General features: G+C 39.4%; 4 protein-coding genes across 4 annotated transcripts in view; 2 read left to right on the top strand and 2 right to left on the bottom strand.

The window, feature by feature from the left end:
- The window catches only part of tprn (taperin), a 52292-nt gene extending 49723 nt beyond the window's left edge, over positions 1–2569 (top strand). The window contains exons 3-4 of the mRNA XM_034191960.1: positions 1–115; positions 1333–2569. The exon at positions 1–115 is cut by the window's left edge and continues 10 nt beyond it. Coding sequence (XP_034047851.1) covers positions 1–115; positions 1333–1395 — 178 coding nt within the window. The 3' untranslated portion in view covers positions 1396–2569. The remainder of the gene's footprint in view (positions 116–1332) is intronic.
- Positions 2570–8183: 5614 nt separating this feature from the next.
- Positions 8184–12854, bottom strand: ssna1 (Sjogren syndrome nuclear autoantigen 1). Its single transcript, XM_034191961.1, has 3 exons — positions 12706–12854; positions 10713–10912; positions 8184–8413 (listed from the first exon to the last, which is right to left on the bottom strand). Exons 1-3 carry the CDS (start codon positions 12767–12769, stop codon positions 8318–8320), a joined length of 360 nt encoding a protein of 119 aa, XP_034047852.1. The 5' UTR covers positions 12770–12854; the 3' UTR covers positions 8184–8317.
- A 4904-nt stretch (positions 12855–17758) lies between these two features.
- Positions 17759–52236, top strand: slc31a2 (solute carrier family 31 member 2). The gene is made up of 4 exons (XM_034191673.1): positions 17759–18160; positions 41692–41758; positions 47000–47216; positions 50493–52236. Exons 1-4 carry the CDS (start codon positions 18152–18154, stop codon positions 50674–50676), a joined length of 477 nt encoding a protein of 158 aa, XP_034047564.1. The 5' UTR covers positions 17759–18151; the 3' UTR covers positions 50677–52236.
- A 3486-nt stretch (positions 52237–55722) lies between these two features.
- LOC117528989 (protein Niban 2-like) overlaps positions 55723–72089 on the bottom strand; it is a 17541-nt gene continuing 1174 nt past the window's right edge. Inside the window, exons 2-9 of the mRNA XM_034191672.1 lie at positions 70737–70841; positions 70479–70641; positions 67049–67236; positions 66803–66958; positions 62549–62662; positions 59903–60010; positions 59673–59784; positions 55723–57701 (exon numbers count right to left, since the gene is read on the bottom strand). Of these exons, the coding sequence (XP_034047563.1) occupies positions 56848–57701; positions 59673–59784; positions 59903–60010; positions 62549–62662; positions 66803–66958; positions 67049–67236; positions 70479–70641; positions 70737–70841 (1800 nt within the window). The 3' untranslated portion in view covers positions 55723–56847. The remainder of the gene's footprint in view (positions 57702–59672; positions 59785–59902; positions 60011–62548; positions 62663–66802; positions 66959–67048; positions 67237–70478; positions 70642–70736; positions 70842–72089) is intronic.

Here is a 72089-nt window from a genome sequence, read left to right on the forward strand (position 1 = left end):
CTACATTCCCAAACACTCGATGGACTTCAACACCTGGCAGGAGCACAAACACGATGAAAGCGTCCACGAGGGAAACACCTCCATGCAACCGAAGCAGATATCAGAGGAAGTCATGGTGAGCGGGCGCGCCGCAGCCGCCAAACCCAGTCTGCGTTTAGGAGCCGAGCGTTCGCTTGCTGTAAAATGTCTAAATCACAATGTGCCTGTTTTCACAGGTTTTGTCTTTTTAGAATCTTCTTATAAAATGTTATTATAGTTGCTTCTTTTACAGTTTTACGGTGTGTAATTGCTAACAGTAGGAAATGCACAAAATAATATAACATACAATTTAAGCATAAGATATTACATTAAATGCTAATACTGCCTGTTTTCCAGTTGCCACATTTACACACATACACAAAAAAAACCCTTCCAGGATTTCCTGAGTCCTATTTACAGATATTTTTGTATGAAATTTTTCAGTCAGGACCTAAACAGTTTTAACTGGTCAAGTATGGCGTTATAAGGTGAACATAAGGCTAAGGGGCAACTTAAAAACCTCAAAGGACACCATTTCATTGCCAATGAAAAAGCAAAAATATCATCAGTGGTAACAAAAACCAGTTTACTTTGAGGTTTTTAGGTTGCCCCTCAGCCCTATGTTTCTAGCCGTTTAGCCCATGATGGTGTTAGCCTTATAACTTATACTGGACAGTTAAAAACTGTCCTTGTCCGACTAAAATGCTTAATGCAAAGACATCCAAAAATACGGTCTGAGTTGAAAAATCTTTGCGTGCCCCTTTAAGAGTGTCTTTTGTGCTGCTGTAATTATGACACAAAGTGAACTCAAACGACTGCAGCATTAGCTTAGTTTTCATAAACACAAAGGAAACATAGTTGATCAGCCATGTGATTGTGTTGACCAATAACAAGCCGTTGCGTTGTGAGCACTGTGTAAAGTTAGCTTGAGCAAATGTGGGCAGAATATATTAACCCTGAGTACTTGTGTTTGTGTTTTTTGATTATTATTTATTTTAAAAAGATATTCTGCCAATATTAACAGTGTTTGATTGTCATTATGTCGCTCTGTATCCGTGTGTGAACACATTCAGCACAATAACAACACATAGTGTGCACTTGATACTTGCACCAGAGGTCTACACCTGCGCAGTCAATGAGCTGATTTGATTTTGGGGGTGTGGCTTTCTGCACATATATTTACATATTAATGAGGACAGCATGCAAAGTAGCTTTTGATTTTGTCTAAACGATGTCTGATTTAATGTTTAATTTTGGATTCCGATGTATGATGTTGATGTTTGTTTTTGACACGTGTCACTCTGTCCTCCTCAGCTGACGCCGGCAGACAGTAACTCCCTGTCTGACTTCAGCAGTGAGCCCGCTCTTTACTTCTGATCAGTCAGACCGATCTGCTGTACAGTAGCACGCCACCTACAGGAGCAGACCGTCATGGTCATTCTGCACTCCAATCGACTCAAAGCACTTTTTTTTTTCTTTTTCTCTGGATTTCTTGCCACGGTTCCACAACACTCCAAGTTATTAACTGCAAATCAGTTTTCCAGGTGGTTGGTGTTCATTTCATTTCCTGATTTTTCTTTTTTAAAGCCTATTCGACTCACAGACTGTGGTCAAAGATGGTTTAACCTATAAGCAGCTGGGCTGCCGTCCACATCGAACCCGGGCAGTTGATCTGTCGTTTGCCGTCTTGCTCCTTTTGCTTCAAGGGTTTGACTTCACAGTTTGTTTCTTTTTGTTTGTTTGTTGTTTTCTTTTTTTTTGAGACACTAACAAGTTCAGGCCAACTCACTAAATCGAGCGATCAAGGTGTTTAAGCGGACAGGAAGCCACCAGTGCCCGTGTGTCGTAACACCCTGAAGTTCAGTGTTGGCATGGAAATGTCATCTGGATGCACTTGGACAAAGGTTCTGCTCACCTGGGCCGAAAGGCAGAGACAAAATCGAAAAACAGTCGACAGTTAAAGGGTGCCACAATTGTACTTTTTTTTTTTTCTGTTTTCGGTTGGTTCTCTTTAACTGTAAAGCTCCTGTTTTGCCTTTTAGTTTTGTACGTTTTCGACAAACTGTGCTGTATTGAAGCTGCTGTACGTTTGTTAGAAGCTAGCAAAAATTCAGTCTTAGTCGCGCCAAGGTGACTGTAGATGGCGCTACCATTAATGGCGTCCCTCCTGGCCCTTCAGATCAAATCCTATCAAGCAAATACTGTCTGCTGGTGTCGTCCACACAGCGACTCTGTGGTGGTCCAAATGGTTTTTGTCATTCCACATATTCAAGTGAAAAACAGCGCCCCCACATGCTAGCTCCCAGTCCTGTGGCATGTATTATTATTATTATTATTATTTTTTTTTTTTAATGGTCACTGTTTCAAAACAAAAACAAAGCCCAGTGTCATAGACCGAGCGGTCCCCACTAAAAATCAGTCTGCCCTGCCTTCATTGCGCATGCATCATTTCTGTGTCATTATCACCTCGTTCCTGCCTCAAACTGCACTCCAGTCATCATCATCTATCTCAGTGTCACATATCTGAAGCTTTTGTACAACAATCATTTCCACATGAATTCAGCATTATTTCATCATAAAAGACGGCGGAAGCGATCAGAGGCACGAGCTGCTGGTGCTGCGTTCACTGCGCCTCCGTCATTTCAAAGCGTCAGTAACGACTTACTGATTATCACCTCGTTTCTGCTTAAAACTGACTTTAGAATGATTTAAGAGGTTTTACATTGTCATCTGATGGTTAATAATCACATTATTCCCTTTGATTGTTTTGGGTGAAGAGTCAGTTTCAGATGAGCTGCTGTGGTCCCAAATGACCCATGTGCAGTGAAGGCAGGGTGGACCAATTTTTAGGGGGGCATTTTCAGTCGGTGACACCGGCATGTTTATTGTGACGGATTACTGAACCTAGAATTGTGTCAAGTATCAACAAGTGGATTTTAATAACAAAACAGAAAGAAATGGTGCTAAAACAGTTTCCAGTAAATTCACATGTATACAAATTGTATATGTTGAGTTCAGAGATGGAAAATATCCAATGCTTAAAAAAATAAAAATTACAGAAAATCATAGGACGACCCCGGAGTAGAAACCGTTCAGCTTGGGAGGCGGGGTTTCTTTGAAACATGGCTCTTTCTGACAATATGCACTCCAATGAGTGCTCCTCTAAATTGTTTCAGTAATGCTGGAGCCGCACCCTCAATCTACACAGATTAGTCCCAAAGTCTGGATCTATGACTAATCTATGGTTCAGACTGGGTGTGGTTAGCTAGCTTTAGCATCAGCGCCATGCTCGATTGGTTTCTTTTTAACTTAAATAGTGGCACTTGGACAATGTGACCATCCAAAAGGAAGGCTGAGAGTAAAAGTTAAATTTTTTCCTTGAAATTTTTGTTGGGGTCATGAGAGGTCGTGTGATGGTAGCGCCATCTGCAGTCTCTTTACAGTTTGTTTCGTGGCAAGCAAACTTCACCTTTTTGAGGAGAAAATGAGAAAACGCACCCTGCTGATTTTTGTTTTGTTTGTTTTTGCTAATCAAGTAGCAGCTCTGATTCCTGATTAAATGCTTGAAAAAGTGACCTCGGCCAATAACGTCTGTCTGTCTGTCCGTCCGTATTGCTGTTGACAAACGATGCTGCACAGCAAAGAAAAAGAAATCAAACAGCTCCTGTACAACGTGTCTGTATTTCCTCTCGTGATGGTCACATGATTTTTGATGTTTATCTAAAACTGTTGGACATTGTTCTCTGGATTTCTCGTGTATTTATTCATGCTTATTGTTGAAGTTTGCATGTCTGGAAGAAAAAAAAAACAACTTTTTGTACTTTTCAAATATGCTGGCATGAATGGAACAAGAAGGCTGGGTTCAGAGTGAACAGCGCCACCATGAGGTTGTTATTTGTTCCTGCAGTTGTACCTCATGTACTTTGACATTCCACAAAGAAGCAGCCGGTTTAGCAACAGAATGAAATTCATCCTCATTGTTCTTGTGTGAGAGTGAGTGCAAGACCGAATGTGTTTGTAAGTGTTAATAATGTGTCGTCTTTTTTTTTTTTTTAATTACAATATATATATAGTGGAGCAAATAAGTGTTTGATCCACTGTCGATTTTGCAAGTTTTCCCGTTCTTTAGATAAAGAATGGAGAGGTCTGTAATTTTTATTGTTGGTACACTTCAACTGTGAGAGACAGAATCTTTAAAAAATAAATAAATCAGAAAATCACTGATTTTAATAATAATTAATTCGAATTTTATTGCATGAAATAAGTATTTGATCACCTACCAACCAGAAAGAATTCTGGCTCTCACAGACCTGTTAGTTGTTCTTTAAGAAGTTCTCCTATTCTGCACTCTTTACCTGTATTAATTGTAACAACTGCTGGTGTAATTGTTAGAAAATGGAAGAAACACAAGATGACTGTCAGTCGTCCTCGGTCTGGGATTCCATGCAAGATCTCACATTGTGGGGTAAGGATGATTCTGAGAAAGCTCAGAACTACACAGGAGGACCTGGTCAATGACCTGAAGAGAGCTGGGACCACAGTCACAAAGATTACATTAGTAACACATGATGCTGTCATGGTTTAAAATCCTGCAGGGCAGCAAGGTCCACCTGCTCAAGCCAGCACATGTCCAGGCACGTTTGAAGTTCACCAGTGACCATCTGGATGATCCAGAGGAGGCATGGGAGAAGGTCATGTGGTCAGATGAGACCAGAATAGAGCTTTTTGGAATCAACTCCACTTACCATGTTTAGAGGATGAGAACAACCCCAAGAAAACCATCCCAACCGTGAAGCATTGGGGTGGAAACATTTTTGGGGGTGCTTTTCTGCAAAGGGGACAGGACAACTGCACTGTATTGAAGGGAGGATGGATGGGGTCATGTATCGCAAGATTTTGGCAAAGAACACCCTTCCCTCAGTAAGAGTGTTGAAGATGGGTCGTGGTTGGGTCTTCCAGCATGAAAATGACCCCAAACACAGCCAGGGCAACTAAGGAGGGGCTCCGTAAGAAGCATTTCAAGGTCCTGGAGTGGCCTGGCCAGTCTCCAGACCTGAATTCAATAGAAAATCTTTGGAGGGAGCTGAAACTAGAAACCTGAAAGATCTGGAGAAGAGCTGTATGGAGGAGTGGACCAAAATCCCTACTGCAGTGTGCAAACTTGGTCAAGAACTACAGGAAACGTCTGACCTCTGTAATTGCAAACAAAGGCTACTGTACCAAATATTAACGTCTGTTTTTCTATTGTATCAAATACTTATTTCATGCAATAAAATGCAAATTAATTATTTAAAAATCATACAATGTGATTTTCTGATTTGTTTTTTTTTTTTAAGATTCCGTCTCTCACAGTTGAACGATAAAAATTTACAGACCTCTCCTTTCTGTCGATGGGAAAACTTGCAAAATCAGTGGATCAAATACTTATTTGCCTCACTGTATATACATGATTGCACCAACTTAATGCCAACTGACTAAAGTGATGCTGTAACAGGCTCGCCTTCATTCTCAACATTCCCACAAAATTCCACAAACTTTTTAACCAGTATTGTCGAAACAGTTCCAGCATTCTATGTTTTCGTAAATCAGAATTTAATTAATTCTGCTGCATTTTCTCCAGTCAGATAAAATTTGTTCAGTCTTCAAGATGTTGTATTTTGTTGTTAGGAGGTAAAATATTGTCTTTATCAGATGAATTTAATTTTTTATGTAATTTTATTTTTTTGCACTGTCGATGTTTAATCTTCATTTTTGCACCTCCTTAGAAGGAACGGGGGGTAGAGGGAACATGCACCTAAAAGAACAAATATTGTACAAACATTATTCCAGTTTTGCTCTATTGTGTGAAAAGTATGGCACAAAATTTCTGATGTAGCGTCAGATAGTTTAGAAGAGACCAAGTGGCTGAGATTACAAAAGAGCACTCGGAGAGGCCAGATAATACAGTTTGAGCACTGAACTGTAATCAAGTGCCTTTGAGGGGGCGCTGTTTCATTATTATACAAGTATGTTTTTTGTAATTATCCTGGTCAAAATGTAATCCTCTCCTTCACCCAAAATCCATAACTCTGAGGAATGTTGTTGACAACACTTATTACAAAGTGGTACAAAAGATTTGTACAGACTGGGAATTTTTGTGGGGGGTGTAATTCTTTGTACCGTGATAAATCCACTGACTATGAATGCTGTTCATTTTTTTATTTTTATTTTTTTTTTACAGCCTCATTGAGTATCTCATGATGGCGGTCATGTGACCTCAGCAACAGTTTCTTCACACGGGTCATATATTGCTGTTATACTATGACAAACCCCCCCGAAAACTCTATTGGCCACTGGAGCTGATAAAGTTGTAGTTTGAAAGCGATATTTTGCCCTCCGAGTACATCTGCATTAATAAAATGTTTTCCCTGTGAAGGACACTGTGTTAATGTGACCACTACAATGTCAAAGTAGATCAAATTAGACAAAAATTGAGTTGTCAAGTCTGTCAAACATGTTCAGAAGTTACGCTGAAAAACTCAACAGCAACACATCAAACTAAAGTGTAAACGATCCTCAGACCTCATGGCAGCGTTCCATTACACTTTGCAAATTCAGTCTGTGATATCTGAACTGCTTTCGATCGATCCTGTGAAATGTTTTACTTTGTATCATGAAAAATTTGCAAAAATTGGTATCGTTTTTGTTTTTCTGTAAAACACACAAATCAGGCTGAGACTCTTCAACCTGTGGATCAATCCTACACCTGCTCTGGTAACTTTGTGGGAGTCTCAGGCTCACGGTGGACTACATAATCTACAGTATTGAACTCCAACAAGAACGCCGGTTGCCGTTTCTTGGATAACGATGGTGTGGAAACAATATTGTAACGGAAACCCAATTCTTTCCATATGTAAGAAAATGGAGATGTGTCCTGTCATTAGTTTACACTTTAAAAACAAATACTCCTTACCAGATGATCTCAGTTCAATTTTTGACAGAATTTCCATCCAATAAATCTACATATCTCAAATTGTATTCGTTAAATGATAAACTGAGTTATCTTTTTCCTTCTTCCCGTTTATCTCAAAGCAATTTGATGTTTCTGGAATTTAAGTAGAATATAACATTGTTGGAGGTTATTAAATAAAGTATTTAAATTCTTAAATACTTTTTCTTCATCAGTTGGTTTTGTGACATTGGTATTATTGTTAATGTCACACTACACATTTTGTTTCAACATTTCTAGAGATATGTTCCACTAATCAGGGTAACTTAAACTGCAGTTTTCTTGAACAAATTTCTAAATTTTGTGAGGGGAAAAAAGGAATAAGCTACACTTTGATTAAAATATTGTGTGGCTTTTACAATGCTACCAAAAAAAAAAAAAAGCAGTCCACTTAAATCTCATCAATTTTAAATGTCTTAAAATTTTTCCTCATTAAATATACAATATTTGGTTTTCAGATTGAAATGACCAATTTTGTTTTGTAGCAATTACTTCAGTCTTTAAATTATAAAGCAGCTCCATATATTAGATATTCTTTACAAAAACAAGAAAAGTTGTTATAAAATTTGAATGTTCAATTTTCATAACTTGTAAAACCAGAGTTTACATTTTCATTAAAATCTCACAAACTGTTAAATTGTTTTGTCATATATCCAACAAAAGGTAGTTATATTTTCCATACATGCCTTAGAAGAAACCCAGTTTATGGTATGAATCGAGCGGTGCTTTGAAGTGTACCTGTAGTGATGGATGTGGCTGATAGGGGTCAGCATTTTCATCACCCATCTGCAGTTGGTGTTTGTCGCACTGTGGTTTAAAAAAAAAAATATATATATATATATATATATATATATATATATATAGAAAAATAATGTTTGGTTTATTTTATTTTTCCCCTCATACAGCCTGTAAAGTTACTGTCAGTGATCTGGGAAACTTTAAACCGTGATGTCATCATACTTGTACAAATGAAATAAACAGAAGACTTGAACAAATGTAAACAGTTTGCACCAGTGATTTAAAGATCAATGCAAATTTTTATTTTATTTTAGTTTTCCAGCTTGCTAAAAACAAAAATTCACATAAAAGGTTTGAAACAAATTATGTACATGTTGAGTATTTTTGAAGGGCCCATATAATAATACTTATCTGCTGCTGGTAATAACAAAAAGCCAAGTGACATAAGATATTTATTTCAATACATTTTACATAAAAACTGCATACATTAAAAATAAATATACGAACAGTATTGCAAAACGTCCAAAGTGGATTATAATCGAAAATGAGTGAATCTGTAGTTCCAACTCCATGTTAAGTTTTGTGGTTCCGTCTCAGCTCAGTGGCTCTGCTGAGGTTTTCTGCCTCCTGTTTCAGGACGCTCAGTAGAGAATGTGAACTCTCCAGGATCTGTCAGGGGAAAACGTAAAAAAATAAATACCGAACTCTTGATCGAGTCACTTGTTATGGAGTCACTAAAGCATCTTTTGCAGGGTCCCCCCACCCAAGTGGTTAGGGTTATCTTGAAAATTTTCAGGAGCTCTGTTGGACTAACGGCTGCCTTGACTTCACGTCATTATAACTTGTCCAATTTTCAAGCTAAGCACAGGAAAATTAGCTCTGTGCTATCCCGCCAAATTGTAAGCAGAGCTCACCCAGAATTATGACGAGATGCCCCAGACTGTCCTGAGTCGACTGTGGTACAGCATCCTGGAATAATGACTTTTCCTGATTTGAGGTTGACAATGAAACTGCCCTAAAAGGAGCTTGTTTTCACAAAGGTCAAAGTTACTTCACTTTTCACTATGATTTACACAAACTCCACCAGGTTAAATTGGCCATTACTGGGGTTCGGGCCAAAATTTTGATTTGTTACTCAATTTTCACCAAACTTGGGACACAAATGTAGGTTCATTTCAGAATTGTCCAGGTGAGATCAATTTTCCTAATTTTAATTCTTAGCAACAAGATCAAATTTCCACCAGGCAATGAACTGTGTTCTTACCCTGGGCACCAGCGAAGCAACGATAGTGGCATTGTTTTCACTGGTATGTGTGTGTTTGTAGACAAGATAACTCACAAACAGCTGGACGGAATTCCTTCAAACTTGGTGGGAATATAGATGTACGTTTGTTTTTTCATTGTATATCTGAAGGTGATTAGATTTTGGAGTAGCTTGGTGAAAGGTCAAAAAACAAAACTTTATATTATAGCCAAGTGGCCTCTGCATGTGTGCACGTGTGTGTATGGCTTTGATCACAGATGAACCAGGGAGCCTATCTATTTTGGGTCAAGGCTGAACGCTGCAAAAACAGGAAGTTGATGGGATAAATATTTCTTGAGAAATTTGCCATTTTAGTTAACAAGTTTAACAATGGATGTTGTGCTCCTATGGACCATGGGAGTATGAGGTTTGAAATGCTGTTACTGTGGTTCATGTTAGATTAACAGCATTTGTGCTACTGATTTGTGTATTTGTAGTTCAATTGTCTTAGTCAGTTTAGTTAAATGTCATGTTGCTGGTACCATGAGTGAAAAGTGAACTGTCTTTGATGTCTTCTGCCACCGTCTCTGTGCATGTCTAAAAATCAAAGTAGCTGCTTGCGGCAGAATGCAGAAAAGACAAAGCTCTCTGTGTGTCTGTGCGTACAACTTTGATCACGGACAAACCGTGGAAAGCTGACATTTGCGGATTGCTTTGCTTATGTATTTGGCTCAAGGATGAACACTGCGAAAATGGAACGTTAATAAGACTAATATTTTTGGAGAAACTACGGCTATTAGTTAACGTTGCCAATCTACTAGACTAACACACCATTCCAGCAGGGGGAGGCAAATCATCTATATGACAAAATAGAAGTTAAAATAAAATAATAATAATAACAATGATAATAATAATAATAATTGTGTGTGATAATGACAACCTAAACAATTTATAAATACATTAAGACAGCAAATTAACAATTTTTTTTATATAATTAACAGGAAAAAAGGGCCGAATTTTTCTTATAAAAATTGAGGTCTAAGGCTCTAAAAGCATTCTGGATTTACACACCACTCTAACTCATTATAGAAACTTTGCACAATTACCACCCTTGTCAGCTACCTATTTTATAAACACTACTCAATCTAGAGCCCGTGGATCCCCATAGGTAACACCCTAGTGTATATTTATATAGCATCTTATATATCTCAGCATCTTTGTGTCCATAGTTAGTGTTGCGTCTTAGCATCTAATTTACATAGAGATGCTTGAACCATAGAAGATAGTTTCACATGGACAGCGAGGCAGACGATGCAATCTACAACCAAACCCTTAGTTTAACGTAAAGGTTGTGTCATGCTAATAAGAAGAGTACAGGCTGTGCTGTCTGTCTTGTTGTTCTTTAATAAATGCAGCTTAGGCGTGATTATGGAGGGTAAACAGGGAGTCTGATACCACTAAGCGGGATGCGCCTGCTTCACAGACCCAGTGAAGAAGAATGACATGATGCATAAGTCAGTATGAACCACTGTCAGGATTCATGTTTGTTTTGGGCACACCCAAATGATTTGTCCATCGTGCACCAGATTTGTATACAAATATCATATGAAGTCTGAAAATCTGCGCTTTAAGGTGAGATTGGCATCAACTCCAATGTGGTGTGTTAAAAAGCCAAACTAGCTAATTACGTGCCCAACCATAGCAATGAGGATGGCAGAGACCAACCTTGGTGTATGCAGCCTCAGTCTCGGCGATGGTGCGGTCGTAGGTGGCGCGGGTGGTGAGTCGTTGCGTCAGGCTTTCGTTGACTCGGCTCAGCTTATCCGACAGGACGCGGATGTCGTGTTCCAGCTGCTCCTTCTCTGCTTCCTCCTGCTTGATCAAACGGTTTAGCTCCTCGCGCTTCGAGCACAGGTCTTCAATACCTGTCAGACAAAACAAGGGTAATCACGCTGCTGGCTAGACATCATCAGAAGTACATCATCAGAGTACAAAACTATTTTGGCTAGTTTAGTTGTCATACGGGCAGCACAGTAGCTTAGTGGTTAGCACTGCTGCCTCACAGCAAGAAGGGCACAGGATTGATTCCCACCTGGGGCCTTTCTGTTTGGAGTTTGGATGTTCTCCCCGTGGACATGCAGGTTAGGTGAACTGAAAACTTTAAATTGACCGTCGGTGTGTGTGTGGGTGTGACTGTTTTTGGCTACAGTATATGTGCCCCTGCAACAGACCGGCGTCCTGCCCAGGGTGTACTCTGCCTCACACCCTATGATGCTGGGATAGGCCCCAGCCCCTTGTGACCCTTATTTGGAGTAAGTGGTTGAAGATGAGTGAGTGGGCGTAGTTGTCATACATAAATCATTGTTGCTCCCCCAGGAACAACATACGTACAGACAGCCCATGTTATAACCGAGCGGCCAGTCACGGAAGTATTAGGAAAATTAGCTCTGTGCTATCCCGCCAAATTGTAAGCAGAGCTTGACTGATTGATTGGTCTCAAAATAAAAGCAACAGCAGACACTTCAGTGAGTTTCCAAGCCAGTTGCTTCACTACATCGCCGAAGTGAAGTAGCGCCGACCTTGAGAATGGATTAGTGTGAATGTACAATTCTGGAAATACAAACAATACTTCTGAAATTGTGTAACAGTGTTGTGCATTCCCAGAAGTTTTTGCACAGAAATACAATGTAATCTGGGTCCACCTTTGTATATCGCTCTGAAAAAGACCATCTCTCTAAAAAGCCTCCATTTGTTGTTGTTGACTGACTACAACAAATTATGGACAACACCCGAGAATCCAGTTGAGGTGGTTATGTTCACATACACAACGATCATTGCTATGGAAAACAGCTAATATATATATAAGCTACAGAAAAAAGTGTGACAAGTATTTATGTGCATAAAAAGAAGACAATCAATGCTGTTTCAGTGTTCAAAGCTGGGCTGATCCACCCCAGGACACACACAAGTTGTGCTGAGACACTGCCCAGGAAAACTAGTCATTAAGCTCAGCTGCTCTAAGAGCTGCTTTACCTGGCATGACCCAAATACCTCATCTGGTACATACCTCAACTCAAATAACAGCAGTACTGCTAAACACCTCCATGTGGCATATGGGGCCCAACAAAGTTATTGTGTGTGTTTGACAGATTAAAACTCAGGTCAGGGGTGGGCAACTTGTTCCAGAAAGGGCCAAGAGGGTGCAGGTTTTCTTTACAGCCACTGACTCCACCAGGTGATTTCACTGATTAACTGATTCCATCTGCTCAAAGTGATATTAATCAGTGAAATCACCTGGTGGAGGCAGTGACTGTAAAGAAAACCTGCACCCTCTTGGCCCTTTCTGGAACAAGTTGCCCACCCCTGACAGGTGGTTTCAGCCCCTCTCACAAAATCCTGGCTACGCCACTGATTCTGTGACCTAACTACCAGCTACCAAGTGCCACATACTGGACGAAAAGACAATCCGCTGTAGTGACGGTCAAACTTTGTGACAAACTATTCGGTAGTTTAAAAAAAAAAGTCTTGAATAATTTGTGAACTGAAAATCATTCCGAGGAATAATGAAAAACAAAACAAAAACTTCAAATTCTTCATCGGGGTATACAATCTGACGGGTCACCGAATTTTGCGTAACACCAGAATCCCGCCATTCATCACTAACATCGATTCAAAGTAATCGATTCGATTAGCTAGTTAACAACAACACACCACTTACACTTGACAAGTTCATTATTGTAGGTTTGAAGAGCAGCAGCTTGTTGAGTCATGGTGGACTTCATCTACTATAAAATCGACGATACCCAAAGCTCCGAGGCATGCACCAAAAATATAACCGAAGCACTGTGTCGAGGCTTGGTTTGTTTTGCCGTTATCACGTGATTAGTGACGACTGCGTAGACTCAACCACGTGAGTGCTAATGGGCGACGTCTCGCAGGCTTTCTTGTGTAAAAGGTAAAAATCAAAATCCCATTCGCTCCTAAAAATGAATAAAACATCCCAGACGATTACACACCCATTATTTTTAAAATAATGTGCTCATTCTTTATGTTAAATTTTTAAAACAGGTGTTGACTGGTGTTTTTTTTTTGGCAAACAAACTTCCCAGTTTTTACAAAGTACACATTTCTTGCTGTAATATTCATGAAATTAAAGAATGCTCGTAGCACGGGCCGGGGTGGAGGATTAGCAGCAATCTTCCATTCCAGCCTATTAATTAATCAAAAACCCAGACAGAGCTTTAATTCATTTGAAAGCTTGTCTCTTAGTCTTGTCCATCCAAATTGGAAGTCCCAAAAACCAGTTTTATTTGTTATTATCTATCGTCCACCTGGTCGTTACTGTGAGTTTCTCTGTGAATTTTCAGACCTTTTGTCTGACTTGGTGCTTAGCTCAGATAAGATAATTATAGTGGGCGATTTTAACATCCACACAGATGCTGAGAATGACAGCCTCAACACTGCATTTAATCTATTATTAGACTCTATCGGCTTTGCTCAAAAGTAAATGAGTCCACCCACCACTTTAATCATATTTTAGATCTTGTTCTGACTTATGGTATGGAAATAGAAGACTTAACAGTATTCCCTGAAAACTCCCTTCTGTCTGATCATTTTTTAATAACATTTACATTTACTCTGATGGACTACCCAGCAGTGGGGAATAAGTTTCATTACACTAGAAGTCTTTCAGAAAGCGCTGTAACTAGGTTTAAGGATATGATTCCTTCTTTATGTTCTCTAATGTCATATACCAACACAGAGCAGAGTAGCTACCTAAACTCTGTAAGTGAGATAGAGTATCTCGTCAATAGTTTTACATCCTCATTGAAGACAACTTTGGATGCTGTAGCTCCTCTGAAAAAGAGAGCTTTAAATCAGAAGTGTCTGACTCCGTGGTATAACTCACAAACTCGTAGCTTAAAGCAGATAACCCGTAAGTTGGAGAGGAAATGGCGTCTCACTAATTTAGAAGATCTTCACTTAGCCTGGAAAAAGAGTTTGTTGCTCTATAAAAAAAAGCCCTCCGTAAAGCTAGGACATCTTTCTACTCATCACTAATTGAAGAAAATAAGAACAACCCCAGGTTTCTTTTCAGCACTGTAGCCAGGCTGACAAAGAGTCAGAGCTCTATTGAGCTGAGTATTTCATTAACTTTAACTAGTAATGACTTCATGACTTTCTTTGCTAACAAAATTTTGACTATTAGAGAAAAAATTACTCATAACCATCCCAAAGATGTATCGTTATCTTTGGCTGCTTTCAGTGATGCCGGTATTTGGTTAGACTCTTTCTCTCCGATTGTTCTGAGTTATTTTCATTAGTTATGTTGTGAAAGTGTAGGAACACGGACCCACAACAGGGGGCGCAAATGAACGGACAATGGAGAAGGTAAATAACAAGTTTTACTGTTGTGAAACGAGCACAACCAATACAACAATCAACAATTTGGGATTAAGCCGAATTCTGCTGGTGTCGTGTGGGCAGGCTCGAAGGTAGGAGACGTCCGTCCGAGTCGAACCGGAACCACCCAGATCTCCTCTGCCACCGAACCCTGGAAATACTGGAACCGCCAAGTCCCGAAGTCCCAGGTGGCCACTGCCTCCGCTCGTCGGATCCGGTACTGCTGGCAAGAGAGAGCAACAAACACACAGGTGTGGATGCGGCTGCACCCAGTAACACGGAGAGGGAAGAAGCCGCCTCCACCTCTCGTCACGTTAAAACAGGAAGGTGAGTACTTATCCAAGCAAGTGGCTTTCGGTAGTCAGCTGTCCTGAAAGGTGTAACACGTATTATCAAATATACAGAATATGCTGCAGAGTAGTTTACCTCTATCTCAAGGCGATATCTCGGCACTGAGGTGGAGACGCCGTCCTCCTGATATACCTCGGTGCTGAGTAGAACAGCTGTGTCTGGTGATGGGTGACAGCTGTCACCCAGGCTACTCCCATGATGCGGCAGCGCCCTCTAGTGCCTGGAGCCCGCACTCCAGGCAGGGCGCCCTCTGTTGGTGGTGGGCCAGCAGTACCTCCTCTTCAGCGGCCCACACAAGTTACTTCATCCAAACCATCAACATGTTTATTAGACCCCATTCCTGCCAGGCTGCTCAAGGAAGTCCTACCATTATTTAATGCTTCAATCTTAAATATGATCAATCTATCTTTGTTAGTTGGTTATGTACCACAGGCCTTTAAGGTGGCAGTAATTAAACCATTACTTAAAAAGCCATCACTTGACCCAGCTATCTTAGCTAATTATAGGCCAATCTCCAACCTTCCTTTTCTCTCAAAGATTCTTGAGAGGGTAGTTGTAAAACAGCTAACTGATCACCTGCAGAGGAATGGTCTATTTGAAGAGTTTCAGTCAGGTTTTAGAATTCATCATAGTACAGAAACAGCATTAGTGAAGGTTACAAATGATCTTCTTATGGCTTCGGACAGTGGACTTATCTCTGTGCTTGTTCTGTTGGACCTCAGTGCTGCTTTTGATACTGTTGACCATAAAATTTTATTACAGAGATTAGAGCATGTCATAGGTATTAAGGGCACTGCGCTGCGGTGGTTTGAATCATATTTGTCTAATAGATTACAGTTTGTTCATGTAAATGGGGAATCTTCTTCACAGACTAAAGTTAATTATGGAGTTCCACAAGGGTCTGTGCTAGGACCAATTTTATTCACTTTATACATGCTTCCCTTAGGCAGTATTATTAGACGGTATTGCTTAAATTTTCATTGTTACGCAGATGATACCCAGCTTTATCTATCCATGAAGCCAGAGGATACACACCAATTAGCTAAACTGCAGGATTGTCTTACAGACATAAAGACATGGATGACCTCTAATTTCCTGCTTTTAAACTCAGATAAAACTGAAGTTATTGTACTTGGCCCCACAAATCTTAGAAGCATGGTGTCTAACCAGATCGTTACTCTGGATGGCATTTCCCTGATCTCTAGTAATACTGTGAGAAATCTTGGAGTCATTTTTGATCAGGATATGTCATTCAAAGCGCATATTAAACAAATATGTAGGACTGCCTTTTTGCATTTACGCAATATCTCTAAAATCAGAAAGGTCTTGTCTCAGAGTGATGCTGAAAAACTAATTCATGCATTTATTTCCTCTAGGCTGGACTATTGTAATTCATTATTATCAGGTTGTCCTAAAAGTTCCCTAAAAAGCCTTCAGTTGGTTCAGAATGCTGCAGCTAGAGTACTGACGGGGACTAGCAGGAGAGAGCATATCTCACCCGTGTTGGCCTCTCTTCATTGGCTTCCTGTTAATTCTAGAATAGAATTTAAAATTCTTCTTCTTACTTATAAGGTTTTGAATAATCAGGTCCCATCTTATCTTAGGGACCTCGTAGTACCATATTACCCCATTAGAGCGCTTCGCTCTCAGACTGCGGGCTTACTTGTGGTTCCTAGGGTTTGTAAGAGTAGAATGGGAGGCAGAGCCTTCAGCTTTCAGGCTCCTCTCCTGTGGAACCAGCTCCCAATTCAGATCAGGGAGACAGATACCCTCTCTACTTTTAAGATTAGGCTTAAAACTTTCCTTTTCGCTAAGGCTTATAGTTAGGGCTGGATCGGGTGACCCTGGACCATCCCTTGGTTATGTTGCTTTAGACGTAGACTGTGGGGGGGTTCCCATGATGCACTGTTTCTTTCTCTTTTTGCTCCGTATGCATCACTCTGCATTTAATCATTAGTGATCGATCTCTGCCCCCCTTCTCGGCATGTCTTTTTCCTGGTTCTTTCCCTCAGCCCCAACCAGTCTCAGCAGAAGACTGCCCCTCCCTGAGCCTGGTTCTGCTGGAGGTTTCTTCCTGTTAAAAGGGAGTTTTTCCTTCCCACTGTGGCCAAGTGCTTGCTCATAGGGGGTCGTTTTGACCGTTGGGGTTTTTCATAATTATTGTATGGCCTTGCCTTACAATATGGAGCGCCTTGGGGCAACTGTTTGTTGTGATTTGGCGCTATATAAGAAAAAAGTTGATTGATTGATTGAATATGATTTTGGACATTGCGTCAATTAGCTGTCGGGATCCAGTTCTTTTTTTGTTAGTTAGTTTTTGTTTTTTGCTTTTTTAAAAGTCAAATTCTGTTGAATACTCAAACAAAGCAAACTGAGCATCTGCTTTGTGCTGTGTATAATTAAAAATAGTTTGATTTGATTTACATTTTGTTGGTTTGTATACTTTTTTTTTTTTTTTTTTTACTTTTTGACTTGTATTCTGTTTCATGTTTTAAAATCTTTTTTAAACTTTTGCCTTTTGATTTGTTTCATTATGAAATGCACTTGAAAATTGCCTGACCGGTAAATTGTTTCGTATAGTTATTATTATTATTATTATTATTATTATTATTTACCCTCTGGCATTACATATATTAGTCTAAATTATCAGTAAAAAATTGACCAGACTTGAATTATTTATTTATATTCTTGATGGCTATTTAACAAATATTCCATCATTCTGACTTGATTTTATTTATTTTGCAATACAATAAATATGCATAAAACAATACAGTATATAAAATTGCCGAGTATAGCACGAAAAAAGCTTTAAAAAATATTTCCATTTCTTCTATACTGAAAGTTCAGTTGTGCACGTCTTCCATATTTATAGAATTTTTTGTTAGATTTCATGTACGTATTTACTTATTTACTTGTTTATTTTCTCACGATCGTTTCGGCGCATGCTTACGGTCATGCGGTGACACGTGACTCGAGTTTCAGTGTGTGGCGCGTGTCGTAGTTTTGAAGCTGAATCCAACAGGCGATGTTATGATTAGCTCAGTAATTTGTACAGAACTCAAATGTCGATGATGATATTGAGGTTTTTAGGGACTTTTATGTAGGGTGAAAACCTATCTAATGTTGTTTAGCAGCGCTTGGATGGGTTTTATTGACGCTGAAAAGAGAGGCAAAACTACCTTACCCGTCAGCCCCTTGGGTTCGGGTTTCTAGTCACCTGGTGGTCAGTGTTGTCGTCCCACTACTCTGCCGCTGACTGGCTGAAGTCAAACAGCTCCAATCTGTCTGCTGTCACCGCGTATCCAACACGACCTGAGCTCCTCACACCGGACTAGTCTTCTGCGATGGGAATACTGAGCCGAGAGTAACTGCTGGAAGGACGACGTTTTCCTCAGCGGTGAAAATTCATCATGATGTCTGTAAGTTCTTGTGTTTTACACTCGAAGCGACGGAGAAACTCGAACACAAAATTAACCACGGAGCTGTCACAGCATGAAAAGTCTTCTGGAACTTAAAGGTCAAGTATTTTAAGATACGCCGGGCCGCAGATATTTAAATCATTTGTACTTTAAAATATTTAATCCTGGAATTTATCCAATTCCAGTGCCTTTTAAACGTGTGGGCGTTTTTAACTGTGCCACCAAAATGGTCCTCCCATATTCCCAGTTTTCAGTACACGGCATTGATTGATTGATTGATTGGTCTCAAAATAAAAGCAACAGCAGACACTTTAGCGAGTTTCCAAGCCAGTTCCTTCATCAAAAGCTTCATGAGTTGAAGTTTCATTTAATTATATTTGATTATAGACTACTGGCTCCTATAGAATAGAATTCTGTTATTGTATTATATGGTAAGTACAGTGTAATTAGCAGCAGTACTGTTTGGGTCATTCACAAATGATACTATTTACAATTAACTGCAGAACCAATAAAGGTACGCTTGAAATAATGAAGATTTTTATTTATTTATTTTTAGGGTGTTTTCACACTTGGTCCCTTTTAAAAGAACTGAACTCAGGCCTCTTAAGTGGACCAAATAGTGGACCAAAAGTAAAAGAACTGAGTTCTTTTTGTGTTCACATTGCAAGTTAATTTCAAAGAGGACCGGGTTCTCTTTCTTGTTCAGTTCAGCTTAGATGGGGCCTCAGTCCTCTTTCTATTCACACTAGGTCCTCTCGAGCTTTCAGACCCACGGCACTGCATTCTGGGTAGTTTTTTTTTTTTTTTTTTTACTTGGAACAAAATGGCTGCTGCTGTGCTTGCCCTCCTGTGTTCTCTGATTAGATTAGGACACAAAGCTGGAGAAAATAGAGCTATTCATATTACATATAAACACAAAAAGCGGTTGAGAAAACTACGTAGAAGACTGGCATGGCGGAGAACTTTGTCCCAACAAAAAATGATCAAACAGCATCTGATTCTGGCAACACTTCTGACACTTCAGCTTTCACCTGAAAGCATTCTGTGGACTGTGGACGTATTTACTTAAGAAAAAAATAAAACATTTTTTGAAACACTTTATTTCTTACTGTGCAATGCCAAACAGTGTTTGAATGCTTGTTACCTTACTTTCACAGAACTGCAAAATTAGCAAAGAAATTGGGCAAAACACTTAACTGGATTTTAAAGAACTTTTTTTTTTTTAACTTGAAAGTATTTTTGTTATTGTTAACAGAAAAATGACTTGCCTGTTCAGAGCTACTCATCAGGACCAAAATGTACATTGTTTACAAATGTAGCCTACCTGTTTCTATGTTAACAAAAACATATGTAGACTGACCATATCTGTTTATAATGTTGTGAAAATAAACCACAATGGTCACATAAAATAAATATTTGTTTGTGTTCGCTCATCTATATAAACAAAAATAAGGCTAACTGGCCTATTAATGACACAAATCAGTCATCATTTTGTGAAAATAAACCACAAAGGATAAATATTTCCTTGTTTTCATTAATTATTGGTCATCTATGTAAAGAAAAAAGGCCAACTGGCCTATCAATGATACATCAGTCATTTGCTTACAAAAATAAACTGAGTTGTAAATACAACTGAAAAATATTTGGCCACCTTTGTCACAAACAGGTCACAACAGGAAACACAACAGGTCAAAACTGAACTTATATGGCTGAAATAATTGCTAGGCTAGTAAAACCTGTTAAGCTCGTGAAGATCTGAGGACAGTGGCTGTTCTTCTGTGCCGACTGTTGATGCATTATCGCCACCTGAATCAATGGTGTTTGTGTGTTGACCTGGTGTTAGTGTATGAAGTGAGGTGGTTGGGCTGGTAAAACAAATCATCTTTAAGAGGAAAAACCCACGTATATGTCACGCTGGAGTATAAGTTGCACCTTGTTTTGTGTTATCAGCTCTTTAATTTTTTTTTCTTTTTTTTGTGCATTGTCAGCATGCCCATCTGTCCATCTGTTTTGGATTGTTAATGCGATATCTCAAGAACCATTTGGGCAGTTTCATTCATATTTAGCATAAGGGTGTACTCTGGTGATCCTGACACCAGTCGATTATGGTGACCTTGAGGTCGATTTCAAGGTTACACCAAGAAATTCAAGATATTGTCCTTGCCACCCTTGTTAGTGTGATATCTCAAGAACCAATTGACCAATTTCATTCATATTTAGCATGAGGGTGTACTTGGGTAATCCCCTGATACTTTTGTGTTATTGAGTTGTGGGGACCTTGGATATGTCATCTCCTGGTGACTCTTGTTATTTTTGTCAATTATTCTTTATTTATTTCTTTATTATTAGAGTTTATTTTGTTTAATGCTTTGATTACTAGAAAAGTCTGATATAAATAGTCATCATAATTATTATTATCAATAACAAAGGTGTTTGTTTGGTTTGTTTTTGTTTTTATATATGTCACAGTGGAGTACAAGTCACATAACCTCCCAAACTAGAAAAAAAAGCTGCAAAAAAATGGCTTATGAAGGACTTATGATGGGTGGAGCGTAATTCTATAAACTACTTGTATGCCTATTTTAACCAGATGGAAAATCTTAGTTAATAATTTTTACCTCCAGTAGCTACTAGCATGGCACTGGATATATTGTGGTGGTGGTTGGGGGTCTAATCATATTCATACTTTTTGTTTCAATCTGGTCTTTTTATTGTTATAAGGACAGAATGTTGAGGAAAAATGAAAGGGATTCTTTTTTCCTGTACATTTGTTTCACCACCTGTATTTAGTTTGTGTGCTCCCCCCCCAATGAGTAATTGTCAAGCTTTTCCAGGCTTTAACACTGTCTTTACTCAGATCTTCAGTTTGTTTATACTTCCTTCACATTCTTGTCTTGTCTTGTCTTGCTCGTCTTCTCTTTTTTTTTTAGCTGTGTTGACCATTGCACCATTTTAAAGTTGTGTCAAAGTTGTTGCCTCTCGTCACTGCTCTGCAGAACCTTGTTGGCCTCTTCCACAGTCTGTATGTTGGTCCTTTTATAGTTTTGGCTGGCATTCATATTGGCAGCTAGAAAGGAATTTAAAGTACATATCTATACCCCCTGTCTTATTGGTGTCTGGGCTCCACCCATTTATGTGCTTCTCCCCTTAAATTCCGCCGTATCCATCTAGTGGTCTCAAAGTGGTTCCAGATAGGTGTAGTTAGAGTACAACCACCACAGAATCTACCAGGTGATTCCACCACTTTGAGTAGAGGAGAGGAGCTAATCGGCTCAGTTTTCCTCCGGGCCCATTCTGGAACCAGTTTTAGACATGTGGGCTAAATTCTACCTGCTCAACAAGTTTTGTGGAAGATCTCAGTTTCGTTTTGGGAGAAAAAAGTCATCTCAATGATCTAGTCAGGAAACAATACAGTCTCACATAAGAATCGGTTTCTTTGTGGATAAAATTTATGTCATAACATCAGTAACAGGATTCTCGCTAGAGAACGCTGTCCCATTACTTTTAGGAGAGTAATGGGATGGAAAAAAATCACCTTTAAAAGATGGGGGTTCGAGAGCCGCTCAGGTGGCACCCCGGTGTGGGTGCCCCTGAAGCCCCCCTGAAGCTTTTGCACTATGGACTTATAAAGGGCCTTCTTTGTCTGTCTAAATATACCGAATAGCTCTGTAATTAACTTAATTAGACCATGATATTTTTACCTTTTACATACCATGTTTCCAAAATATTCGACAATCAGGTACTTAAGGTCACAGTAACACCCAAATCATGAGTTCACAACGTTTATTGAAACTAAAGCAGTTACATGTACATTTCTATCATAGATTTGATATTTCTTTTATGCATCTTGGCCCAGTTGTTGCAAGCTAACTCAAAGCTGAATGTTTCGGCCACATCTCCTTCAATAGAAATCATAAGGAGGTTATCCAAGGTTTCTTCTTTCAGTCTGTTTTGAAGGGGATCTTGACCCTCTTCATAGTGGACAAACCCCTTTCAGAGTCTGAAAATATAAATTACTTGAAACCTCAGCCTTGGGCTGTCAGTCTCATCACAGTGCATGTGTATTGGACACCGCAGTCTTGTTTGAGGGCGGGCGCTAAAGGGGTAAAATATGATGCATATAATGTAATTTCTCTACTTCCAGGGGACCAATCACGGCATTTTCAATGGGTTTTTGGGCAAATTTCACACAAACAGTGAAAATGCAAAGAAAAAGTGACAATGCAGTGGGAAAGTGGACATGTTGTTGTGAAAGTGGCGTGACACGGACCCACAACAGGGGGCGTTAATGAACGGACAATGGATAAGCCAAAAAGTAACAATTTAATGTTGTGAATCGCACAACAACGTACAGACAATAACAATATGGTGGACTGTCAATCATACACCAGGTGACGTGTGGGCAGGCTCGACGATAGAAGACGCCTGGAGAGAGAAGAGCTGGATTCCCACACAGCTTCCAACACCAACGGAGCTGAAGAACACCAGAGCCGCCAAGCCCTGCGCCCCAGGTGGCCGCTGTCTTCAGCAGTCAGACCCGGTACTGCTGGCAGAGAACAGAGACAGTCCAGATGAGTGTGAGTTCACACACTCAGTGGTCCACGATCTGTACACAGTTAGGAGGGAGAACCTCCACCTCCAAATTACACACTCGTGCAGCTCCTGATTAACCACTTATCTGTTTGGAGTGTGAGGCGCAGTCGTCGCAGTCACACCAAACGCCAAAATCCCAGATAAGGGAACAACCACAGGACAACGGCTGCAAATGAGATTAGATTGTTACACAACGTGTCAGTCAGCAGAGAAATTACCTGAATGGTAGTTGATTTCTCGGCAAGGAGGTGGAGTTGCAGTCCGGTCTTTGTAGTGGTGGTGATGGGTGACAGCTTGTGTTGATTGATGACAGCTGTCACCTCCAGCAAAGCCGACGCCCTCTCGTGCTTGAAGCCCGCACTTCAAGCAGGGCGCCATCTTGTGGTGGTGGGCCAGCAGTACCTCCTCTTCAGGGGCCCACACAACACGTGTTGTAGTTTATATATAACCCATAGCACAAACGTGTCGAGGCAGTTTTGAAGGCGAGAGAACGGTGCTATTCTGGTTAGCTGTGTAGGCTAACACTTACAGACACGACGTCTCCCATCTGCCTCGCTTTTTCTTCTCTACTGGGAACTGAAAAAAATTATATTTTTTTGCGACTGCTTCGGTGATTGCAGCTGTAAACAAAACAGTACACCATTTATCTGTGTGAAGTTATGCTGTGTATGTATTGCACAACCGAGAGGAGGTCCCCCTAAGTGGTCAAATCCCGCGATATCACACAGGGTTCAAACGAGACTGCGGTGCCGTATTGAGAGGCACTACAAGTAAATGCTTTTATTAAGTTTTGTTTCAAAGATGCTAATGATGTTGTCTACAATCTAAATGTATTCAAGCCAATATGAATACCAGGTAAATATAATATAATACCAGGGTAAATAAAAAAATGAACCTGTCAAAATACCTGCTGTTGAAATAGGAATTACAACAATGGTTGAGGCTTTATGTCTTGATGTACAGACATCACCTTGTTCACATGGTTAGAGAGTTAGCAAATTTCAACATAAATTGAGAGTTTTCACTTGTAAAATGAGCTACCAATAGTTAAGTACAACCAGAGGGGGTTATTGATGTGTGACGTGAGTTTGGTTGCACTACAAGCAAAAAATAAAAAGCTAGAGATTTTATTCATACTTATTGGAATAAAAAATCCCCAAAATTATATTTCATTTCATTTATTAATTTATTTGAATGGGACAATGCATTTTAATGAACAGACAACAAGTGCTGTAAATATCTCAGATTTAGCTCAAGGCTAATTTCCATCTGCAGTCCCATGGGGTAAAAACACCACCATATAACAGTTATTTTTTTTTCCATCTAAGTGTTGTAGTACAACCAGAAGGAGCTCATTGATGTGTGATGTGAGTTTGGTGGCACTACAAACCATAAATGTGGTGTTAGCATTTCCTTTTGCTGTGGTAATTTGTTGACGGTCCATGAGCTCCGGTCTTGCAGCCGGCTGCACATCAAGGTCAATGTAATTTATTAAAAATGGAGAATGTCTCATTTTGGTGGTGGTGGTGGGGGGTTGGTTTTGGTTTGTATTTTTTACAAAAGCACATTTATTTGTAAACACCAACACACGTTACATTGATTCACTTGTGTTGGTTTTTACATATAACAAATTAGTCAACCAATCAGTATGAGTGGAGGCTACGTTTACCCATAATCCCTTTGGGCATCTCTGTGTTAATGTTCAAATCTTCAGAATTAGTGCATTATTTTAAAATTAACAGATATGTGTTGTATATCCACTTTGTACATTTTAAGAGTTTACATAAATGTAGTTATTCTATCCAGAATAATTTGATTTAGAAATCAAAACCATAAGTCAAACCTGCTTCACATTTCAAGACCTCCACCTCATGGCTGGACACTGTATGGTGTTAAGGAGTAATAACGTCTTTTTTTTTTTTTTGTGGCAGTCTGGCAGCCAGGCCGTTTCTGCTGGGTGCAGAGTTGAGCTCAGCTCCTCTTAGCGACCTCACTGCTGCAAAATACATAGCAGACAGGAGCAAAAGGGATTATAAATGTTTTTCAACGTTACTAGCTATGTAAAAAAAAAACCTTAGCAGTCTAAAAGTTATTGGAACTAAATTTATTGGAAGCTAATTGGTCCGATGATGGTTTTAAAACTTATCTGAAAACTAGAGAAGCTTGAATCTTCGACTGGACTGGGTTGCTTGACACGAGGACATTTCGCTTCAAATCGCAGAAGCTTCCTCAGCTAAAATTCTTGCTCTGGAAATCTTACTTCTGTCTGACTCTTGTAGAGAAGAATAAAACAGAAGCCAACAAAAGCTGGAGTTTTAAACCTAACCAGACCCCTCCTACTGAGAGGCAGACTGCTATAGGCTAGTGACTAAACAATAGCTCTAATTAGCAACTATTGTGCTCTAGTTAGCACACCTAATGACAGGACAGCTGTCCCTCTAATGATGGGATGGATGCCTTTCTGATGGCTCCCTTGATGACGTGAATGACTCATTACCATGAACAAAAGACTGAAACTCCTTTGACCTGAGTACCCCATTGTAAACAGGGGATAAAGTGTGTCTCAGACCCCCTGCCCGGCTAAGGCTGGGTTTCAAACGTTTCACAAAGAATGCCTCCTTGACCCCTCTCTCAAACCATTTCTTCTCTCTGGCTAATATTTTAACTTCCTTGTTCTCAAACGTGTGGTTAGTGTCTTTAAGGTGGAGATGAACCTTATCTGAAAAGCTAATCCCCGAACAAAAACATTAACTTCGATAATTATCATTTATCCGACAGGAAAAACACCTCCGTATTGATAACCATTTGTAAAATCCAGGCGGCTTTTGATGGCTTTCAGTGGAGTGAGTATATGAGAAATTGTTTAACAGCTGGACATGTTCCAACTTGTCCTTAAGGCTTCCAACAGAGGTGTTTTTCCTGTGGCGGAGCGTTGCGGCGGCTGCGAGCCGACGCTGCAATCCGCCCGCACGTCTTTCATTAAAAAAATCTCCTTTAACAGTGGAATATCCGGATAAAATGCTGAAACCGACTTCTTCTGAAACTTCTCTGTTCTCTCACGACGTTGTGGATCAATAGAGCCTGAAATGTAGAGGTTTTCAGCTTGAAACAGGCTGACGACGGTGCCTGAGAGTGCTGCACGACGTCTTGCTCCGTGGGAAGTCCTTAAAGCGACAGTATCACCTCAAAATCTCTCATCAGCCGTTAAAAGTTTCACCGAAAACCAGCTTAATTTTTCGAACCGTGTCCACTTCGATGTGCCTCACAGGTTTAGAAAAAATTTTGATCAAACAAAGCACCAGTCTCTCAGCAACTTCTCAGACAAAGGAATTCCGACGAGGGGCTGGACGACTCCTCCCACAAGGAGTGCTCACAGGCGAATGACATCACCGACAGGCGTGGAAAAACTCACGCATGCGCACGAGGGTTCAAGCATGTCTGATGTAAAAACATATGAATGAAATCCATATAGTTTTTGAAAAAAATAAAAAGGACCTATACTTTATGGACAGCCCTCGTACAGCTACATGACTGTAGTATACTATGTTACGTCATATCTGTACCGCACGTGTTGCTAATGTGCTAACGCACCATGTAGAGACAGTCGAGTTAGTGGTGCGTGACACGTGACACATGACAGTGGTGTGCCGCAGGATTTTGTAAATATAAAAAGGGTGCTGCGGCTCAAAAAAGGTTGAAAATCACTGCATTAGAGTTTATTATATAACAGCTGAGTGGATCCTTGTCATTTGATTGGTGCTTTGTATGTCACATGACATGGATTAATTCATCCCATTTGTGTTGCATTGCATTTAGAGTGCAGCTTGGTTCCATTTAGAGTGCAAATTTAGTTCCATACATTTGGTACCATTGCACTCTGCACGTGCACACACACACACACACACACACACACATGCACACGTGTTCGTGCATGCACATGCACGTGCACTCACACATGCACGCATGCACATACAAAACAAACCCACTGTGCTGTCTGGAGGCTGTTGGCAGGAAGTTGGAATGAAAAGCTGGACTAATTTCTGATGTTATTTTTTTTTTCACTGCACTGAGGAAGTACACAGTCTTTTTTTGGTAATATCCACATGCACAAGCGGCGACCAGGTTGCGCGTGAGTGCGGGGGACAACTGCTACCGAGACATGATTTGATTGAGCTAACTGACGCTGCTAATTCTTGTAACACACACACACAAAATTCACTCCGCTGTAAGCCGTCTGGATGCATGAAGAACTGTTCAGATGAAAAGCTGATGTGATTTTTGGCTGGTCTGAAGAACTACACAAAGTCTTTTTTTTTCTTTTTCTTCTTTTATGGAAGTCCGAAGTCAGTGCACAGCATCTTTGGACGTTAGCAGCAGTGGAACACCAAAATGTGAGTCCCTTTTCTGTTGGTTATAAATTAATAATATGTCAAATGACAAGGATCTATTTTAGCCGCTATATAAAACAAATAATGAATGTTTTTACATTCTTTCAATGGAACAAATATTTAAGTCGGTGAAAGCTGGAACATACCATTCAACGAGGCTTGTTGAATGGTATGTTCCAGCTTTCACCTCATGAAATATTTGTATCATTGAACTCATAAACATTCATTTGTATACCAATTAATTTAAGGAGAGTACCTAATTTCTTTGCTTTGTTACATGACAATTAAAGCTGGAGTGCCAGGAAGCATATTGAAATTGAGGCGATTGTTAGAATTTTGATGGGGACCAAAGTAATTTTGTTCGTTAGTGTGAATATAAAGGATTCCCAAAATATTAGTCTGAACATGATTAAAATTTGTCCGTTTGGAAACAAATTCTGAATTATTGGCATGTGCCAAAAATTAGAAAGTCATGACGCATCGGGGTGACGTCACAGGTCATGTGGGGGGGTTTCACCGCTAGCTGCAGCGACAGAAGACTGGCGATCGAACTCACGAGGATTTTGCAGCGCTGCTTTTGGACAGGTGAGTTGCCTGGTGACTGGTGTCTGACGGTGTACAGTTATGGTTATTATCTGAGTCTGTTATTCCGGCTTGAATTTGTTTGCAGGTTTTGACATTCGCTGGGGTGAAATAAGCTATGGATTTCCCTCAAATTATGTATGTTCCCACGAATTAAAAATTCCCCCCAAAATTTAATGGGTTCTAAATATGATGTATTTTCTATATATTAAACTTCAGACTGTATTTTATCTATTGAAGATTGCTGGAATTCTAGCTTTAAAAAGTCCAGATGAACAAAGAGGAACCTTTTACAATCTTGATCTGGTGTGACATCATGTGTAGGCACCACATGTACTTAAGAAAATTACTTAAAGTATAAAGTTTCTATATCTGGTTAAAAACGAGGTTTATTTTGAAACAGATTTTTGTTGCTTAAACCACATGTAATTACAGTTAGAGGGAACCTTTGTTATTAGGTTGGGAACCTGGGGTCAGAGACCTCGATATTAGGGGGTCGCCAAAGATCAGGTTGTTCATAAAGTTTTACTTACTCTGAACTTTTCAAAATTACATGTTACATTAATGAACCAATGAGAAAAGTGGAATCAATATAACTATAGTTATACATGTGTTAAACAAACAAAAACAATTTGGATTGAATCACTAACTAATAGTTGGGCTAGGCGTTAAAAATGTTGGGAAGCAATGCTGGAGAATCTCAACAGGTGCAACAGATAACAACTTAGAAACTTCCTACCAGTTTTGAAACATTTGACGCAACCATTGTTTTGAAAGATGTTTGTGCTTGAGCTGCTGTCAGAAACATTTACTGCAAATGAATTCGAGCATGTGGCTGATATTTGGGAACATAACTTGTTGAGTTGTTCCAAGAGCTCTGGTGTATTTCTGCCAGAGTTGTTCTTGCATCACTATCATGGTAATAGAACTGAAATAAGTGAGTTATGGAAACATAATGTATAACTGCTTTAACAGTTGACTAAACATTAAAATGACTTATCATGTTGTTTTATATATATATCCGTTTTTTAGTGTGACTGTTAAGCCATCTTGACACTTGCATGAATTTAAATCCCCGCACTGGCACACAACATTGCGTGTCAATGAGTAAATTCATCATAAACTGTTGTAAACTGCGTGAGACCTTGCACTCAATGACATGCGGTGTTTGCGAATTGGTTGCCCAATATTCGCAAGTAGTTCATGCAAGTGGCACAAAATTTATGCGTGCCAGAAATTTTCTTTGTGCACTGGCACGCATCCTCACATAGTTTATGAACAGGTTGCAACACGTTTGCTCATTGGCATGCAAGATTGAGTGCCAGTGCAGGGATCAAATTCGTGCAAGTGTCAAGGTGGCTGCTGTAAGTAGGAAAAAATGAAATACTCAACCTAACAAAACATCAAGACAACAATCAAACAAAATCCTACATCATAAGAACCAACAAAGTGCAAATAAAACATATTTACCTGCAGATTGTAGACTTTTTTTGTTGTTTTTACTGTTCAGCCTTCAGTTTTGAGGGAAACACTGGGACACTCACAGGTGTTGAATTTGCAGAAATATGTTGCAGACCGACTCACTCTGTATCTCTGGACAGGGCACATTCCTGAGTCAGTCATAAATCTGCAACAGCAGGACAGAACATACAGCTGTGTATCCTGTGACGGATTGTTGTGCACAGTGAAAATTAGAACTCGTGCATTTCAGGACAAAAGTGCCACATTGTTGAGCGGAAAATCATTATGAAAATACTGCGGATTTTGATGAAATTTTGTGGTTGGAAATGACAAGAGGAACAAATTATTAAATTTTAGTGGTGATCTGGATCACGATCCGGATCCAGGAATTTTTTAAAGGATTCTTCACCGTTGCGGGATAGGGGAAATTTTGACATTCTGACATTCAAAAATATAGGGAAAATAGAAAATGTGTCAGTGTGAGGTGACAAATGAAACTAGAGATGCACAACTAATGCCAAATTGTAGCTGAATCTGTACTAATTCAGTAAGGTGTCATCAGATTTGATGTAGCTTCAAATGTTATGGAGCTAGATCCAGAAGAAAACCGCCATTACCGAACAATCATTTTTATACAATAACTTTTGAACTAATAAAGACATAAAAGTGATTACAAGTTCCAGTGGTATGTTTTCATGGTCAAGGATGTCAAATATAAAGGAAAGAAAAGTGTATGTATCATAGTTTTGGTTGTAACACTGAATTGTTGAATATATCACTGTGCCAAGGAGGGAATTTCTTTAGGGTCAGTGACCCTATGGCCTTGTTTAGAGAAGTGTTTCATAAATGTTAAAAAATTCATATATTTGCAGTTTAGTTGAATAATAAATTGAATTTTGTGTCTTATTTGTTTTTGTCTATCAATCTATCAATCAATTTTTTTATATAGCGCCAAATCACAACAAACAGTTGCCCCAAGGCGCTTTATATTGTAAGGCAAGGCCATACAATAATTATGTAAAACCCCAACGGTCAAAACGACCCCCTGTGTGCAAGCACTTGGCTACAGTGGGAAGGAAAAACTCCCTTTTAACAGGAAGAAACCTCCAGCAGAACCAGGCTCAGGGAGGGGCAGTCTTCTGCTGGGACTGGTTGGGGCTGAGGGAGAGAACCAGGAAAAAGACATGCTGTGGAGGGGAGCAGAGATCGATCACTAATGATTAAATGCAGAGTGGTGCATACAGAGCAAAAAGAGAAAGAAACAGTGCATCATGGGAACCCCCAGGCAGTCTACATCTATAGCAGCATAACTAAGGGATGGTTCAGGGTCACCTGATCCAGCCCTAACTATAAGCTTTAGCAAAAAGGAAAGTTTTAAGCCTAATCTTAAAAGTAGAGAGGGTGTCTGTCTCCCTGATCTGAATTGGGAGCTGGTTCCACAGGAGAGGAGCCTGAAAGCTGAAGGCTCTGCCTCCCATTCTACTCTTACAAACCCTAGGAACTACAAGTAAGCCTGCAGTCTGAGAGCGAAGCGCTCTATTGGGGTGATATGGTACTACGAGGTCCCTAAGATAAGATGGGACCTGATTATTCAAAACCTTATAAGTAAGAAGAAGAATTTTAAATTCTATTCTAGAATTAACAGGAAGCCAATGAAGAGAGGCCAATATGGGTGAGATATGCTCTCTCCTTCTAGTCCCCGTCAGTACTCTAGCTGCAGCATTTTGAATTAACTGAAGGCTTTTTAGGGAACTTTTAGGACAACCTGATAATAATGAATTACAATAGTCCAGCCTAGAGGAAATAAATGCATGAATTAGTTTTTCAGCATCACTCTGAGACAAGACCTTTCTGATTTTAGAGATATTGCGTAAATGCAAAAAAGCAGTCCTACATATTTGTTTAATATGCGCTTTGAATGACATCCTGATCAAAAATGACTCCAAGATTTCTCACAGTATTACTAGAGGTCAGGGTAATGCCATCCAGAGTAAGGATCTGGTTAGACACCATGTTTCTAAGATTTGTGGGGCCAAGTACAATAACTTCAGTTTTATCTGAGTTTAAAAGCAGGAAATTAGAGGTCATCCATGTCTTTATGTCTGTAAGACAATCCTGCAGTTTAGCTAATTGGTGTGTGTCCTCTGGCTTCATGGATAGATAAAGCTGGGTATCATCTGCGTAACAATGAAAATTTAAGCAATACCATCTAATAATACTGCCTAAGGGAAGCATGTATAAAGTGAATAAAATTGGTCCTAGCACAGAACCTTGTGGAACTCCATAATTAACTTTAGTCTGTGAAGAAGATTCCCCATTTACATGAACAAATTGTAATCTATTAGACAAATATGATTCAAACCACTGCAGCGCAGTGCCTTTAATACCTATGGCATGCTCTAATCTCTGTAATAAAATTTTATGGTCAACAGTATCAAAAGCAGCACTGAGGTCTAACAGAACAAGCACAGAGATGAGTCCACTGTCCGAGGCCATAAGAAGATCATTTGTAACCTTCACTAATGCTGTTTCTGTACTATGATGAATTCTAAAACCTGACTGAAACTCTTCAAATAGACCATTCCTCTGCAGATGATCAGTTAGCTGTTTTACAACTACCCTTTCAAGAATTTTTGAGAGAAAAGGAAGGTTGGAGATTGGCCTATAATTAGCTAAGATAGCTGGGTCAAGTGATGGCTTTTTTATGTAATGGTTTAATTACTGCCACCTTAAAAGCCTGTGGTACATAGCCAACTAACAAAGATAGATTGATCATATTTAAGATTGAAGCATTAAATAATGGTAGGGCTTCCTTGAGCAGCCTGGTAGGAATGGGGTCTAATAAACATGTTGATGGTTTGGATGAAGTAACTAATGAAGATAACTCAGACAGAACAATCGAAGAGAAAGAGTCTTACCAAATACCGGCATCACTGAAAGCAGCCAAAGATAACGATACATCTTTGGGATGGTTATGAGTAATTTTTTCTCTAATAGTTAAAATTTTGTTAGCAAAGAAAAGTCATGAAGTCATTACTAGTTAAAGTTAATGGAATACTCAGCTCAATAGAGCTCTGACTCTTTGTCAGCCTGGCTACAGTGCTGAAAAGAAACCTGGGGTTGTTCTTATTTTCTTCAATTAGTGATGAGTAGAAAGATGTCCTAGCTTTACGGAGGGCTTTTTTATAGAGCAACAAACTCTTTTTCCAGGCTAAGTGAAGATCTTCTAAATTAGTGAGACGCCATTTCCTCTCCAACTTACGGGTTATCTGCTTTAAGCTACGAGTTTGTGAGTTATACCATGGAGTCAGGCACTTCTGATTTAAAGCTCTCTTTTTTAGAGGAGCTACAGCATCCAAAGTTGTCTTCAATGAGGATGTAAAACTATTGACGAGATACTCTATCTCACTTACAGAGTTTAGGTAGCTACTCTGCACTGTGTTGGTATATGGCATTAGAGAACATAAAGAAGGAATCATATCCTTAAACCTAGTTACAGCGCTTTCTGAAAGACTTCTAGTGTAATGAAACTTATTCCCCACTGCTGGGTAGTCCATCAGAGTAAATGTAAATGTTATTAAGAAATGATCAGACAGAAGGGAGTTTTCAGGGAATACTGTTAAGTCTTCTATTTCCATACCATAAGTCAGAACAAGATCTAAGATATGATTAAAGTGGTGGGTGGACTCATTTACTTTTTGAGCAAAGCCAATAGAGTCTAATAATAGATTAAATGCAGTGTTGAGGCTGTCATTCTCAGCATCTGTGTGGATGTTAAAATCGCCCACTATAATTATCTTATCTGAGCTAAGCACCAAGTCAGACAAAAGGTCTGAAAATTCACAGAGAAACTCACAGTAACGACCAGGTGGACGATAGATAATAACAAATAAAACTGGTTTTTGGGACTTCCAATTTGGATGGACAAGACTAAGAGTCAAGCTTTCAAATGAATTAAAGCTCTGTCTGGGTTTTTGATTAATTAATAAGCTGGAATGGAAGATTGCTGCTAATCCTCCGCCCCGTCTATAAGCACATGCAATATCAATATCAGTGCTCAGATGACAGTAGCTTCTGGGAAAGGTGCAAGTTGCAATAAACTGTGATGCCAAGCACTAAGGATACACGCTATCCAGTCACAGCAGATGAAACTTTTTTTTACTACTGAGCAAACATCATTGTTAGACTTTTGTAGGTTCAATGATTCCACGGTGTGTAGATGTTATGGCTTTCAGTGACCCCATGGCCTTGGCGGAGGTTTGCACTCTCTGAATGCTTCTAGTTTTTTACTGCAGCCTTGAATTTCAGTGTGCCAAGCATTTTACTGCATATCTTTCTATATATTGATCTGGTTGATTTAAAATCTAGATGGTGCCGCTCTGTATCCCTTGAGCAATTTGAGATATTAAGCCGTAAAGTGGTGGCCATCTGCTTTATGATTTAATCCCTCTCGAATAAACTCGTTCCATAGTTTTGTTTGCCTATGCTGCACATAATTATATACATACGCTAAATATAAAAAGCTATTTCCTGGAAAATGTATATAACACAGAAACATCATGAACTTATGAATGCATTTTTAAGTATAAGTGATAAATTAACAAATAAACATTTTCTATATAGTCACTGGTATTGTAGTCAAATATTGTCTGTGACTGGCCACTTATTTCCAGGCCTGATTATAGTCTGATAATCAGAAAGGTTGAGAGTTATATTATCTGCATGTAAAAGACTGATTCCTGCTGTGTGGCCCTCATGGGCTTCCTTAACAGCAATTCAGGAGTTCAGGATGCACGCCTTTGCAGTCACCAGAAGTGGCGGTAATTGATGCTTCTGCCATTTTATGGACTGTTTATTGGCCTACCAAGGGAGCTGTTGCTGATTGATTTTGTGTCCAAGGTTACTGCAGAGGACAGGATGAGATGAAAATTGTTGGCCCACTGTGGCGCCCTCTAGCTGGAGCAACCAGACAACAATATGATTGTAAATTGTAAGGGCCCTGTCACACCTTGATGATTTAGCTCGTGTATGCTGACCATATTAAAAACGCTGGCATGTTTCAATGAATTTACACCAATGACTGCGTATCATGTTGCCAACGTACACCCATCAATAGTTGCACTTACACAAAGCGTGCAGCAACATATCCCTGATGAGCATGTGGCGACTGCACTACAGATTGACATTTGGCACTGATTTGGTCCCCGCACTGGCACGCAATCTGACGTCCCAATGAGTAAACCAGTCATAAACGGTGCGCAAACCTTGCGCGGCTGCATGCCAGTGCGCAAAGAAAATTTTGAAATGTTCAAAACTTCTGGCATTCATTAATTTTGTGAACTAGTCGTGAACATTGCACAACTTATTTGAAAACATTGTGTGTTACTGCATGTCCTTGCACACAGGGCATCTGAGTGATTTTGACAAGATAAACATAACTTTGCAGATACATTATCGAAGTCATAAGAAGGAATGAAAATGCAGCTGTTTTACCAACCCATTACAATATATATTATAAATAATTATATTTGAAGGATCAACATCTCTGTCATGCTGAAACAAACGTTTGCTGGCAAGAACTCTCCTGGCCAAGGCTGTGGACGTGGACATACCTAGGTCCTTCTCCTTCGTTCATCTCTTCTTCTCCTGGCTCTGTTGGCATGCAGCTGGTGCAGTGTCAAATCCATGAGATCATGCTGCTGTTGGAGGACAGCTAGTAGGTATTCTTGTTCCCTTGTTGGATCTTGCATGTCTGTTCCCCATGGAGTCTGAAGAGTACTGATGGGTTCCTTTTATACCAGTCGTTGTCAATACGCCATTATAGGTAGCTGGCACATTCAGTAAGTTCTGCGGTCGTCGGGAACGCGTCAAATAATTTACACATAGGTTCACTGCGCATTACTCATAGATTATAAATAAGATTTGGGTATGCTAAACATTATCTAGCTATATTTCAACTTATGAGTCACTTCCAAGTAAGGTGTGTGGGCGTGCGCATGACTTAGGGCCCTGTCACACCTTGACTATTTAGCCAGCATATGCCCACCATATTAAAAACGCTGGCATACGTGGGTGTACTTCTAATAATTTATGCAGCTGTCATACCATGATGATTTAGCCAGTGTATGCTGACAGCCCCAGGTGCAGCTCCATCCAGAGATGGGAGTTGTATTTGTGCTGGAGACCCTGCTGTCATGTGCACCAACAGCATTTCCTTTTTATTCGTTTTGTGAATTGTTTCTGTGAATTTTCTGTGAATTGTTCTGTAATTTATGTCTGCAGCATGGCCCAAGCAGAGGGTCACCCCTTTGAGTATGGTCTGCTTGAGGTTTTGTCCTCAGAGGACGTTTTTCCTTACCACTGTTGCTCTGGGGGTTTGTTTGTAAGATTAGACCTTACTTGTGTGAAGCGCCTTGAGGCAACTCTGTTGTGACTTGGTGCTATATAAATGAAAATAAATTGAAAAATGAAAGCCCCGTTTCCACCGAGCAGTCTGGGTCAGTACTGCACAGTATGATAAGGGTTGGAACCATTGAGTCTGGCTTGGTTTGCATTTCTACCACCGGCAGAACCCTTTTGTTTGGCATGTGGAACACTTAAATATTGACGAGCACATCATTAAGGATGTGTACGCTTTCACGCAGCCTCTCCATCTCCACACAGAGGCCAAAGAGAGTAATTTAACATTATTTTATTTTTGATTTGGTGGATCATGGTATTTATTTTCATTGCTTGCAGAATGCTGAAGAACCGACTGATATCTGTGGTAAACATTGATATGAATCTTCTTCTTCTTCTTCTTCTTGCGTATGAGTGTTGTAAAGCTTATCCAACGATGTTGGCCAGGTGTTGAAGCCATCTCTCTATATCGTCATCTATGGTTGTAAGGTTGTGATGGGTGGGGGGAGGGTGGAGCTGTCAGTGAGCGAAAGCTGACGTGAATGAATGAATGATTCTTTCAGCTTTTAAAAAAAAGTTACTTTTCTTGAACTGGCACTCTTGGTTCATGCTGAAGAACACACCAGGAGCAGAAAAACCACCAAGAGACTTCTTCGGCCACGACAAGGAATTAAAGTATTTTCAGACGTCGTTTTCCAAAATTAGGATGCTTTATGTGTGTAAGTTTTCGTCGGGCTGTGATGATGAATCCATCTGAAATGACTTAACAGGTAAGATTAATGCCCCTTTCACACTGGGCTTGCATACAGTTGGTGGTGTATGATGGCGTATGATTGCGTTCCAAGTCTTGATTACAGTTGTGTATGGTTGCTTACTGTATTCTTACTGCCAGGTATGTAGCCCTTGCCACTATATAATCCTATTTTTCTGCCTCTCACAGTCCACTGCTGCCTACTTTTTGGGGGGTTTTGTGGCATTTTGGAAATGCGCTCTGTTCTCAAAATGGTACATGAAAAGTAAACGGCACTCACGTTTTCAGATGTACAGCGCGACACACTGCTGCCTCGTCAGGGCTCGTAACATCAGATCATAAATTTCAGAGTCTGTTGTGTGTCCCAAAGAAAAAAGTATACTTAAACATCCCGTTTGTTGTTTCAGCATTCTAAAGAGAGAGCAAGAGGGGGAGAGAGAGAGAACGAGCGACCACTGTCTGTCTTCTCTTTTTCAAGACCTGCTGTTTCTCTTCCCAGGATTTCGAAAGACATCCAGTTTATGAATTGCAAGAATGTAAACCCTGTTTTTCTGATGATCGGATTACTGAAGTGCATGTAAACGCGGGAGATCAGATTCTGGCAGTTATCTGATTACACGATGCATCCCTGCTGTGGACTGGCTCACACGCAGCAGTTTGTTTATTCGCAGCTGAGGGATCATTTCACTACACACTCACGCGCTGGTTTGATTACCTGTCTGAGCACACACACGTGCGCCAGTCAATCACCTGCTGTAAGCATGTACAGGCGCTGTGGGCTTTGTGGATCATGCAGCCACACACACGCGCTACACCTGTTCTTCTCCAACTGCTTCACTCTGGATGCATCCCTGCCCATACATGCACATATGTGTGCATGTATATGTATTTGTGTATTGCTCAACAGCCCAGAAGCCTAGATGGATGATCTAAAGCAGAGGTCACAAACCCTAGTCCTGGAGGGCACCTGCCCTGCATGTTTTCCAACTCTCCCAGTTCCGCTCCCAGGCAGTTAATTCTGTCAGGTGTGCTCAGCCAATCAAGAGCTTAAGTGGTTTAGATCGTATTTAGCTGAAAGGAGTTTTTCTGTTATGATTGGTGACCTCTCCTCATCAACTCCTCCTCTGTGCTGTGGCATGCCACAGGGTTCTATTCTTGGGCCTATTCTATTTTCTTTGTACATTTTGCCATTGGGGTCAATTCACAACCTGTCTTTTCATTGCTATGTGGATGATCTGCAAATCTATTTGCCTATGAGAGGACTAATGGGAGTGATGCATTGACTTCATTATTTAATTGTATTTGTGATGTAAAGCAGTGGTTGTCCCAAAATGTCCTTTACTTGAATGATGGTAAAACTGAGATCATTGTGTTTGAGCATTCAGAACACCAAGCTCTGGTGTTCTGGCTAATTATGTAAAACCAGCTGTCAAGAATTTGGGAGTGATATTTGACAGCTGTTTGAAGTTTGATCAACTCTGTTGTCAAAGCAAGTTTTTTTCAGCTTTGTCTTCTGCCTAAAGTAAAGCACTTCCTCAGTAGACATGCTCTTGAGAAGGCCATTCATGCTTTCATCAGCTCTAGACTTTATTATTTTAATGCACTTTATTCTGGTATTAACCAGTCTTCTCTTGCACGTCTTCAATTGATGCAGAATGCTGCTGCTCGTCTTTTAACAAACTCTTTTGGTCTGGAGTGGGACGCATGCGCATGCAGCAACCCATCAGAGAGTTTGGCGTCTCCTGTTTTAATGTGTTGGTTGTTTCTACTTTGTTTATAAGTTGTTCTTATACTCCTCGTGGAGTTCTGTTAAACAGTGTGGCTAAAATGAACCTTCTGTGCCCCACGGCGTGGCTTTGGTTTAGGTTTTTTCTGCTCGCTCTGAATGACAGCTGGACTGTCAGCGGAGACAGGCTACAGTACGGCAGAAATGAGCTGCTTCGACTTAAATATATGATGCCAGCTGGCGTGTCAGATATCGCAGCACAGATTCCTGATCACATATTTAAATTGCCTCACACAAGAACTGGTGGCAAAAAACGGCGAGAGAGAAGCCTCACACCTGTGAGGTGGGATGGATTATCTCAGCAAAGGAGAAGTGCTCACTATCACAGATTTAGACTGGTTTGTGAACAATATTTGAGGGAAATGGTGATATTGTGTATGTGGAAAAAGTTTTAGATCTTTGAGTTCATCTCATACAAAATGGAAGCAAAACCAAAAGTGTTGCGTTTATATTTTTGTTGAGTGTAGAACTGTGTTACAAAGGGAAAAGGTATGCGAGACATTAAGGACTGGACAGAGGAGGCTGTGCTTTGCCTGCAGGACTGCTATGACTGCACTGATTGAGATATGTTCAAAGAAGCTTGCAGTGACAATCTTGAAGAACTTTCTGACGTAGTTTCTTCGTATGCCACTTTTTGCAGGGATATGATCATTCCCTGTAGGCGTGTGAAAATATTTCCCAATAATAAGCCATGGGTCACGAGGTCAGTTAAGGCTTGTATACAGGCCAAGAGACTTGCTTTTAAACATGGATCAGCCTCTGAGCGGCATACAGCCACTAAGGAGGTGAAAATTGGGATTTTAAAAGCAAAACAGGACTATAAAATGAAGCTGGAGAATAAGATGGCGATGAATAATCTTGGATCTGCTTGGTCAAGCATGAAAGCCATTGCAGGCCTCCAACATTCTAAAGCCAGCAGGACCATCTCTTTGGATGGCTTCCAGTCTAATTTTGAATTTGCAAATGCTCTTAACTGTTTTTATACACGTTTTGATGTTTTTGATTTTAGTCAGGAAATATAGGAAGTGAATTATAAAATGTGTGACAATCAGCACTTTTTTATTTCCCAGAAGGATGTTGAAAAATCCTTCTGTTCCCTCAAACCAAGCAAAAGCTGTGGTTCTGATAATATTTGTGGCCGTTTGCTGAAATCATGTGGGAAAGAGCTGAGCTCTATTTTTCAGTATATTTTTAATCAGTCTTTAAAGATGCAGCACGTACCAAGAGTCTGGAAGGATGCTGTTATTATCCGTGTTCCAAAAATCAATTCTCCCAAGACCCTCAATGATTTCAGACCAATCGCACTAACATCGATTGTCATGAAATGTTTTGAGAAACTTGTAAGATCTGAAATCTTGAAGACAACGGAACATGACCTTGATCCCATGCAGTTCGCTTATAGGCCCGACAGAGGAGTAGAAGATGCAACAGTCACTTTATTAAATTTGCTTTTTAAACATCTGGAGGGGAAAGGAACACATGCAAGACTTTTATTTATTGACTTTTCATCTGCTTTTAACACAATCCAGCCCCACGTGTTAGCCTTGAGGCTTTTAGATCATTTTAAAGTAAGGAACAATCTTGTGGGCTGGATTTTGAATTTTTTAACTGGCAGGACACAGTGAGAGTGAATGGAACTGTTTCCGATCAGGTTATATCCTCCACTGGTTCCCCACAAGGATGTGTGCTCTCTCCACTTTTGTTCATCCTCTATACAAATATGTGCCGTAGCAGCAGAGAGGATAGAACGATTTTAAAGTATGCAGATGACACAGTTATTGTCAGCCTGCTGAAAGACAATGATAGGAGTCACGGCCCAGTTGTTACTGATTTTCTTGACTGGTGCAGTAAGTCTTTTCTTGAGATGAACATCTCTAAAACAAAAGACATGATTATTGACTTTCGTAAAAACAGTGCTCCTAGTCAAGAGGCAACAGTTTTAAAAGGTCGGACAGTGGAGTGTGTTACATATAAATATCTTGGAACTTTCATGATGACAAACTGAACTTTGAGGCAAACTGTGACGCTGTATACAAAAAGTGATGCCAGCGCCTCTATTGTCTGAGAAAACGGTCCACTTTTAACATTGACAGAACCGTGCTGACCTTGTTTTATCGTGCTTTTATAGAATCAGTTTTATCCTTCTGTCTTGTTTCATGGTTTGGAAGTGTGTCCCTCAAAAACAAAAATTGTTTAAACCAAATTGGGAAATCATCAAGCAAGCTGATTGGAAAGTCTCAGCTTCAGCCAGAATCCCTGTATATCAAACAGGTACAGAGGATAGCTGATTCCATTTTGAGAGACGACTCCCACCCTCTTTATAGTGAGTTTCAGCTGCTCCACTCAGGTCGGAGGTTCAGGGTACCAGCTTGTAAAACTAAACGCTACAAAAACAGTTTTGTACCAGCAGCCATCAGTGCTGTAAACAAGTAACAGAAACTTAATATAACTTTTGTATTTATTTTTTGTATAGTCTCTTTTACTTTGTTTTTATGAACAGCACATTTATATTTTTATTTATTTATTTAGTTTTATCCTTTTGGTTCAGTATGATACGTTTTTAGACTTTTTATCTACTGATGTTTTAACTCATCTTGCTTTTATTCTACTTTGGCGCCGTCCTTGTGGTTCTTTTAGCTTTTTAGCACTGTTGTTGCTTTGTCTTGTTGTGTGTTTACCAAACGAGATGACTCACTCACTGTAAATGAATTTTACCCAATGGTATAATAATAAATAGAATATGAATCTGAATCTTTTAGAAGTGATGATATTACGCCTGTCCTGTTTTCACTCCACTTGCTTCCAGTTTGTTTTAGAATTGAGTTTAATAATTTAATGTTTGTTTTTCAAGCTATTTATGGCCTTGCACCTCCTTCCTTGTCTGAAATTTTAACTTTGCATACTTACAGTAGCACATTATGGGCATCTGGCCAGCTTTACTTAGATGTTCTGAGGTCAAAATATAAATTCTGGGGCGATCGTGCTTTTGTGGGAGCTGACCCGAGACTGTGGAACAAGCTACCTCTTGACTTACACACTATTCCCAACCTTGCCTTTTGAAATCTAAGTTAAAGACTTATTAATTTAAACTGGCTTTTAACACCTAGTAGAGAGGTGACCTGTTCTGTTTTTATGTGCTATTTTAAACTTTATTGTATGTGTGTTTTGTTTTTGTGAATCTGTGTTTTACTGTTAAGCACTTTGGACACCATCTGGTGCTGTAAAGCACTTTATAAATGAATGTTGATTGATTGAAGAGCTGGAAAACACCACCTTTAAAAAATCAGGTGTGACTTGAGTAGGTAGATGTGGAAAACATGCAGGGCAGGTGCTCTCCAAGAACAGGGTTGGTGACCCCTGATCTAAAGCATATATTGATTAGCAGAATTTTTTATTTTATTGTGTGAATGACTTCATAAAGAAGTCACACAGAAGTGTTATGATGCCTATACACAGTCAAAAACATGGTTACAGACATGTACATTTATATTGTGGTGTGTAGAGCGAGTAGTGTTTGCATCAGCCCTCTGATAGCTTTCTTTTCTTCCCCCTCCACTGTTTTTCTTTATAGATGACGTTTTACGTGTCAAGCAGTGTACAGTTGCTGTTTGACTTCTGGGACGTGAACAACCCTGCAGGTAAGCTTATAGTTAGAGGGGATCTGGCACGAGCAGAAAGTCTCCAGAACTAGTTCTTCTGGTACTCTGTGTGCCAGCTGATAAGATCTGATGTTGCTCTCTACTTCTTGGCTCAACATTATCAGTCCAAGCTTTTGTACTCTTTTATTCATGTTCTGGCAGCAAAATTATCTCCCTCACAAAAAGCTAAACAAAACAGGAAACCAAATGATGGCTCCAAAATGTATGCCAGAAGTAACATGAGCTGGTTATGAAATCATGTGCTAGCCCTGGTGGTAAATCAAGGTGTCCCGTCTCCAGTAAAGTAACAAAGTGGTGACGAGGCAGGACTTGGCTGTAATCTGCCTCCAGCATACACAGAATACTTCTTAATTTTTTCAGGTATACCCAAACTACACACAGCAGTACAGCAGTGTACCTCATTCCTTCGCAAGACCTCATTTATCAAAATAAATATAGTGGAGATATTGTCACATCATGAAAGTGGATTTCAGGTCTTCCATTAGTCCACCATCAGATCCCAGTTGAGCTGTCGGTATCTGGATGTTTTCTGTTTTTGTTTTTTGTTTTTCTCTGCTCTTCCTTTCAAAATTCAATCCAGACCTGCTACTAGGGTTAGGTATCGAGAACCGGTTCTTTTCAAGAATCGTTAAGAAATGATTCGATCCACCGATATCAATAGCCTTTTTGCTTAACGATTCCCCTATCGGTCCTTCAGAGCAGCCGTTGTTTATGAAGATGTTTTACGGGGAAAATGATCATTTCTCTACATTTTCTCAACCGCTTCTGCAGTAGCTCTGCTTGAAGCTTGAAGCAACGAAGCAGTGCTCCGATCTGCTGTTTTATTGGTTCTCTGCTTCGATGCTTTTCAGAAGCGGAAAGTCTGCTTCTTAACCCCTCTCAAAGCCATTTAAAGATGTTGATTGTGAGCCACTTTTGTGCGGATTAAAGTCACGAACTGGGACTCTTGTTTTGTTACAGGCAAGAAATGAGAATCGTCCTCCGTTCCGTTCGCACAGCTCCAACGCTGCGCTGCTCTCTGCCGAGCCAAATTAGAGTCCAGTTGGAGTCCAACTTTATTTATGTCCAGAGATCAAGGATCCAGTGACCAATTTCATATTTATTTAATTTAAGACTTAATAAAATGTTGTTGACATAGAAAACCTGTAAAGCCTACTTTTAGTACACAGAAAATTCACAAAAGGTAATGATAAGGGAATTGATAAAGAATCTGATCGATAAGCGGAATCGATAATGGCATCGATATCGATACAAATCTTATCAATACCCATCCCTACCTGCTACACTATAAGATCTACAGATACGCAACAAGGTTTGTATAATTTTAATAGTCAGGTCCATAAATATTTGGACAATGATGCTTGTCTCTCTACACCACCTTTATGGAGTTGACATGAAATGATCAAGATTTGTTTGTAATGCAAAGCTTAATCTTTAATTCAAGAATTGTAACAAAAGTATTTATACATAGTTGGTCCATTTTCAGAGTCCATATGTAATTGGAAAAAGACTGAGTGTCTGTGCACGAAGGAGTCTGGTGAAGGAAGCTACCAAAACACTCATGACCAATCTGAATGAGTTATAGGCTCCTGTGGGTGCGGTTGGACAAACTGTGGATCAGTCACGGCTTCACAGTGAACTGGAACAAAAATGATTTTCATGCAAAAACATATCACACCTAGGCTTACATTTTCAGTGTACCTTCTGGCAAACTCTAGCTGAAAGTTGAAGTCTTCTTTTAAAGAAAATCCTCTTTTGTTCCACTCCACCTTGAAATTGATAACAGGAAATGCAGCAGGCAGAAGTTGCACTATGCGCACTTTCTCCAGTCATAACGGACACACTTTCCAATTCAATGTAATGGGAAAGTATGTCCAAACTTACTAATATTCACTATATTGTGAATTTTGTAAGCTTTTGATGATAACAAATGCTTATATGCTATGATCCATGGCACACATGGACAAAAAGTAGCCTCGGGGGGGCGCCATATAACCTTTTGTAGAAAAAATTTGCACTACTTTGGACAACTACAGACACCAGACTGGTTATATATAATGGCCATGGAAATGCATGGTGGCAATGGAATTTTTCTGGGAGCCGGGGTACACCTGACTCATTTATTCCTGGCCAAGGGCCTGTAGTAACCGTTCTCCTCCCTCCTCATCCCTCCTCATCAGTACCTGTTAATAATAACCAGTTTGAGCCTTTTTTTCAACAGACTCATGCTTGGACTTTGTTCACACCACTGACTGTAATGCACATTCTTTTCATGGTTGTTCGAACACGTAAGGTTTTAAAATTTAAGTTTCCCTGTAATTACACCCAAACAACAAAGAGTATTTGTAAGTTATCTGGTAATTGTTTGTTTCTAGCTTTGTACATTAACTGAGCTGTTTGAAATTCTACCAGATCTGGCAATTTTAGCAGGCACTAGTTAATAAACAATGAATTAGTGTGATCATAGTAACCTCCCTTATGCACCATCCCGATGTTTTTTTCTGGAACATGCATAACAGTTGGAGTGAAGTCCTGTAGGTGTCACCCCAAACTTCTACACAGTAATTCAGATATAGTAAAATCAGAGAACACTACAGAATGTGTAGTGCTTTACAATTCAGAAAGTGTTTTGCTTTATCAGTAATTGGGATGCTTCTGAATAGTTTAATCAGAATATATTTAATGTGAGGTTTCAGCAGATATTGTGATCAATTGTCACACCCAGAAATTTAATTTCCTTTATTCTTTCCACATTCTCACCATCTATTTTAACTTGCTCTTCACTATTTCCTTTATAATTTCAAAATAGCATAAAATTAGTTTTTATCTATATTTAAGGACAATTTGTTTATATCAAACCACTTTTTTAATTTACTCATTTCTGGTGTGATTTCTTCCAAGAGCAAACAGAACACACTTTAGTATTTTTGGAACCTTACATATATTGTTTATATAGAGGATAAACAATTTTGGTCCCAGTACTGACCCCTGGGGGACTTCATAAACAATGTCCAAGCATGATGACTGGTAATTACCCATTTTCACATATTGTTACCCGTTGCTTACATAGCTCTTCATCCACTCAAGCACCACCCCACATACCATAATGTTTTACTTTCTTAATATTTTGTGAGCAATTGTGTCAGATGCTTTTTTAGATCAATAAGTACAACTACAGCAAATTTCTTTTTAATCAATGGATCTAGTGATTTCCTCTAATTGCCAATCCTGTGGATCGTTCTGAATCCATATTGACTTTCTGAAAGTAGTTTATATTTATCAATGAATTTGTGCAATCTGCCAACAAAGAGTTTTTCTAAGGAGTCTTTCCGGAATATGTTATCTTGGAGTACTTTGGAGGCAGTTGTAAGATACCAACAGGCCCAAAGGGCAGCAGCCTCTGCTGTGGAGGAGGCACAGCAGCGGGTGTGGGAGGAGTTCAGAGCAACCAGGGGGAAAGACGTTCGGTCGGCACCAAGGTGCTTCTGGAGGGCCATGTGGCACCTCAGGAGAGGAAAGTGGGGAATCATCCAAGCTGTATACAGTAAGGATGGGACTCTGTTGACCTCAACTGAGGAGGTAGTTGGGCACTAGAAGGATTGCTTTGAGGAACTCCAACATCAGACTGGAGTGGCCTTTGTAGTAGAGGCAGAGCTGGAAACGTATGGGGGATCATCATCAATTTCAATGGTGGTCGTCACCAAGGTAGTCAAACAACTCCATAGTGGCAAAGCACAGGGGGTTGATAAGATTCGTCCAGAAATGCTGAAGGCTCTGGGTGTGGAGGGACTGTCTTGGATCAAACGTCGCTTCATCATTGTGTAGAAGTCTGGGACAGTGCCAAAGGAGTGGCAAACTGGGGTGGTGGTCCCCATATTTGAAACAAAAAGGGGACCAGAGTGTGTGCCAGTTACAGGGACATCACCCTACTCAGCCTGTCTGGTAAAGTCTACTCCAAGGTGCTGGAAAGGAGGGTTCGAACGATAGTTGAACCTCGGATTGAAGAGGAACAATGCAGGTTCCATCCTGGTCATGGAACAACCAGCCAGCTCTTCACTCTCACAAGGATCCTGGAGAGAGCCTGGGAGTATGCCCATCCAGTCTACATGTATTTTGTGGACTTGGAGAAGGCGTATTATCGGGTACCCCGGGAGATACTGTGGGAGGTGCTACGGGAGTATGGAGTGAGGGGGTCCTTTCTCAGGACCATACAATATCTGTACTCACAAAGCGAGAGCTGTGTTCGGGTCCTTGGCAGTAAGTCAGACTCATTTCCGTGGGGGGTTGGCTTCCACCAGGGCTGCGCCTTGTCACCAATCCTGTTTGTGATATTCATGGATATAATATTGAGCCGTAGTCGGGGGGAAGAGGGTCTTCAGTTTGGTGGGCTGAGGGTCTTATCACTGCTTTCTGCAGATGATGTGGTCCTGGTGGCATCATCTGCCTGTGACCTCCAGCACCCAGTGGGTCGGTTCAGAGCCACATGTGGAGCGGCTGGGATGAGGATCACCACCTCTAAATCTGAGGCCATGGTGCTCAGCAGGAAGCCGTTGGACTGCCTACTCCAGGTCTTGCCCCAAGTGAAGGAGTTCAAGTACCTCTGCGTTTTGCTCACAAGTGAGGTGACAATGGACCGTAAGATTGGCTGGAGAATTGGCACAGCAGGGGCGGTATTACAATCGCTCTACCATACTTTGATGATAAAAAGGGCGCTGCGCCAAAAGGCAAAGCTCTCGATCTACTGGTCAGTCATTGTTCCTACTCTCACCTATGGTCATGAGGGTTGGGTCATGACCGATAAACTAGATCGCGGGTACAAGCGGCCAAAATGGGCTTCCTCGGGAGGGTGGCTGGTGTCTCCCTTAGAGATAGGGTGAGAAGCTCAGTCATTTGTGAGGAGTTTGGAGTACAGCTGCTGCTCCTTTGCATTGAAAGGAGGCAGCTGAGGTGGTTCTGGCACATGGTAAGGATGCCTCCTCAGCACCTCCCTAGGGAGGTGTTCCAGGTACGTCCAGCTGGGAGGAGACCCCAGGCAAGACCCAGCTCTAGATGGTGAAATGATATCTCCACCCTTGACTGGGAAAGCCTCGGGATCCAACAGTCAGAGGTGGCTAGTTTGAGGTCCAGTACTGGAGCTGTTGCCCCCGTGACCCGATCCTGGATAAGCAGTTGAACATAAGTGTGTTTGTGATGGTGAGTTGATCTGCATTGTGTCTTTAGGGATGGTGCTGTCCGTGTTCGTCGTCTTGCTGCTGTCGTTTTTCTACGAGCTGCTTAAAGTGTTCCGTCAGTCGATGAATTTGCCTCAGATGGCGCCACTTCGGACTCCATACAAGGTACCGCCATCCTGCAGCAGTCCAGAGATGCATGGCACCACCTCAGAATCCTCGTTGGCTCCTATAGAGACGGGTCTGACCACTGCCGACCCCAAGAACAGGTCAGCGTCCTCTGTGAAAAACACACACATCACCTAAAAATCTTAACTTGTGGTCACAGCTTTAAAAAAGATGTGCAGCTTTATTTGAAACAGGATTATGGTATGTTAAACTTTTAACTCCTGGTTTCAGAAGATGATTTTGTAGTTATCATCTGACTGGAGTAGAATTTGGAAATCAGTTGTAACAGTGACAAGAGAGAAGTTGCATATCCTGATTTTTTTTTTCTTTTTTGAATAGAGATTCCAGTAAAATATCAGCCATACAAAGATTTCTCCACTTTTTATCAAGCTTAAGTGATTGGCTTACTGACAAAAATGATCGTGATTCTAATTTGTGCAGTCATGGATCTAATAATTCTTGTTTCAGCTCCAAAGTCTGAAAAGTTGCTCCACTTAGAACGAGTGCAACAGATTTTCATGGAGGTTTGTCACTGAATGAACGTGATGTTCTTCATCTGCAGATCTCCATCTTTTAAAAGTTTATCCCTTGAAGCTAGTGCAGCAGATAACTGAAACAATCCTTCAAATGGTGACGCAAGCAGCATTTGAAGGCACAAATACTCCTTAGACATTACTCTTTTGAAAAAATGGACTGGACACTTAAATTTTCAATAGATGACCAGGTCGGCTAATAGGATTAATAGATGGAATAGTTTAGACTGTGTTGAACGTTTGGTCTCCAAAGTAAAGGTCAAACAATTTCAGCGTCCGTTGGATTCTGTGACATACAGTGAGGAAAATAAGTATTTGACCCCCTGTCAGTTTTGCAGGTTTTCCCACCTACAAAGAATGGAGAGGTCTGTAATTTTTATCATAGGTAAACTTAAACTGTGTGAGACAGAATCTAAAAAAAAAAAAAAATCCAGTAAATCACATTGTATAATTTTTAAATAATTAATATGCATTTTATTGCATACAATAAGTATTTGACCCCCTAGAAAAACAGAGCTTAACAATTGGTACAGAAACGTTTGTCTGCCATTACAGAGGTCAGACGTTTCCTGTAGTTCTTGACCAAGTTTTCACACACTGCAACAGGGATTTTGTGCCATATTTTTCAAACAATAGAGCAAAAGTGGAATAATGTTTGTACAATATTTGTTCTTTTTGGTGCATGTTCCCTCTACCCCCCCCCCCCCCCCCCCCCCCCCCCCCCCATTCCTTCTAACGAGGTGCAAAAATGAAGATTAAACTTTGACAGTGCAAATAATAAAATAAAATTACATTAAAAAATTAAATTCATCTGATAAAGACAATATTTTACCTCCCAACAACAAAATACAACATCCTGAAGACTGAACAAATTTTATCTGACTGTAGAAAATGCAGCAGAATTAATTAAATTCTGATTTATGAAAACATAGAATGCTGGAACTGTTTCGACAATACTAGTTAAAAAGTTTGTGGAATTTTTTAGGAATGTTGAGAATGAAGGCGAGGCTGTTACAGCATCACTTTAATCAGTTGACATTAAGTTGGTGCAGTCATGTATATATAGTGAGGCAAATAAGTATTTGATCCACTGTCGATTTTGCAAGTTTTCCCATCAACAAAGAATGGAGATGTCTGTAATTTTTATCATAGGTACAGTTCAACTGTGAGAGACAGAATCTAAAAAAAATCCAGTAAATCACATTGTATGATTTTTAAATAATTAATTTGCATTTTATTGCATAAAATAAGTATTTGACCCCCTAGAAAAACAGATATTAACAATTGGTACAGAAACATTTGTCTGCCATTACAGAGGTCAAACGTTTCCTGTAGTTTTTGACCAAGTTTTCACACACTGCAACAGGGATTTTGGTCCACTCCTCCATACATATCTTCTCCAAATCTTTCAGGTTTGGAGTTTCGGCTCCCTCCAAAGATTTTCTATTGAGTTCAGGTCTGGAGACTGGCCAGGCCACTCCGGGACCTTGAAATGCTTCTTACAGAGCCCCTCCTTAGTTGCCCTGGCTGTGTGTTTGGGGTCATTGTCATGCTGGAAGACCTAGCCATGACCCGTCTTCAGTGCTCTTACTGAGGGAAGGAGACAGGGGGTCAAATACTTATTTTCCCCATTGTATCACATATGTTACCCCATAACGTGACAACTAAGCATGACATATGGTACCAACTATTCCTTTATAAAACTTCAACTCAACCAAAAAATTTGCATAATTTTTTTTTACCAAAATTGAAACATCATTAACTTTTGACCCCTGTACAAACTGAAATTGTCCTTTGTCACCATTCTTGCTGTTTTTACCCCATAACTTCATAACATTCAGTCATAGATGGTCCAAACTATACCTTTTTGGATTCTTTATGTTCAGACCAATAATGTGGTATAATTTTCAATATGATTGGAGCATTTTTAAATTTTGAACCCTGTGAAATTCTTCAATTGACCCCTACCTTGATGCTTATTGAAAATTCAAGTGGCCATTTGCTTTTTTTTTTTCAAAAGAGTAATGTCTAAAGAGTACTTAGTTCACAGTGAATGTGAACTATTGTGGATATAACAGCCTGCTTTGCAGCGGCGTGCACACAGTATCACATGGAGCTTTCGGTTTGATAGCTGCTGTTCACATTCACTGAAGCATGCCACATACATGTCAACAGTTCCTTTGCGCTCCGAGGGGTCGACATTATTATTATATTATTATACGTGGCACTGCAGATCATACTGGCAGGCATACCTTGCCAGATCTATCTCGAGGTCCCTCGTATGTGCTCAAATCATTTTGGGTCCCGTTTTACCGCCATAGGAATATATAAATTGCAGTCAGATGGTCCTCAGATAACACATGGACCGCCATCGGCTAGGTGTCCCATCTCGATATCGTATCGTATCAAAGGATTAATAAATGGAATAATTTTGATTGTGTTGAATGTTTGGTTTTCAAAGTAAAGGTCAAACAAAACCTATTGGATTCTATAACATGTGACATATGTTACCCTGTAACATGATAACTAAGCATGACACATGGTGCAAACTATTCCTTTTTAAAACCCTATTAACTCAACCAATAATTTGCATCACATTTTATCAAAATTGGAGCAACTTTAACTTTTGACCACTGTACAAACTGAAGATGACCGTTGTCTCATTTTTGCTGTTTTTGCCCCATAACTCCAGAAAATTCAGCCATAGATCATCCAAAGTATACTTTTTTGGAGTCTTTATGTTCAGAAAAATAATGTGGTATACTTTTCATTATGATTGGAGCATTTTTAAATGTTCTCAACTGTGTAATTGTTCATTTCATGGTTTTCTTGTTTCCCTCTCAGCTGGTTGACGCACTTCGTGCAGACGATACTCCACATGCTGCAGGTGATTCTGGGCTACCTGCTGATGCTCTGCGTCATGTCCTACAACACCTGGATCTTCCTCGCCGTCATCGCTGGCTCAGTACTCGGTTATTTCATATTATTTCCTCTGCTGGAACGAATGCAACAGCGTGGATACGTCTGACTAACATAAGACATTTGACTGTGTTTCAGTCACTAGTTCTAAATGCCAAAGTAATTTTCTAACTCATTTGAAGATGTAAGTAGAATGTGTCATGTAATATTAATTGTTTGATTTAAAAGGGGAACACCAGTATTTTAAACTTGGGCTCTGTTTCTAAATGTTTTTTGGTTCTTTTCATTTGGGACAAAAGCTATTTCAATAAGTGCTCTATTGGGTTTTGAACACCGATATCTCAAAGGGCTAACCACCTATATAATGTAATTGTATGGGGTGAGCAAAAAACAGAGTGAACTGCTTGTTGTCACCTATGTCATGAGGAGCGTCACTGTGGCAATGATCATGTACATATGTACCTCACAATAAATGTTTTAAAGCTACAGTTAGCCACTTACTTTAACCTCCCGTTGTCTGGTACTGCAAGCCTCTGCTGAGGTGTTGCAAGTTGATGGTGGAATCAGTTGCATATTTTACTCTCTGATGAGCCTCTGAGTGCTACCAGACACTTCTATTGACATTTTTCACCTGTTTGGTGGAGACAAGAAGCGGCTTTCAGCTTGCCCCATACCGTTACACTGTGCGTTTTAGCCTTTTTGCATTTTAAGTGAGTACTATAGCAGTTAAACCACTGTTGTCCCAAGTGAAAAAATAATCCCAAAAAACATCTAAAAATAGAGCAAAGCTTGGAAATATTTCAGATTTCCCCTTTAACCTGATTTTGGGAATATTATTGTTTTTACACAAAATCTGTTGTTTGTTTTTTCTTAACTTCTTTTCATTGTGTGTCTGAACTTTCACTCACTGATGTCCAAAGTTTTAAATACCTCCTGTGTAATACACCCAATTTCTCATTTTCATAATGTGATAGAATGATCAAATTCTATTCAGTATATCTGTATTAAATAGCCATTATGTCCTGTGAGCTTTTGGCTTTTTCAAGGCTCATGTAATAGGCATTTATTTCTTCAGAAGACAAGAAGGGAGTGCTTCTTTTTTTTTACCGAATACCTAGTTAACATTTAGTAGATTCAAAGAAAGCAAAATTGACATTTTAATTGACCACTGCAGAATAAGAAATCAGCCTTTCGTGACATTAACCGTAATTTTTGCAGGTACTGTAATGCTTTGATTATTGTGCAACACTGTTTTACGCACACACACAGAGGTGTTTTTAGACACTAAACTGTCCTGTTTATTCTAACTCCATTTGAATCAACTACATATTTTAAATAATGAACGCTGACTCTTTCCTTTTTTGTGGTGTTGATGAAACTTGCAGTTGAAGCAGATCACTGCAGGTTAAGGTCACAAGATGCACTTTGAGGAATTGACTCAAACACATGATTTGTATTTTTTACCTTGTAAAGGCCTCTGACAGGTCACAGAAATCATTTACCAACTACACACAGCTAGAATGTGGTAAACTATTGTTATAACTGATTTTGAGTGTGAGAACCATATATTGTAAAGAAAGTAAAAACAAAAAAACCAAAAACAATTTAAGATCTGAGTTGAAATGACACTTTCAACTTTTGAATAAAACTACTGATTTGTACCAACTAATGATCTTGTTTTTTTTTCTCTGAAAAATTCCAACTATGAATTCTTTAATTATAAAATTGTTTAGCAAACTCATAAAACCATTGTAGTGTTAAAAACAATCAACTCAAACAATAGTCTATATCTGTAAACTGATCCTCAATCTGTCAACTTAAGAGATAGTTTTTAAAGAACAATACAATAAAAATATAGCTTGTAAAACGGCTTGAAATAAAAAATAAATCAGTGAAGTTGGTTTTGTGTTTTGTTGTTTGACACCCTTCTGCTCTTTAAAGTGAATTTTCCAAATGTGTGAATAATAAACACACTTTGGCGAAATTATTTTATATATGGTAAAAAAAAAAAATCTGCAAAAAAGTACTAAATATACAAATGCTGCTTGTTGTGCACCAAAAAGTATTTATTAATAAATTAAGCAGAGAAGGTGATGATGAAGAGACACTGAAACTCTACAAGAAATCCAACTTTATGTACAGCAACAGAAGGTGATTTCAGGCACACAAGCAGGAAGTGTTTATCCAATTAAACACAGGCGTCTCCATCGGTTGCCGACTTATGGAGGGAGAATAATAACACAATGTCCACAAATTGTCGGTTTCCCAGTCACAAACGGTTGAGGGCCGGCATTAAAAGTCATATTTACACTTTGAGGGATGAATGTGGAAAAATGTCTTTAATCCACGGTAAATTACAACAGTTGTGCATAGTATAATTTCTACAAGTAACCAACAGTAATGCATATATATAGGTTAGCATATGTCAATATTACAGGAAAGAGAATATTGCTGAGGAAAAATTGTGCTATTGTCTAACACACACACACCACGCAAAAACACCAAATGATACTTGCTCAAATTAAGTTAATCAATAAGGATGCTACTGCAGAACTTTGCAGTACTTCCTTAGATACTGTATTACTGCGTTCTGTGTATACGATAAAAACTGGAGTGATAAAATCTCAGATATCTTAATTTTTACCCTTAAAGCATTATTTTAACACTCGGGGTATAATCTTGTGCATTGTTATAGCTGTTTCCCAAAGTTGATCATATCCATGATGTTGCAGTTCAGTGAGAGTAATTTAACTCTGAAGGTGTAATTTTAGAGTGACAAATGAGAAGTTTTCTTGCAACAACAATGCCATGGCATTGTAACCAGAAGGTTATGGGATTAAACCCAATTCAAGGCATTCATCTGTACATCACTGTAAACAGTCTCCAAGCATCTACACTTTTAATGTGAACAGTGTTATTAACACTGTAGTGTTGAAAATACACTTTCATCTCTCAAAAGTACCACACTCTTAAGAGTTGAACAAACTCTCTTCAAGGAGCTTCATATTCTGAAGGAAATCGTAAAAGGCAAAAACTGGGGACTTTAATTTTGGCAACAAATTTTGTTTATATAGTTCAAATATTTCAAGACAAAATGTAAAATGTGTTTATTAAAGTACTCTGTACTGGTGAAAATACACCATCTCTCAGAAATACCACTGAGAGTGTCAGAAAGCAAACATCGTTAAATAGTTAATATTTCAGCACTATCACCAGTATAATTTGAATAAACTCAGGAATGGTGTGAATTTTAACACTGAGTGTTGATCTAACACTGAGGATACCCTTCACAGGGCTTCATATTCTGAAAGAAATCGTAAAAGACAAAAATGGGGGCTTTATATTTCATTTAGACAACACATTTTTGTTTTATATTGCCGGTTAACACAGAACAAATTAAAACTATTTCAAGACAAAATGGAAAATCTGGTTATTAGGAGTGAAGACTATGTTATCTGAACTGGACCCAGTATTATCAACGGTAGCATAGAGTTTGTCATTTTTAAGGGACAGTGAAGCAAAAAATAAAAACTGATGCAATGCCTAAATCTGTAAATAAGATGCTCTACAATTTATTTATACAGCAGCACAAAACAACACAAATCAACCCAAGGTGCTGACCACCTAACGATGAGTATACTTTAAACCTTCCCCAACCCATGAGCAAGCACATCGGTGACAGCATTCAGAAAAAACTCCATCAGGCATTTTTACCTGAGGCCAAAATATGGCCATGGGGTACTGTGAAGACTTCGCATCCATCTGTACATCTTTGCTCAGTGTAAGTCCAGTCCTATTACTGCCAGGGTCTTAAAATTCACAGGGACCATTCTTGGGACACAGACCTTGGACAAGTTCACAGTTGGCTAACCCTGACCAATTTTAAGAGGTCAAAATATCATATTCTGATTCCTATTTTTATGCTCACACGGCCGAGGATATTTTAACATTGCGTTATATTTTGTGATTATAGGAAGAAACGTCAAGCAGACCAGACTCAGTGGAGGTGGTCATCTGATTTGGAGGTACTACATTGGTGGTGTTAAGGAATTAGGTTTTATTTTATTTATTTATTTTTTGGGGGGCTTCTGTTTTTGGACTCTCCTGCTGTGTCAGGTGGGACTGAAGTGGAAAAAGAAAGTAATAACTAAATAAATATCTAAACTGTAACTAACATCCATAATCTGTTTTTCCCTCTCAACATAGAATGTACTCTTTTCACAGACAACAGTTTATTGGCAGCTTTACTCAAAACCCAAAAGAGTTTTATTATTTATTTGTTAATTACAAAATTTAGTCCAATAGCTGAGCTTTCATTTTCATTTCTGGTTGTTCCAATTTTATTTATTTAAAATACTGTCAGGCTTGAAGACAGAAATACTTTGAGTGTTTTGAGTATGAAACCAAAATCTGAAGTGAACTGTTGCCTAAGCAGTAGGTCACTTCTCTGAGTCTGGTCTGCTTGTGGTTTCTTCCTCAATATCATCAGAGGGAGTTTACCACTGTCGCCCGTGTGCTTGCTCTAGGGCAGAGGTGGGCAATCATGTGCCATGAAGGGCCGAAACACTGCAGGTTTTCCTTTCTACCAATCACCTCAGCAGGTGATTTCGTTAAAGATCAGGTGTCTCAGCAGGTGATTTCATTGACTAGCAGGTGTTTATGTTCAGAGGAGAAGCTCATCAGCACCCACCTGCTGAGGTGACTGGTTGCAAGGAAAACCTGCACTGTCTCAGCCCTCGTTGCCCACCCCTGCTCTAGGGGTTGGTAAGGTTAGACCTTACTCGTGTATAAATAAAATGAATTGAAACTGAATTGAAGGGATAGCTTTGAATATTGGTGAAGTAGTTTTGAAATTTATTTATTGTTTGGTGTTGTCTGCAGATATTCTTATAACTGTCATTTACAATCAATTCAGCAGCACTGGTTTTAATCGAGGTTTTATTTCTTCTACAGAAAATCGTTCTTGCCTAATTATCCCTGATCTAGTTTATGAAAACACACACGGATCTTGGTTCATATTTAATGCATTATTTTCAATGCTGTGTGCACTATTAATAAAAATGAATTAACGTCCCCTGTGCTGGAACAGAGGCAGAGCGGTGAAATTCAGATATTACACAATTAAATTAAGGAAAAGGGTTAAATTACTAGATTCTTTGTCATGATCGAGTCAAAGTACCTACACGGCAGTTTTAAAATAAAACTGTTGTTTTTGTCAGAAACCGTCATCAGAGTCTCCTGCTGATTAAAGGCTCGTCATATTCAGATATTTACACTAATGTGATCCACATCCATGGAGAACATGATTTATTTTTAAATCCTCCACAGATGTCGAAAAGAAAAGACGTGCAAGGCTTTATCATTCTCTATCAGCATTTTAAAATCTTCTAGAGTTGAAACATTAAGGCCATCTGTAAATAAAAAAAATGCTACATTAAAACATATTAGGAAAAAACAAATCCTGCACATGTAACGGTTGGCTACAGCGACCTCTGCTGATCCATTGAAGTCAAGATTCCATTTACATGCAGTTACATGGCCAATTTAACATTTTTTGTTTTTGTTTAGTAATAATGAAAATGAGGATTTTAATTTTTTCTTTATTACAATATTCAGAATGTACTATTTTATGTATTTTGTGTGCATTTCTAATTGTTACCAAATAACCTACATTTGAGATCACGGATGGCCTCTTAAAAAAAGAGTAAACCCCCCACGCACAAAAATAAATAAGCACCTCAACTGAAAGTTTCTTGTAAGTTGTATTTTTTTTTTTTTTTTTTTTACCTGTTTATTCTTAAAGCTTTTAGGTTATGTACAGCAGCGATTAGACTAACAGTCCAAAAAGGCTGCAAATGCTTAAAATGGAAAAAGTTTTTTTTTTGTTTTCACCACAAAATTTGTAAACTACTGCTGTGATAATAATAATAATAATAATAATAATAATAATAATAATAATATGCTGGCAAATTGTCAACAGAATCTAAGAAAGTGTAGATTACCAGTTTGATTATCCTTCTGGTGCAACTTGCATACTAAAGTAGATTCTCTATGTTGAATTTAGTGGCTGCAAAGCTGAACAGAGAGGAAAAAAATAAAGAAAATCATCACATAGAAATCAGAGTATGTTCAAACCTGGACTGTGAAACTGTTTTTGAAGTGTGCAGCATCACTGAAGGTATCTTCAACTAAATTCTTTGTTCTTTCTGTTTCTGTTTGCATCTGATGCACACTTTGCCGCTTCTCCAGTTTCGGAGTCATTTTGTGGCAAGTTGACATCTCACACAAAATCCACTTGCATGTCTTCCAGCGTGACCGTTTTATCCTCGCCGTTGGCTGTGTTTGCGACAGGCTGAGCTTCACCTTTATCCAGCAACTTATGGGTCGGTGACTGGAAGACGGAGTCTTTAACAACAGATGACTGCGCTGATTCAGACTCTGCCGCACTAAAATCGGCGCTCTGTTCACTGTCACCTTCCTGCACTGCCGCATCTATTTCCTCGATGGCGTTCTTGATGGCTGCTTCCTCCTGATGCTGTGCATCAGTTTCCTGTTTCTTGTTTCCGACCAGCTGCCGCAGCATGTCCTGCGGGGATGTCTTGTCTCGGATGGATTTCCGGGGGACGCCCTCCACCACAGTGGTGATGTGTGTCACCTTCTCCTGAACCCCATCATCCATGGTGAAGGTGTCAGTCCTCACCTCTGTCCCGTTGGTCAGGTTGCTCTCGTCCTCCTCTGTCACCGGGAGCACCACCTCCACCACTGGATTAATCAGGCCCCTGATTTCACCCACGCTATCAGGGGATTTTGGACCCAGAGGAGATAGTGGGGTCTCCTCATCCTCCTCTTGGATGTCCTTGCACTCCTCTTCTGGGATAAGCTCCACTCCTGGGACCTCCATGCAGGACTCGTAGGGAATGGGCACCTCGTCCAGCTGGATGATGGACACCACCTGCTTGCGCCTGTTCACAGATCCACCTTCTACAGGCTCCTCTGGCTCATTGGCTCCAAATTTAGTGGCCCAGTCCACAGCGGGTTTTTCTTCAAGCAGGTGCAGGTTGGGGTCGCTGTTGGACAGGATGATGCTGTCCCGGTAAAGGTTGTGTTTCCTTTGGACGGCCGCCTCCTTCACAGCTGCAAAACAACACAACAGTTGGTAACTGAGTAAATAACGGCTGCACAAACACAAAAGACCAGCAACAGCTCAAAAGATTGTTGGATGGAATGTTCCATGACGCTTGTCCTCAGACCACTTGATGACACAGACTGGATTTGACCTGAATGTTTTGCGTACATACCCAAAAGATGTCATCACTTGCATACAGTCTAAACTGATAAAACTAAGGTCTTCATATCTCCGTCTGGGATAACAGGCATCATGAAATATTCTGTTCTTTGCTATCATGCTGATACAGACCCTGGCAGCGCAAAGTTTTGATCTAACTCATACCGTTCAGATAAACAACGCAAGCATGCCACCCATATACAATGTCAAATGTAACACTCTTCATCCAATCACATAACTGTACTGATCCACGCAGCAGGGCAAGGCCCGCCCACCTGGGGGTCGGTCAAGCGCAGGTTTAAAAAGTAGGTGGGGCACAATGTTGGGGCTCTTGTTTGCAACGTTGGGTGGGACGCTTGTTTCAAGATCCCAGCACTATTGTAGTGACTCTCTATTCATTCTGTGAAGGCATCCTTTCAATACAACATCTGGTTTTTGAAGTCCATTTTCTGTCAGTCTCTGAGTCTGCTCACCACATAAAACTACTGGGAGGGGATCTACCAGCAGAAAATCCCCAACAAGGCCATTTTCTGTATTGTATCAGAATTCTGCAGGAAGTTCAAAGTGCCACAATACAGAATAAATTACAAAAAATATAAGAAGTTATTACAAGAGAACAAATTAATCAAAATATAAAGGGGACTAAAAAAAGAATAAAAGTGTAAATAAAAAGAATCAGCAAAAACAAATGATTTCAAAATGCTAATAAATGATAAATAAAAAAATGTGTAAATAAAAAGAATAGCTACATAATTAAAAATGTGAATGAAATTGTGGAAATAAGTGAACAAAACAAATTAATTAAATGTAAAAAATAAATATATGGAAATAAGGAAATTAAAAAAATGCAAATGAGTTTTACATGAATAAAAGAATAATGGAATGTGGAAATAAACACAAAGTAAATTGCAGATGTGGAATGAAAACTATAAAAGCATAAATAAATAAATTGGGAATCTAATGAATAAATCAATAACTTATAAATAAAAATCAAATGGGTTTAAAAAATGAGTAAAATGTTGAAATAAAAATAAGGAAGTTAAATAAATACAAATGAGTTTTAAATTAAGAAAAAAAATAATGGAATGTGGGAATAAACATGTGAATAAATAAAGTAAACCATAGATGTGGAATGCACACTATATAAAAGCATAAATTAATGTGGGAATCTAACTAATAAATCACTGTATTATAAATAAAAAAATCTAATCAGATTAAGAATGAGTAAAATAATATCAATATCAATCGATTTAAAATGAATGAGATTTTTAAAAAGGATTTCAAGAATTGTTAAAACATACAGCCAAAAATAATTAGGGGAATACTGTGTTCCCCTGATTTAATATATATATAGTATATAAATAACTGGATTCAGAATGAAAAAGCATTAAAGATCAACAAATGTATAGAAAATATGTAATGTAAAAATCGAAAAATTGAATGGTTAATGTTATGTGTTCGTTAATTGTGCTGCATGTAGATTTTTTTCCTTTACATGTTTGTTTAGACTTTTCCACTAATTTATTCACTTACTAATTTGTTTTTAAATATCTTTCATTGTAGCACTTTGAAAACTCCAAAGATTGTGTAGATGTCAGTGGATCTTCTGGATTTTCTGCTCAGCTGAACAAAAATAGTCAAATATGGCTTTAAATAAATCACTTACTTTACCTGCAGTTTGGTAAAATTAAAACACCTATTACAGCTTCTCTGATAACTGGACGGTACAAGAAACACAAAACAAAACTCATAACTCCTCATTTTACTTCCACTACAAACGTGGACACAATAATTTCTGCACCTAATATTTAGCCTCTCACCCATCATTATGTCCTTGGTGACTGACTGCAGAACCACCTCTTCAAACATGTTGTTCACCAGCAGGAAACGGGAGAAGTCCTCAAAGATGAGCTCCTTGAAGTGAGGCAGCTCCTGGTGGAATGAGGGATGGTGATGTTAAGTTTCAAAATTGACGCTAATTCACAGAAGTGGAGTGACAGCAGACTGAAATGTGGCATTGTAGGAAAAACTGAAAGGTTGCAAGGCTCACAGATGAGCAGGACAGCGAGAGTTCCTTCAGCATGTACGGGATGATGATCTGCAGCAGAGCTTCTCTGAAGAACTTCTTCCTCACGGTGCTGCTGTCATAGTCGTATTTCTAACAAGAACCACAAACATCATCAGGTACTTCCACACAATCAATCAGAAAGTCCAACTTACCAGGACCAGACAGTCACTCAAGGATTGGTTGTACTAAATTTTAGAAAAAGCTGATAGACAGATTTTCAGAAAATCATCACAACACGTAGATATTGATGGCATTAGTTCTACGAACCCTCATCCAAAGGTCTAAAAAAACATGGGCCTGCATCCATGAAGCAACTCAAAGCTCTCTCAAAGAGCTCCTAACTTAGCCTAAAATTTCCTGGCAAGGAATCTTAGCCTAAGAGTGAACCAGGAAGTGTCTGAGAGCAAGTCGGAACAAGGAGGGGACAGAAACTCCGGAGTTGACCCCGTTGCTTGGTATGACCCAGTCCTCTAAGAGCTGTGATTGGTTGTCATGGAAAGGGGAGGAGAAATTTAAAAAAACAAACGCGTTCCGCCCTCCTACCTGAGCTGCATTAAGAATGTAATCATGAGGATAACTTTGTTACTATGATGAAACCCAGCAAAATTAAATAAATTGTTACACATCTTGAAAATGTTTGAACGTATGTCATTCACAAGCCGAATATCTATATATTAAAAGCGTGTGTGCATGCGTTTATTTAGTACATTCATTCATTCATTCATTCATGAGTACATAATATGATTGTAAATAGATTAAAAATACATGGATGACACAAGAAATTTCCATTGTGGTCCATTTAAAATCAAATGACAAAATAAAAGCTATAATAAAAGAAAATAAAAAAATATTAGTAATATCAATAATAATATTAAAAATAATTATATTATTAACAGGGTGTATGTGATACCAACTTTTTATGAATACATTAAGACAGTAACTTAACGTAAAATAATTACGTAGATCAAGCGGGTAACGTGTTACTGACTCACTGTCAGCCTACATACGGAGAATATCTCTGCTTCCTCTCTGTCTTTTCTGCTGTCTTCTCTGCTTAAGGGCCCTGTCCCACTGGGGAGAGGATTAATTGCGCATGAACTGAGTATACAAATTGTGGGCGTTCGTTGTCGTCTGCAACAAAAATGGCCAAAAATGACAAATGTCCCAGTATGAATTATGGATATATTAATAATATATAGCGAATATATGATGAACAATCACGGTTATATAACGCATGTAGTGAAGAAAATGATCTGACACATTGAGATTATCACGGCAGTATTACAGGTGTATTATGAATGCATCGCGCACGTGTTGCACGTGCACGGCATCTGCATTGCGGTCATAAAAGAAGCGCACTCGGGCCTTTCGCCATCACTATTCACACCAACAATACAGCCTCTGGAGCATTTGCTGGACTTGGACAAGTTGATCACAGAGTTAATGTTCATTTTGTCATGCGAGGGTTAACTGTTCATGAGTTTGGGGAGCGGGAGGGAGGGGAGAAGCCGCTAGGGGTGTGAGACGGTGTTTTTTCTTTTTTTGAGAGTGTCACAGAAAACAGACGTCAGCGTGAGTTGTGGGTAAACAGCAACTCTTCCTTTTGTTGGAGTTAAATAAAAGTCCTGGATTGCAGCAGCTATTACATCTTTGTGGATTTACACAGCCGGACCGGCACTGACTGGCAGGTATGTCGCTTTCTGCCACATATAATACTTTGGGTTTACGTGACGTGTTTGTTATGCATTCACAGATTGTCCGCAAATCAGCTGCAAAGCAGATGTAATAAAAACGCTTTATTCGTGGCAAATTTGTATGCATTTGCTACAACATATTTTAGTTTGTGATGTGGATGTGATAGGGGTGCAATATATCTGTTTTACACACTGTCCCAGTCCGCTGCCAAGCCGCAAATCCCCGTCAGTTGCAGATATCAGCGGTTAACGGCAGATATACAGCGCATAGAGTGAGTATGTACTGTGTACGAATTGAGTATGTATGGAGTATGTAAGGCGGATGTCATCCGCATTCATATTTTTGAACAGCTCAAAAATCCTGGCTGCGGACATGTGTCTCTGCAGATGATCACAGGCGTGTTCGATGACGGCTGACTCATACAGGCATGTTACACGGATATTGTGGATGTTTGGCGAATATGGGCCAATTTTATGCGCAATCCATATGCAAATCCTCCTAAACACCAGTAGAACAGGGCCCTAAGACACTCTTAGACTTCTTAAAAGTCCTCCTCCCTACTCTTATCAGTTTGGCGCTTTAGGAGCTCTCTTAAGGTCTAAGGTGTTTTGTGAACGGCTTTCATCTAACCAAGGGAAAAATCGAAGCAATGTCTAAGAATTCAAGGAATTCTGAGATTTTTCTTAGAATAAAGTCACTCGGAGCTGTTTTCAGCCGGTTGCTTCGTGGTTATGGACCCTGATATTTTCTGTGTTCATCATCTACAGAGACTATAAACAATGCTCAACAGCACTCTATGGCCTCCCCTTGTGGCCTCTGTAGGACTTGCGTCTACTGTACAGGAGCAGATAGACTCAAAGCCAAGGTGCTGCTGATGCTGTAATGTTGAGCCTTGGTTAAAGCGTGCTTTCTAATGGTACTGCTGTGATTTACCTTGAGAACTCTGTCCTGGCATCTCTGGATGGTCTTACATAGGTCCTCTTCTCCCTTACTCTCCAAAGACTGGTTGAGCAGCTGCTCAAATGTGTACACAGAGTTGTCCATTTGCTGCCAAGAGAAGAAAAGACACTAACGGCATCTCTAAACCCGGCTCAGCTTTGGCGCACATCTGGGTTATCTTTACTAAACATTATGCTGTTTTTGTCCAGCAGATGGCACAAACTTGTTCTCACATTAAACAGGTTTTACTGTTGCTGTGCAGACAGCCAGCAGAAGGCAGAAAAGTGCTTCAAAAAATTTTTTTCTGCATTTTTTGTTACAAGCAGGCATCTATGCTAGATCAAGTCCTTATATAGTAAGGTTTCACATCAGGGGCGATGCCAAAAATAAAAATCATTTTTTGGCCATTTTTGGGCCAAAAACCCCCATTTTTGGGTCAAAATTCAAAAATGGTCCAATAAATGGAATGGTAAATGGACTGCATTTATATAGCGCTTTTCCATCTGCATCAGACGCTCAAAGCACTTTACAATAATGCCTCACATTCACCCCGATGTCAGGGTGCTGCCATACAAGGCGCTCACTACACACCGGGAGCAATAAGGGATTAAAGACCTTGCCCAAGGGCCCTTAGTGATTTTCCAGTCAGGCAGGGATTTGAACCCAGGATCTTCTGGTCTCAAGCCCAACACCTTAACCACTAGACCATCACCTCCCCAATCCTTTTAAGATGCATATCAAATTACTCGTCTTGACAAGTAGAGTTCAAAAATATATAGTTTGACCTATTTTTGACCTTGCGTTATGTCACAATGACCGAAAATGTGGAAAGGTCAACACACTTTTCGTGAAGGGTCAAATTCATAAAATCTATTAAGATGGTCCGATTATGACAATTTTGTTGTCTAATTATATGTTTTCTTACACAAGAAAAACCAATAAGACAACTTACATAGACCATTATGCCAGTCTTAGCTATGAAAATACAATTATGTCAGATAAGATGGGTCTATTGATTAACTTTATCTGACTTCAAAATGGTTATGACATCAAAATTAATCATAATTGGCCTCTTTTACATCAAGCACATTAATTAAATATAAAACTTGCATAAGTATGTTTTTGTGAATATAAAGAAAATCAAATCAAATCAATTTTATTTATATAGCGCCAAATCACAACAAACAGTTGCCCCAAGGCGCTTTATATTGTAAGGCAAAGCCATACAATAATTACGGAAAAACCCCAACGGTCAAAACGACCCCTGTGAGCAAGCACTTGGCGACAGTGGGAAGGAAAAACTCCCTTTTAACAGGAAGAAACCCCCAGCAGTCTAAGTCTATAGCAGCATAACTAAGGGATGGTTCAGGGTCACCTGATCCAGCCCTAACTATAAGCTTTAGCAAAAAGGAAAGTTTTAAGCCTAATCTTAAAAGTAGAGAGGGTGTCTGTCTCCCTGATTCAAATTGGGAGCTGGTTCCAGAGGAGAGGAGCCTGAAAGCTGAAGGCTCTGCCTCCCATTCTACTCTTACAAACCCTAGGAACTACAAGTAAGCCTGCAGTCTGAGAGCGAAGCGCTCTATTGGGGTGATATGGTACTATGAGGTCCCTAAGATAAGATGGGACCTGATTATTCAAAACCTTATAAGTAAGAAGAAGAATTTTAAATTCTATTCTGGAATTAACAGGAAGCCAATGAAGAGAGGCCAATATGGGTGAAATATGCTCTCTCCTTCTAGTCCCCGTCAGTACTCTAGCTGCAGCATTTTGAATTAACTGAAGGCTTTTCAGGGAACTTTTAGGACAACCTGATAATAATGAATTACAATAGTCCAGCCTAGAGGAAATAAATGCATGAATTAGTTTTTCAGCATCAGAATACAAATCAGAATACAAAAGCAAAGAAGACAGAGACATTTTAGAGTACACTACGGCTCATTTATTAAAATCATTTTTTATGATTCATTGTTTCCATTACACAACATACACTTGATACCTCAAGTATCAGAACCATTCAAAATAAATTCAACACACCCACTGACATTATTTTTTTTTTGTTATTAGTACCAAATTGACAAATTTTAGTTACCTTAAAGGGGCATTCCATAAAAAATTAAACTGATTACCACCCATGTTATGGAAAAACATATATTAATATGATTTTGGTAAAACTATGATTTGATGTGATTTGACATCATTTGAAGTATATTTTGGGTGTAAATAGAGGGAAAAAGGACTGCAGCCTGTAAGTGCTTTAAGGGTGGTCAGTGTTGCATGGGTGCCTGTGGGTGCCGTGCAGAAGGCTGTTTAAACCCAAGGTGATTGCTTTAAGTAGCTAACACAACAAAACACTTAAAATGCAGTATTTTCAGTTTAGAATTTATATAGAATGTCCTTTGAATTCGTTTATTTGTAATCTAATTTCAGAATTATGCAGTTTTGGATCTACATTTATTACAAGAGAAAAAAGGCACCTCTTGGAACTTACATTAACAACACAATTTATAGCTCATGGCTCTGATGCTTGAACTTGCAAATTATGATGTGAAAAGTTAACAATGAATCAGAAAATGTGATTCTAAGAAAATTGATATTTTTTGCCCTAAGATGTGTTGTGTGGGCCGCTGAAGAGGAGGTACTGCTGGCCCACCACCACCAGAGGGCACCCTGCCTGGAGTGCGGGCTCCAGGCACCAGAGGGCGCTGCCGCCTCACAGGAGCAGCCAGAGTGACAGCTGCCGCTCATCATCTTTGACAGCTGTCACCATTCGTCGGATCAGTGTCGGTATATCAGCCAGACGAAATCTCCACCTCTTTGCCGAGATATCGTTCGACCCAGAAGGTAACATATCCAGCCAGCGAATTATTCTTTGACTAGAAAATACTTTTTGCCTTTGTACAGAGAGAAGAACAGCAGGAGATTGCTACACGGATAAGTACTTACATTCCAGCAGTGTTTTTCCTGACTAGAGGTGGAGGTGGTGTTTCACCCCACGTGTTGCTGGGTGCAGACGCACCCACATCTGACTGTTTCTGTTCCTCGCCAGCAGTACCGGATCCGACAAGCGGAGGCAGTGGCCACCTGGAGTTCGGGACTTGGCGGCTCCAGTATTCCCGGGATTCGGTGGCGGAGGAAATCGTGTGGTTCCGGTTCGGCTTGGACGGACGTCTCCTACCTTCGAGCCTGCCCACACGACACCGTTGTGATTGACTTATCGCTACAATTATTATTATTGGTTGTGATTGTTGTGCTTGTTTCACAACAGTAAAGTGTTGATATTTGACTTCCTCCATTGTCCGTTCATTTGCGCCCCCTGTTGTGGGTCCGTGTCCCTACACTTTCACAACAAGATGTCTTGTTTTGGTTGTTGTTTGTACCCTATTTTCCTCTATTTACACCCAAATATACTTCAAATGATGTCAAATCAAATCACATCACAACAACAACAACAAAAAAAATGTCAGTGGGCGTATTGAACTTATTTTGAATGGTTCTGATACTTGCGGTATCAAGTGTATGTTGTGTAATGGAAACAATGAATCCTAAAAAATGATTTTAATAAATTAGCCATAGTGTACTCTAAAATGTCTCTGTCTTTGCTTTTGTATTCTGATTTTCTTTATATTCACAAAAAACATAATTATGCAATTTTTATATTTAATTAATGTGCTTGACATAAAAGAGGCCAATTATGATCAATTTTGATGTCATAACCATTTTGAAGTTGGATAAAGTTAATCAATAGACCCATCTTATCTGACATAATTGTATTTTCATAGCTAAGACTGGCATAATGGTCTATGTAAGTTGTCTTATTGGTTTTCTTGTGCAAGAAAACATATAATTAGACACCACAATTGTCATAATCGGACCATCATAACAGATTTTATGAATTTGACCCTTCACGAAAAGTGCGTTGACCTTTCCACATTTTCAGTCACTGTGATGTAACGCAATGTCAAAAATAGGTCAAACTATATATTTTTGAACTGTACTCGTCAAGACGAGTAATTTGATATGCATATCAAAAGGATTGGACCATTTTTGAAAAATCACCAAAAAATTATTTTTATTTTTGGCATCGCCCCTGATGTGAAACCTTACTATATAAGGACTTGATCTAGCATAGATGCCTGCTTGTAACAAAAAATGCCCCCCCAAAAAATTTTTGGAAGCACTTTTCTGCCTTCTGCTGGCTGTCTGTTGAGCTTTTTTTTGTTTTCATATGTTACACACAAGTTATCTCACCTCCCTCATGAGTATCTGAGCTCGGTTGACAAACACAGAAGGGCTGGAGACATCAAACCGCTGCTGCAACCCCTCCAGGTTTAGCTCCTCCACCTTCTCATAGCAGCTCTGCATCTTCACCGGGTGGAAGGCCAGCATGGATAACCTGTCCATGTGCTGAGGGATGAGAGGGCAAGTTCAGGGGAACGAAGGTGGCATCGTAAGGTCACCACACAAACACGGGATCACTGATTCGCGTCGTCTCACCTCTCCCACTTTTTCCTTGCCTGTGTCGTTTAGGGAGTTCTTGCTCATCTCGACCAGCTCCTTGAAAAAAACATCTCTGACCTCGGCAAAACCTCGGCTGGTGGGCTCCATCAAGGCCTCCAGGATGGAGTTGATGTACGGCTGGATGCTGGTCTGCAGGAGCTGCTCTGCTTTGGGCAACACCAACGCTGCACATCCGGACACGTGGAGGATGAAAGAAAATACAACAAAAAGGTTTAAAATAAATAAATAAGTAAGTCAGAGTTCTTGCAGGTTGGATTTCTGACTTGAAATGTGGCACATTAATATTTTCCCCAGACTTTGAGAACGCCTCAGAATGCACCCAGTAAAATGCAGAGAGTGAACAGATGAATGAATCCATCTCTTGCAATTTAACTATTTATATTTTTTAGAGTATAAGTTGCACATTTTTCTGCATGTGAAACTCTTTGTAACAGCATTTCCCTTGGGGTCAGTTTAACAGCAGACAGGAACTCAGTGTAGCACATGTGCACACCACAGCATGTGCTGTGTAACATAAGTACTTTGAAATTCCAACAAGGACGAACATCATATTAGATTTATCTGACACAGTTGGAACAGAATAAATAATCAGATTCTAACTGATTGTTGGCTCACACTGTTGGAAACACAACAACAAAACATGAGCCTTTTTTTTTAATCTGCTGTAGATTTTGGGGTATTTGTGGATTGCTGTAATGTATGGTACTTTTATTACTGGTATTTATTCTTTATTATTGGAGTTTATTTATTTAGTTAGGTAATTCATGGAAGGTCCTATATAAATAATAATAATTATTATTATTAGAATTATTAATTATAATACTCATGAACATAAAAACAGGACTTTTCAGTCTGTCGTATAAGTTGCAGGACCTGTCCAACTAGTAAAAACTGACTTATACTTCAGAAAATACGATAACTTAAACACAATTACACATTTAGAGTACATACGTAGAACCTGGTTGATATATCAGTTGGCCAATAATATCAGCTGATATGAGCCTTTCACAAACATATTGGTATCAACGTTATTTTTGCAGATATGAAAACTTTCATTTTATTGAATAAAACAATACAGAAAAACACGTTGGCTGTTGCAAATGGTGTCATTACATAGGTTGTCCAGCAGATACCGTTGTTTATAATGCTATCAATCATGGCTGGGACCCTCTCATGCCTTGGTCACATTAGCTACAAGAGACAGAATCAAAGCAAGCAGCTGCCATCCATTTTCAATCAAAGTAGGAGTTTTGCAACAAGAGACAAGTGGCTGCTAGCTAACCGGGTTTTAATATTATTAAATATTATAATACTTTCATTAGTGATTAAAAATATTTAGTTGTAGGTTTGTGTGATAAACGCTAAATAAAAAGTATGTTTAAAAATATTTTAATATTAAGCAATATTAATTAAAAAAAAATATTTGGAGGTTTGTGTGATAAATACTAAATAAAAAGTATGTTTAAAAATATTTTAATATAAGCAATATTAATTTAAAACATATTTAGTTGTATGTTTTGTGTGATAAATGCTAAATACTTAAATAAAAATAATTGTAATTTATCATTTTTTTAAAAATATTAACTATTAAAACATTATACATTCTCAGGCCAAGACGACATTTGAAATTGTTCACATGCCTGTGTGTTGGTATGTGTGTGGTGACAAATCAACACAATGGAAAGAGCACGATGTTCACAATGTCACTCATTTGCTGAACGATGGACCTTTGCACACAGAACGAAATTAAATCAACAGGTTGTAGTACAACAGTCACAGTCCTGCACAGCCCACATGTAAAGGGAACCTGCAGCATTTAAAGCACTCAGCGTGCACTCTGGAGTCATATCTGTGTGATGAAGTCAGAAAAGTTCTGCACAGTGTAAATGATGGAATGCAGTTCTTCCACTTCAGTTCACATGATATGAATGGCTTCAGCTAATTTAATCTGGATCAACAGGTGACAGATCCAGTGTTCTGAAGACCAAATTAACAAACACCATAAAACTGTGACTGCAGAAGTGACAGACAAAACTGTCTCCAATCACAGCCACTGAAGCTTGTAACACCTTCAGTGTGGTGAGAGATGTCTTGGTGGCTTCCCTCGCGAGTCTCCTTCTCACACTAGTGCAGCAGATAAGTGGAAAAAGATTTCAAATAGTGACACAAGCATCAGATTTGGCATGAATGTTCTTCATAAATCAGTGTTTGAGAAAAAAGTGCAGGCCACTTGAAATCCAATATGGCGGCCAGGTAGGGGTCAATGAAGAATTACACAGGGGTCAAAATTTAAAAATGCTCCAATCATATTAAATGCTATAACCACATTATGTGTCTGATCACAAAGATTCCAAAAAGGTATAGTTTGGACTATCTGTGACTGAATGTTCTGGAGTTATTTGGTAAAAACAGCAAGAATGGTGACAAAGGTCAGTTTCAGTTTGTACAGGAGTCAAAAGTTAAACTTGCTCCAATTTTGGTAAAAGGTGGTGCACATTATTGGTTGAGCTAATAGGATCAATAAATGGAATACTTTTGACTGTGTTGAATGCTTGGTATGCAAAGTATATGTCAAACAATGTCGACGTACATTGGATTCTATGGTATGTCACATATGTTACCCTGTAACGTGACAACTGAGCATGACACATGGTGCAAACTACTCCTTTTAAAAAACCAATAATTTGCATCACATTTTACAAAGACTGGAGCAACTTTAACTTTTGACCCCTGTACAAACTGAAATTGACCTTTGTCACCATTCTTGCTGTTTTACCCCATAACTCTATAACATTCAGTCACAGATAATCCAAACCTTTTGGAAGTGTTATGATCGGACAAATAATGTGGTAGAGTTTTCAAAATGATTGGAGAATTTTAAAATTTTGACCCTGTGTAATTCTTCATTGACCCTACCTGGCCGCCATATTGGATTTTCAAGTGGCCCACACTTTTTCTCAAACACTGATTTATGAAGAACATTCATGCCAAAGCTGACGCTTGTATCACCAAGTGAACAATTCTGGCCAAAAATCAAACTTATCTGCTCCACTACACAGCCTCACATCAACAGAGCAGGATCGCACCATTTCTAGTGACTAAACAATCTCCAATCACACAGACTTGAAATGTCCATGTGGCCACCCTCTGAGTTGTTTAAATAAAAACGGTTGTAAAATTGATGATTTAGATGTTAGACACTCTAATATTTTCAATTTCTTATTTTATTTAATTTGCAGCACGTTGCAGAGATTTTTCCCACAAAGATTAATTTAAAAAATGACGATATAAGGTTGCTTGATTTTTATTTATTATTTTTAATTTAATGTCATAAAGGAATTACTCCTACAATTACACTTGAGTGATTCCTGCATTTGCACACATTGAATTTTTGTATATTGGTCACCTTGTATTTTGCCAGTAACATGTTCTTTAGACGTGATGATCTGGTCCATGTCGGTGCGCAGAGCAGCATCCAACTGAACCTTTTTGGCCTCACAGGCACCGGTCAGAGCTTCATACTGATTGGCCGCCTGTGACAACACCTGCCTGTACACGGCGTCGGAGATCTGAGGCAGTGAGGCATTCAAAGACATGAAATTGATTAGCTTTCATTGAACATGTGACAGGAAGACACCTGAAGTGGAGTTTAGAAGGAACTCACCAGCATCCAGCTCCTCTGTCTGTCCTGCAGCTTCCCCCTCAGACGAGGACCAATGAGATTTCTCAGCTCGGGATGAAGCGTCTCCATCACCAGATTAGTCAGGATCTGCACGGAAAACAGGTGGATATACCAAAGCAGGTTTATTTCAGCATCAAAAAGAAGCCTCAAAATTGTCACAAATACAAAGAATATTGAAGGTCAGTATCAAGATTTAGTTAAACATGTTGCTGGGTAATGAACAATCAGGACAAAAGATGACCAAAATTATGCACAAATATGAGCTCATATTTGGAAAAAAAAAAGTTTGTTGTTTTGCAAAAAAAAAAAAAAAAAAAAAGAAAAGAAAACTGGCTCATTCAAGAGGAATTGTGACAGATTTAATTTTATAAAAAGATTGCAAACAAAATATGGATTAACGTATACAATGCTTTATTTGTAGGTTTTACCAAATTCGTAGCCAGTTCTGTCTAAAGACGACATGGAAGCCAACAAACTGATGTGCAACTAAAAAAACCTGTGCTTCATAGCAAAGATATACATACTCAAAATATTAAAGTGCAAACATGCTGTAATGTATAACAGCAATATTAATGAATGGACTTCATGTTTTTTATTTCCACTTCTGCACAATTAAGTCTGGACGAGTTGAACTGTCAGATCTGACTGACTGTATTCCCTTGTTGGTATTATGGGTTCTAGGTGTTGCCCTAGCTTTCATATTTAGTCATTTCATCATTGTTGCATGTGGAGCTTCTTCTTCAGTAACTTATTGGCCCAGTCACACGGCACACGACGATTCCTGAATGAAGGGAAAAGGTAAAAAAAAGTCACAAATCGTTGAGAAAAGGTGGACGAAAGAGCTTTATCACTGAATAGCCTGCGAAGCAAGAATGCAAAAGGGATGAAAGAGGAGCAAAACCAACCAAAGCTAATGATCTTGATGCTGTAAATGAAACGCGCCTGGAGCCACAGCTGGAGCAGTGTGTGTCTGCATCTCTGAGTTCCAGGACTCAGCGCTGGTACGGAGCTCATAGTGCCTGAGTCCTAGAGAAACTGCAAACAGAAGCTGTGGAGATCTGTGCGCACATCGATGGGACCACCTGCTCTGGTTCCTCGTCCAGAACAAAAGAGGGATCATGTCCTTCATCAACAGAATCCTCAGTGTCTGACAACATGCTGTGTGCTCCGTCTTGCTCCAATTTAAAAAAACAAACAAACAAAAAAACAACAAAAACAAAACAAAAAAAAACCCTCTGGTGTGCCATGGTCACTGCTGTGTCACTTGTATTGTGTTCTAATTATGTTCTAAGCCATATATATTGATTTATAACAGAAAACTGTCAAAGGGGGAAT

This window comes from Thalassophryne amazonica, chromosome 17 (assembly GCF_902500255.1).
Source record: "Thalassophryne amazonica chromosome 17, fThaAma1.1, whole genome shotgun sequence".
NCBI lineage: Eukaryota > Metazoa > Chordata > Actinopteri > Batrachoidiformes > Batrachoididae > Thalassophryne > Thalassophryne amazonica.

Excerpts from the sequence above, each read along its gene's own strand:
- slc31a2 (XM_034191673.1), top strand. Across the intron at positions 41,759-46,999 it reads GGACGTGAACAACCCTGCAG|GGATGGTGCTGTCCGTGTTC; the intron begins GTAAGCTTATAG and ends TTGTGTCTTTAG. Across the intron at positions 47,217-50,492 it reads ACTGCCGACCCCAAGAACAG|CTGGTTGACGCACTTCGTGC; the intron begins GTCAGCGTCCTC and ends TTTCCCTCTCAG.
- ssna1 (XM_034191961.1), bottom strand. The coding sequence starts at position 12,769 with ATGAAGTCCACCATGACTCAACAAGCTGCTGCTCTTCAAACCTACAAT. Across the intron at positions 10,913-12,705 it reads CAATAATGAACTTGTCAAGT|GTATTGAAGACCTGTGCTCG; the intron begins GTAAGTGGTGTG and ends TTTGTCTGACAG. Across the intron at positions 8,414-10,712 it reads CTGAGGCTGCATACACCAAG|ATCCTGGAGAGTTCACATTC; the intron begins GTTGGTCTCTGC and ends TTCCCCTGACAG.